General features: G+C 37.5%; 4 protein-coding genes across 4 annotated transcripts; 2 read left to right on the top strand and 2 right to left on the bottom strand.

Annotated features, from left to right (window-relative positions):
* The first annotated feature begins 29,592 nt into the window (after window positions 1-29,592).
* On the top strand, window positions 29,593-31,442 carry LOC142533723 (CBL-interacting serine/threonine-protein kinase 12-like). Its single transcript, XM_075640592.1, has one exon. The coding sequence runs from the start codon at window positions 29,742-29,744 to the stop codon at window positions 31,155-31,157; it is 1,416 nt and encodes a 471-aa protein (XP_075496707.1). The 5' UTR covers window positions 29,593-29,741; the 3' UTR covers window positions 31,158-31,442.
* Window positions 31,443-34,677: 3,235 nt separating this feature from the next.
* Window positions 34,678-36,490, bottom strand: LOC142533730 (CBL-interacting serine/threonine-protein kinase 20). The gene has a single exon (XM_075640605.1). It carries the CDS (start codon window positions 36,158-36,160, stop codon window positions 34,787-34,789), a length of 1,374 nt encoding a protein of 457 aa, XP_075496720.1. The 5' UTR covers window positions 36,161-36,490; the 3' UTR covers window positions 34,678-34,786.
* An 8,777-nt stretch (window positions 36,491-45,267) lies between these two features.
* Window positions 45,268-46,353, top strand: LOC142537989 (protein DOG1-like 3). Its single transcript, XM_075643441.1, has one exon. The coding sequence runs from the start codon at window positions 45,497-45,499 to the stop codon at window positions 46,142-46,144; it is 648 nt and encodes a 215-aa protein (XP_075499556.1). The 5' UTR covers window positions 45,268-45,496; the 3' UTR covers window positions 46,145-46,353.
* Window positions 46,354-62,838: 16,485 nt separating this feature from the next.
* On the bottom strand, window positions 62,839-63,827 carry LOC142537988 (protein DELAY OF GERMINATION 1-like). Its single transcript, XM_075643440.1, has one exon. It carries the CDS (start codon window positions 63,748-63,750, stop codon window positions 63,007-63,009), a length of 744 nt encoding a protein of 247 aa, XP_075499555.1. The 5' UTR covers window positions 63,751-63,827; the 3' UTR covers window positions 62,839-63,006.
* Between the last annotated feature and the right edge of the window lie 8,262 nt (window positions 63,828-72,089).

Below are 72,089 nucleotides of genomic sequence, written 5' to 3'. Positions count from 1 at the left end.
TCACATGTTGTATTGACGAATCTCTTAATTGAGTCATCCATGAAAAAATATTAATTTTTATGCTAAGACTATTACTTTTTATTGTAAATATCGATAGGGTTGATCCGTCTCACAGAGAAAGATTCTGAGACTGTTTCATAAGAAACTTACTCATCATTCTTTCGTAAAATAAATTAAACGTCATATTGATACATTACCCATTTATTTCCAATGACAATATAACTAATCTCACAAAATCAGAAATGATAAAAGCATACCATAACAATTTATCAAAATTTTCATGTCACACATTTCAAATATGGCAAAAACTTGTGTGAGACGATCTTATGAGTCGTATTTTGTGAGACATATATCTTATTTAGGTCGTTAATGAAAAATTATTACTTTTTATACTAAGAGTATTACTTTTTATTGTGAATATCGGTATGATTGACCAGTTTCACAGATAAAGTTTCGTGAGACCGTCTCACAAGATATCTACTCTTTCAATAAACCTTCTTACATATGAGTAAATTTTTATATTTGGAAAAAAGAATAAAAATGAAAAAAATGCAAGTCGGAAAACTACAAATATAATTTATTTGTTAACAGAATTAAAAATAAAATGAAAAAAATAAAATCACATGATGAAAAATTCATTTTTCCCAATTAGCAACGCACCACCACCACCATTATATTGGATCCGTTTGTAGCCTTGTAGGGCTTGGCATTTGAATCAGTTATTGTCGGATTGTAGAATCCGTATTTCAGTAGACGTATAAGCCATGCATAATTCTAGATTTTTTAAATTTAATTGACTTCATTGCATGATTATTTTAAATGCATTTATTTGAAGTTAATTATTTATTATTTCAGTTCAGTAGTTTGATTTTTAGCATTTCAGTATTTTCAGTGAGGCCGGACCGGAGTTGGAGTTTTGAGATAGAATTTAAGATTCGAGAAATATTTCCAGAAGTTGATTTAGCTAGTAACTAAGTTCATTTAAGTTAGAAAGGAAGGTTTGAAGATTTAATTTAATTATTTGAGGTGATTAAGAAATGAACTCATTTAAGTTATTAAATTAAGGGGTTAGCTCACTAAATTATTTAAAGGATTAGTAAGGCTTTCAAGGATTATTAGTTGACTAGATAATCAACATTTCCCTTTTATTTTATCATGCATTTTTCGGCCACCCTTAGTGCTAGAAGATTCATTTTCCAACTCACCAACTTTGACCAATTCTTTGCATGTAATTAGTAGGATAATTCTAGGATTTTTGGGAGCACAATTTAATTAAATAAATGGACATATCCTAGTCTAGAATCAAGCTAAATTTCGGCCACCACCTCCTAGAAGCATCCACCAACTCATTTGATATCAATTCAAAATTCAAATTCAAAAGGGGAGTGGACTTGGTCTTGATATGATCCTTATATTGTGCACCCTTCTCCTCATCTTCATAACCACTCAATCCCTCTCCCTCTCCACCGAAACACCTCACCATTCAGATCCATTTTCAGTGTAGAAAAATCTTGAGTCTTAGCTAGAGGGAAGGCAAGAAAAAATCGAGAACTAGAAAGAGCAAGAGAAGCGCTCCACCTCCTCCGTGCCGCGTCGTCGTTGTTTCGTTCGTTTTCTTTCAAAACAAAACCAGGCATGTCTAGATTTCTTTCAAACCTCAATCAAGTCATATTATCATTTATTTTTCAGTACATGATCATGTTTTAGCAAGCAAAAACCGAGATACATGTCAAAATATTTTGGGAACACACATGCAGAATTTCGGCCCTTTCATGACAAGCTTCACGTTTTTCTGAGTTTTGTGGTTTCAGGTGATTGGTTCGATTCCAGGCTCCCAAGGCGGCTTGTATACATGTAGTAGGATGCATTAGGACCATGTTGGTCCATTCAAACCAGCCCCATGCTTGCTGGAAATTCAGAATGACAGCAAGTCCCTTAGGTGCAGAAAAATGTGGTTCGAAAATTCAGTTTCTTGTCTAGGGGTTGGATCTGATCTTGGCTGCCCCAAGGGCCTATAGCCATGGTTGGATCACTTCCCTAGCATGTCTAAGACGTGACTAAGTGGCCCTTTTGGTGGCTTGGTCCATGGTTCATCGGTTTTTAATCAAAACGTCACAACAGCCCCCTCCCCTCTCGGCCCTTCGGTTTTGACAGCACATGTACTTCGAGTTGGTTGGCTTGGTGTGGATCTTGGTTGGCCTATGGCCCTTAGCCACGGTTCATATCATGCTCCTAGATGTCTAGATCGTGCCATGGTCAATCAAATGGCCACTGGAACGACGCAAGACATCGATCATAGCATAAACACTACACACGCATGCACGTTGCTCTCGGTTGGACCCTTCGGTTAAGATTTGGTGTGATGCGGATTGTGGCTGGCCTAGGGCCCTTAGCCATGGTTCAAATCATTCCTTGGGATGTTGGTAAGAGTCCCTGGTCGGTGGTTCACGCCCCTAATGGCCGATAGTCTCGAAACCAATGCAAGTCTTGTAGTGCGCAGCTGCTGTATTTTTTTTGACAGCAAGTATGCTGCTGTTCAGAAGCGTCGTTTGAGTTCTTGGTTGGCTTTTAGCCCATGGCCTTGGACTGGACAGTGCCTCATTGAGTTAGGAAGGTCATGTTTTCGACCGTTCGTCATTTGGATCATTTTTGAGGTCGTACGAGAATTTACGGTGCAATGTGCCAAATTGACTCTCGAAAGAGCGTTTCGTGTTTTGGCCTCCATTCCACCTAGATATCGACCCTATCATTTTAGGAACATTATTTTATGATTTTTCAGCGTATTTTAATCATGACTATACGTCGGTTCAGTGTCGGTTCAGGTTGGCTCGGAGTCATGATTAAATGCGAAGTCATTAGGCGTCATAGTCACATCTTTTGAACGTAAATTGCATAGTTGGTCATGTTTAAACTATTGCATATTTTTCATGGCACAGTTAGGTTGCAGCGAGCCTGGGGGACGATCCAATCCAATCCAGTTGGTAAAATTACAGGAATTTTCATTATGCCAGTTAATTATTTTACGTGCATTAAATAGAAAATGATTATTTTTGAGATTTATGCGATATGGCTTGTTGTTCATTCACTATGTGGGAGTGTTATTTTATACGGTCGCCAGTGACCGATCAGTTCAGTATGGTACCACCCGGTCGCCAGTGACCGGCCAGCTCAGTTCAGTTTCAGCCTCCCCGGTAGCCAGTTACCGATCAGTTCAGCTTAGTGCAGTGGCCACAGGCGTAAAACATAATCTCAACAGAAAATTTTATCAGATATTTCAGTACAGGCTCCAAGGAGCAAATATTTTTACAGTGATTTCCAGTTCAGTTATGCACGTATTATAATTGCTCAGTACAGATTATTTTCAGTATGCCTCAGGACATGATATTTTATCTCATGCATATTTTAAATTCAGATTTTTACTCATTACCTGCGATTTATGCATGCTGAGTCTTTAGGCTCACTAGACTTGATTGTTGTAGGTACTGATGAGGCCAGGGCCGAGGGCGGGGACCAGTGAGCCAGCTTGGGTCGGCAGTAGTGGCACCCGAGGACCTCAGAGCAGCAGTTGTTATTTTCTTCGCAAACAATTTTTATTAGTTGTTGGATATTTTTAAATCGTTGTTGTTGGCAAAACTTTGATTTTCTTCCGCTGCAATATTTTGAAATATTGGACTTGATTCACCAGTGATTTTATGAATGAGGCCATTTAAGTTCTTTTAAAAAGAAAATTTTTAATTTTCCGCAAATTTTCAAGAAAGGAGTTCGAGGGCCTTCACAGTTGGTATCAGAGCGGTGGTTCTGTATAGGGTTTCACTACTACTGACCGCGAGAAGCTCACGAAGCCACGCCTTTGGTCTGTAAGTTTTTTTTTCAGTTCAGCATTTTGTTCAGCATTTCAGTTATAGCATGAATTATTTTGGTCAGCATGCTTCCAGATTTTCAGTATTTCAGAGTTCATTAAAAATAAATTATGGAATTATGCATGTTAGTTACGTATGGGTTATATTGGAACAGTATGCCCCCTAGACGCATTTTAGAGCGCAACAGAGAGGTGGAGCCTCGCCGAGAGGACAGAGAGGAGCATAGACCGGAGGGAGACCTACCACCTCCTCCACCGCCCCCACCGGACATGAGTGCCCAGATGTTAGCTGGGATGGCACAGTTCTTCGCACAGTTTGCGGGGGGCAATGCCGCAGCCGTAGCCAGGCCGACAGGGCCCGAGGCAGTGTATGAACGATTCATGAAGATGCGCCCCAAGGAATTCTCTGGGGCATCTGACCCCATGGTTGCCGAGGGATGGATCAAATCCCTCGAGGTTATCTTCGATTTTATGGAGCTGGGAGACGCAGACCGAGTCCGATGTGCCACCTACTTGTTCACTGGAGACGCCCGCTTATGGTGGGAAGGAGCTTCGGTAGCCCTGACATTGGCTACACTTTCTTGGACCCGCTTTACGGAGGTTTTCTACTCCAAGTATTTTGCTGAGGAGGTTCGCACCAGGCTGACCACCGAGTTCATGAGTCTGAGACAGGGGGATATGTCGGTTACGGAGTTTATCCGTAAGTTCGAGAGGGGCTGTCACTTTGTGCCCCTGATAGCGAATGATGCCAAAGCCAAGCTGATGCACTTCCTGGTGGGTTTACGGCCGATCTTGCGCCGGGATGTTAGGGTATCTGACCCTGCTACTTATGAGATTGCCGTCTCCAAGGCCTTAGCCGCAGAGCAGGATCTGCGGGATATCGAGAGGGATCGCCAGGGCAAGCGCCCAGTCCAGGCACCGCACCGCCCTCCTCCTCTTCAGCATCAGCAGCAGAATAAGAGGTCTTTTCATGGACCGCCCAGGAACCGAGGCCAGCAGCAGCAGCAGCAGCGGGGACGCCCAGCCCCGAGGACTCAGGAGCACCCAGTCTGTCCCAGGTGCTCACGTCGCCATCCTGGAGCATGTATGGCTGGCTCAGGAAAGTGTTTTAAGTGTGGCAGTCCAGACCACATGTTGCTGCAGTGTCCTCAGAGGAATCTGCCTACCCAAGGCAGAGTTTTTGCTCTCCATGCCGCGGAAACCAACCCGGAGACTATGTTGTTGACAGGTACCTTTAAACTTTAAGCTATTATTTGAATTTCCGTGTTTTGGGAATCGAGATTTAGATTTTGAACTTAGAACTGTTATAGGATTGCATGCTCTACTCAGATTTATTTCAGAGGAAATTAAGCTAGAGGAACCTTGACCTTTGCATGTCTATAAGTTTAGATCTTGTAGTGGGATTCAACTTAGAGTTCCGATCTTTCAGGGAGAATTTTTATATCTGGTTCCGCTACCAAGGCCTTGATAGATTCAGGGGCCACTCACTCGTTTATTTCGGAGGTCTTCGCAAACTTTCTCAAGATCCAGACCATTGGGCTAGATACAGCCTTTTCAGTAGTGTTGCCATCAGGCGAGGAGATGGCAGCTACCAATGTTATCCGAGATATAGACCTTGAGCTGCACGGTAATCTTGTTTATACGGATCTGATCGTGCTACCGATGCCGGAATTTGACATCATCCTAGGGATGGACTGGCTATTGAGGAACAGAGTGTTGATAGACTTCCAGCGGAGATCCGTTCTTGTCCGACCGCCTGGAATGGAGCAGTTCTTATTTGAGCCGGACAGGTACTTTTCCTTACCGCGCATTATTCCTTATGTTCAGGCTAGGAAGCTCATGCATAGAGGGTGTCGGGCATTTCTAGCAACCCTTTTATCTGTCCCCGAGGAACCCAGCCTGTCAGCCTCAGATGTTCCGATTGTTAGAGATTTCTTAGACGTTTTTCCCGAAGACGTCTCTGGTATGCCACCAGAGAGAGAGGTGGAGTTTTCCATTGAGCTTATGCCAGGTACGACTCCGATATCCAAAGCGCCATACCGACTAGCACCGACAGAGATGGCAGAGCTTAAGAAGCAGATCCAGGAACTTCTCGACAAGGAGTTCATTCGCTCGAGCTTTTCTCCATGGGGCGCGCCAGTCTTATTCGTTAAAAAGAAGGATGGCTCGATGAGGCTTTGCATTGACTACCGGGAGTTGAACAGGGTTACAGTGAAGAATAAATACCCACTGCCGAGGATTGAGGATCTGTTTGACCAGTTGCAGGGAGCTTCGATTTTCTCCAAGATAGATCTGCGTTCCGGTTATCACCAGTTGAGGGTGAGAGATGCTGATGTCTCGAAGACAGCTTTCAGGACTCGTTATGGCCACTACGAGTTCCTAGTGATGCCGTTCGGTCTGACGAATGCACCAGCGATCTTCATGGATCTAATGAATCGCGTATTTCAGCCGTACCTCGACCAGTTTGTGATAGTGTTCATAGATGACATTCTCGTCTACTCCAAGAGTCGGGAGGATCACAGCAGGCATCTGACCACAGTGTTGCAGACATTGCAGAAACATAAACTATTCGCAAAGTTCGGTAAGTGCGAATTCTGATTAGAGAAGGTGGCGTTCTTGGGCCACATTGTTTCTAGCAGTGGTATTGAGGTAGACCCCGCAAAAGTTGTAGCAGTCAGAGATTGGGTTGTGCCTCAGAATGCATCAGAGATCCGCAGTTTTCTTGGGCTAGCAGGATATTACAGGAAATTCATCCAGGGATTCTCCTCTATCGCCGTTCCACTCACAGCACTGACAAAGAAAAATGTGAAGTTTGTGTGGAGCGAGGAGTGCCAGAAGAGCTTCGATACTTTGAAGCAAGCTCTTATCTCAGCACCCGTTTTGGCTGTACCGTCAGGATCTGGTGAGTTTGTCCTTTATACCGATGCTTCGAAGCTTGGTTTAGCTGCAGTTTTGATGCAGCATGGGAGAGTGATAGCGTATGCTTCTCGACAGCTGAAAATCCACGAGAAGAATTACCCTACCCATGATCTGGAGTTAGCGGCCGTAGTTTTTGCTTTGAAGATTTGGAGGCACTATCTGTATGGAGAGAAGTGCCAGATCTTTACCGACCATAAGAGCCTCAAGTATTTCTTTACGCAGAAGGAGCTGAACATGCGTCAGAGGCGTTGGTTGGAGCTTGTGAAAGACTACGATTGTGACATTAGCTACCACCCGGGTAAAGCTAATGTAGTTGCGGATGCTTTGAGCAGGAAAGTCGCAGCGATGGCTCATTTGACGATTCAGAAACCTCTTCAGATCGAGATGCAGAGGTTTGATCTTGAGACTTACCCTCGAGGTAGAGTTCCTCGTTTATCTACCTTGACTATTCAGTCCTCTCTTATTGACCGTATTCGCAGCGGTCAGGCAGCAGATGAGCAGTTGGCACAGTGGAAGAAGAGAGATGAAGCTAAGGGCAGTGTTTTGTATTCAGTCAGCGACGGTATTGTGAGATACCGAGATAGGATATGGGTTCCCAGCAGTGATTCTATCCGAGCAGACATCTTATCAGAGGCCCATACGTCCCCGTACTCCATTCACCCTGGGAGTACGAAGATGTACAAAGATCTGCAGCTATTGTATTGGTGGCCAGGAATGAAGAAGGACATCAGGCGTTTTGTATCCGAGTGCCTGACTTGCCAGTTAGTGAAGGCCGAGCACCAGAGACCAGCAGGTTTGCTCAAGCCTCTCCCTATTCCCGAGTGGAAGTGGGAGAATGTTACCATGGACTTTGTGACCGGATTGCCGAGGTCAGCCAGAGGATCGAATGCTATTTGGGTGATTGTAGATCGTCTTACCAAATCAGCGCACTTCTTGCCTATTAAGACGACTTTCACCATGGTTCAGTATGCAGAGCTGTATATCCGAGAGATAGTCCGACTCCATGGTATTCCAGTTTCTATCGTATCCGACAGAGATCCCAGATTCACTTCCTCGTTTTGGAAGAGTTTGCATTCGACTTTGGGTACGAAATTGCTGTTTAGCACAGCTTTCCATCCGCAGACAGATGGACAATCGGAGCGAGTTATTCAGATCTTAGAGGATCTTCTCCGTGCTTGCGTCATTGATTTCTCTGGGAGTTGGGAGTCTAACTTACCATTGGTAGAGTTCACCTATAACAACAGTTTCCAGTCGTCTATAGGTATGGCTCCGTATGAAGCGCTGTATGGTCGCAAGTGTAGATCTCCTGTTCATTGGGATGAAGTAGGAGAGAGAGCAGAGTTGGGTCCAGAGATTGTTCAGCAGGCAGCAGATGTAGTAGTCAAGATCCGTGATAGGATGAGGACTGCTCAGAGCCGACAGAAGAGTTATGCCGATCAGCGGAGGAGAGAGTTAGAGTTTGCAGTGGGCGATCATGTCTTCGTGAAAGTGGCACCTATGAAGGGTGTCATGAGATTTGGCAAGAAAGGGAAGCTCAGTCCGAGATTCATTGGACCGTTTGAGATCCTCGACAGAGTTGGGATGCTAGCGTATCGTGTGGCTCTTCCGCCGAATCTGGCCGGAGTACACAATGTCTTTCACGTCTCCATGCTGAGGAAGTATATGGCAAATCCTTCGCATGTGCTGAATTTCGAGCCGTTACAGCTTACTCCGAACTTATCTTATGAGGAGAGACCCGTGCAGATCTTAGACAGACAGGAGAAGAAACTTCGGAACAAGTTGGTTAAGCGAGTCAAAGTCAAATGGCTCAACCATTCAGAGGAGGAAGCTACGTGGGAGTCTGAGCCGGAGATGAGAAGTCGATACCCCGAGTTATTCGGTGAGTTCTAATTTCGAGGACGAAATTTATTTAAGAGGGGAAGGATTGTAGAACCCGTATTTCAGTAGACGTATAAGCCATGCATAATTCTAGATTTTTTAAATTTAATTGACTTCATTGCATGATTATTTTAAATGCATTTATTTGAAGTTAATTATTTATTATTTCAGTTCAGTAGTTTGATTTTTAGCATTTCAGTATTTTCAGTGAGGCCGGACCGGAGTTGGAGTTTTGAGATAGAATTTAAGATTCGAGAAATATTTCCAGAAGTTAATTTAGCTAGTAACTAAGTTCATTTAAGTTAGAAAGGAAGGTTTGAAGATTTAATTTAATTATTTGAGGTGATTAAGAAATGAACTCATTTAAGTTATTAAATTAAGGGGTTAGCTCACTAAATTATTTAAAGGATTAGTAAGGCTTTCAAAGATTATTAGTTGACTAGATAATCAACATTTCCCTTTTATTTTATCATGCATTTTTCGGCCACCCTTAGTGCTAGAAGATTCATTTTCCAACTCACCAACTTTGACCAATTCTTTGCATGTAATTAGTAGGATAATTCTAGGATTTTTGGGAGCACAATTTAATTAAATAAATGGACATATCCTAGTCTAGAATCAAGCTAAATTTCGGCCACCACCTCCTAGAAGCATCCACCAACTCATTTGATATCAATTCAAAATTCAAATTTAAAAGGGGAGTGGACTTGGTCTTGATATGATCCTTATATTGTGCACCCTTCTCCTCACCTTCATAACCACTCAATCCCTCTCCCTCTCCACCGAAATACCTCACCATTCAGATCCATTTTCAGTGTAGAAAAATCTTGAGTCTTAGCTAGAGGGAAGGCAAGAAAAAATCGAGAACTAGAAAGAGCAAGAGAAGCGCTCCACCTCCTCCGTGCCGCGTCGTCGTTGTTTCGTTCGTTTTCTTTCAAAACGAAACCAGGCATGTCTAGATTTCTTTCAAACCTCAATCAAGTCATATTATCATTTATTTTTCAGTACATGATCATGTTTTAGCAAGCAAAAACCGAGATACATGTCAAAATATTTTGGGAACACACATGCAGAATTTCGGCCCTTTCATGACAAGCTTCACGTTTTTCTGAGTTTTGTGGTTTTAGGTGATTGGTTCGATTCCAGGCTCCCAAGGCGGCTTGTATACATGTAGTAGGATGCATTAGGACCATGTTGGTCCATTCAAACCAGCCCCATGCTTGCTGGAAATTCAGAATGACAGCAAGTCCCTTAGGTGCAGAAAAATGTGGTTCGAAAATTCAGTTTCTTGTATAGGGGTTGGATCTGATCTTGGCTGCCCCAAGGGCCTATAGCCATGGTTGGATCACTTCCCTAGCATGTCTAAGACGTGACTAAGTGGCCCTTTTGGTGGCTTGGTCCATGGTTCATCGGTTTTTAATCAAAACGTCACAACAGCCCCCTCCCCTCTCGGCCCTTCGGTTTTGACAGCACATGTACTTCGAGTTGGTTGGCTTGGTGTGGATCTTGGTTGGCCTATGGCCCTTAGCCACGGTTCATATCATGCTCCTAGATGTCTAGATCGTGCCATGGTCAATCAAATGGCCACTGGAACGACGCAAGACATCGATCATAGCATAAACACTACACACGCATGCACGTTGCTCTCGGTTGGACCCTTCGGTTAAGATTTGGTGTGATGCGGATTGTGGCTGGCCTAGGGCCCTTAGCCATGGTTCAAATCATTCCTTGGGATGTTGGTAAGAGTCCCTGGTCGGTGGTTCACGCCCCTAATGGCCGATAGTCTCGAAACCAATGCAAGTCTTGTAGTGCGCAGCTGCTGTATTTTTTTTGACAGCAAGTATGCTGCTGTTCAGAAGCGTCGTTTGAGTTCTTGGTTGGCTTTTAGCCCATGTACTTGGACTGGACAGTGCCTCATTGAGTTAGGAAGGTCATGTTTTCGACCGTTTGTCATTTGGATCATTTTTGAGGTCGTACGAGAATTTACGGTGCAATGTGCCAAATTGACTCTCGAAAGAGCGTTTCGTGTTTTGGCCTCCATTCCACCTAGATTTCGACCCTATCATTTTAGGAACATTATTTTATGATTTTTCAGCGTATTTTAATCATGACTATACGTCGGTTCAGTGTCGGTTCAGGTTGGCTCGGAGTCATGATTAAATGCGAAGTCATTAGGCGTCATAGTCACATCTTTTGAACGTAAATTGCATAGTTGGTCATGTTTAAACTATTGCATATTTTTCATGGCACAGTTAGGTTGCAGCGAGCCTGGGGGACGATCCAATCCAATCCAGTTGGTAAAATTACAGGAATTTTCATTATGCCAGTTAATTATTTTACGTGCATTAAATAGAAAATGATTATTTTTGAGATTTATGCGATATGGCTTGTTGTTCATTCACTATGTGGGAGTGTTATTTTATACGGTCGCCAGTGACCGATCAGTTCAGTATGGTACCACCCGGTCGCCAGTGACCGGCCAGCTCAGTTCAGTTTCAGCCTCCCCGGTAGCCAGTTACCGATCAGTTCAGCTTAGTGCAGTGGCCACAGGCGTAAAACATAATCTCAACAGAAAATTTTATCAGATATTTCAGTACAGGCTCCAAGGAGCAAATATTTTTACAGTGATTTCCAGTTCAGTTATGCACGTATTATAATTGCTCAGTACAGATTATTTTCAGTATGCCTCAGGACATGATATTTTATCTCATGCATATTTTAAATTCAGATTTTTACTCATTACCTGCGATTTATGCATGCTGAGTCTTTAGGCTCACTAGACTTGATTGTTGTAGGTACTGATGAGGCCAGGGCCGAGGGCGGGGACCAGTGAGCCAGCTTGGGTCGGCAGTAGTGGCACCCGAGGACCTCAGAGCAGCAGTTGTTATTTTCTTCGCAAACAATTTTTATTAGTTGTTGGATATTTTTAAATCGTTGTTGTTGGCAAAACTTTGATTTTCTTCCGCTGCAATATTTTGAAATATTGGACTTGATTCACCAGTGATTTTATGAATGAGGCCATTTAAGTTCTTTTAAAAAGAAAATTTTTAATTTTCCGCAAATTTTCAAGAAAGGAGTTCGAGGGCCTTCACAGGTCCAGTTGTAAGGCGGCATTCTAATTTTTATTTATTTATATATTTATTATTATTTTTATTTTTTTTAAAAAAAATTACAAATAATTTTTTTTTCAACAAATATTTCGAACATCTCTCGAATCAATTTTATAAAATATATATATTATTTGAGATCACAAATAAAAAAATATTATTTTTATGTCAAAATATTACTTTTTAATATAAATATTTCGTCTCACAAAAGAACTATTTTAATTAATTTCGGATCCAATCCAAACACAAAAACAGAAGAATGCAAGTTTATATTGTCTGCATACTCTTTATTTTTGAAAAGTTCAAATTTTAATAATAATGATGATGATAAGATAGTTAATAAATGAAAAAAAAAGATACAACTAGTATAGAAGATATAATCCACCATTTAATTTTAGAAGACTGAAATTATTATTAATTATTTTATATAATTTAATATATGGATCGAGATATTTTAATATCATTGTTCTAAAAAATGTCGTCGGGAAACTTAAATTTATACAAAGTTTACTTTATGAGTTCGCTTGGTTTTTAGGATGTGATAATTGAATGATTAATAATTTGATTGATAGGATAACATATATAATTTGAGAGATACATAATATTATGTGTGGTGTGAATTTAAGAAGAGTGATAAAATCATGACAAACTTATTTATGACCAAAATACCCTATAATATTTTATTTTAATTTATTTCCCATAACTGTTTACTTCTCCCTAAACCTACTGCCTCTTTGCAAAAAAATCACACCGTGAATTGGAAACCCTCTCCATTTTCTTCGTCCGTGAAGATCGAAAGACGAGGTGCGATCTGTTTTATTCTAAACCGAAGATCCAACATAAAGCATGAACATGTTGTTCTGATAAATTTTTTTAACAGGTGAGCTCAAAAATTATATCTACAAACGTCGTTCGAACCAGTGGAAGAAAGCAAGATCTACCTACGAGTAAAAGTTATATTGTGATTAATTTCCGAAATTCTTATTTAAGTAATCTTTTAATTCCGAGTTTCACAGAAACAAAATTGAAAAAGTTTGGCGCTTTGAACGCGTAGTTATTTTTTTATGTTTATATTGATTTAATTTTTTAAGTTTTGTTTCCTATTAATTTCTTGTCTCAGTCATGTTTCATGCATCGATTTTTTTTGTATTTCAATGCTATTATGAAAATAGATAAAAGATGTGTTTCGAATTTGAAATTTTTCTACTATGGTCACGAATCCAATATTTACTTGAAACATAATTTACACCAAAGATGTACCTATACGTAACAGTGAATAAATAATCCAATGTAAGTAGAATTTGTTAATATGTATACGAATGTTTCAAATTTTAGGTACCAATTTATAGGTATCATGGAACTCAAAACACCACCACAGTGCGATTGTGGAAACGGGGTAATGATATTACGGAAAGCTGGGGATTACTCTACTCGTTCTGGTCACTATTACTATATTTGTCCCGCAAGACTCAAACATCGGAATAGTTTCTCTTGGTATCTTAAGTACCATGGAAGGAATGTACACCCACCGAGGAACAGTCGTATAAATTTGAACATAACTCAACTAATTTTGAAGATCATTCATGTCATACTAGTACCCAAACGTTTTGTAAGAAGGAGTCAATGAACTCATCCTCGGGGCCACATGCTCGTCCTTGGAAAGAAGCTCATCCACATGCCAGCAAGCAATATTCTGAAATGGACCGTGGCATCTCACGTACAAGATATGAGTTACCAAATCATGGCATGAAGAGTACACCTTATTCACGTGATCATGTTTGTTGTTGTTTTGGGTTCATATGCGCGTTGATATGCGTTCTTTTCCTCCTCATTATAGTCATTCTCTTCAAATTTTGATATATTGCATTATTTGTATATATTATTTTGGTGTCTTGAAATTGTTTTGTCGAAGTCTAAGACATGTAATTCCATAGCTTTTGACATATGAGACATATATGTTGTGTGCAAGTTCTGACTCCTACTTTTTCTTGAGTTCTTTGTTTGATAATCTGAGCACCTATATTATCTCACTCATATATACAACAGAAGCATGTGAACGGGTAAGTAATTTTCTTGCAAATATGATTATACTGTTGTTCCATTTTACACCTTTGTGCCTTTCCTGAAAAAAGTGTGCAGGCTCAGGATTTATATCTAGAATGCTACAGCTTTTCCTCGTCAATGGTGATTTGGTGAAGAGTCTAAATTTTGGGAGAGGGTCAAACATTCTTATATTAGGTAAGCATTCATATGATTTATTTTGAATCTGCATTTGATTTCGGTCAACTAAGGATATATTCAATATTTTGTAGTATTTGAATATGTGTGTTCTGTTAACAAGCATGCATCAAATCTACCTGCACATATTAATTGCAGAGAACACTGTGTACACTTGATCACTACCAAAAATCATTATGAGCATAGATGTTGACATATGGTGGGATATCAAATCAAAATGATCATTTCTCTCTTTTGAATGACAAGCATTTACTCTTGGGTTGGTAAACTATGTTTAATGTGTTTGTGTTACTTAAAATAGGCCACATTCATCTGTGACATTTCGTATACAAGCTTGGTTGGGTTGATAAACTTTTGCTTTTTCTGCAGAACACCCCCAATATGTCTGTTACATACAAATCATCTTCTGAAGTAAGTGTAACTAGCAACTACAAAGTGGATGTGATTATCATCTCGGATGATGAACAAGTGACATGAGAAGGACCAGATACTGCATTGCGCAAGGAAGTGGAGCATGTTTCAATCAAAGTTTCGGATTTACCAAAAATAACAACAACCAACAACCATCCCTGCAAGAAGTTAGTGGATGACTACTACAAAACTAAAATGCTAGCATACTGCAAACTGCACAATGTTAGTCCATCGACGTAAACCGTCCCAGAACTCAAACTGCACAATGTCAAATGTGTTATTTTCCATCGTCCCCAATTACATTTGACATGAATCAACCGAATTTAAGTTTGAACTAGATGAAAATATAATTAAGTGTCAACTCTTTTGTATTCAGCTTTCCATATTTATAATGTTATATCCTTAAATCCTATACACTCGAATAACAATTGTTTCAAACGAAATTGGCATTACCGTGGCAAGATCCACACACAAGTTATATCATCAAATCCTACATATGTCCATTATCTCAACTTTAAACACTGATATTATAATAATGTGCCGAAAATATAGTACCATTTACATCATCGTAAAATAGTGGCAAGATCCACAAACAAAAGACTCCGAGCCATTACAAAAAAGTCACAATCATAATAATGTGCCAAAATATAGTACCCTATACGATGTGAGGTTATGGATTTAGTAGTCGTTTGATTAAGCTGAACTTTCCTTCACGATCAAGCCACAAGAACAAAGCTAGTTTGTTGGGGTTATCCACCAGTAGCTCCTGCCACACGCACTTTGTCGTCTGAAGTTAATTCCGGAATGGTTCCTAATGTGGCCAACACACTATCCATAGCATTTTCAATTTTCGAATCAGATGCCATTTCTTTGATGAGGTTTGACATTGTTTCCTTCGTGATATCAGCTAAATTATTGTTTGCAACAACAATTTGGTTGTCAACTTCGTCTAATTGCTTGCGTTTCTTTGACCTCACCTTTGAAACTTCGGTTGGGTTTGAGGGGAGAGTTTGAGCTACAGACATTGATTCACCATCTCCTTCCAATGGCCGGTAAAAGTCATCCATGCCAAATTCCATGTCAATGGGTTCATGCTCAGTCATATTTAAGACATCATGAACAACAGCTGAAAAAGTCTCCACTCGATCACCTGTTGCCCTATCATAGCCAAATATTTTGCACCAATCTTTATAGTGTGGCCACCGCTTGTAAGGCAATACTCAAACACTATTGTCGACCTGAAATATCTTCGTCGTAATAGCATATACATTTGAAATATGAAATTTAAATTAAATTTATGACCTTGAGTATCGCGTCCCATGCCTCATTTGTAGCGTAAATCATGTTTTCTGTGTCATTCCAACCAATTCCACTTTTTGCTAACATTGATGTCAGACATCCATAATGTTTCTTCCACATGTGTATTTTGGAAGTTATGTGGGGATGCCCACGTAAATCTGAATCTTTGAATGCATTCCTCATTGCAGATTCCAATAAATGTAAATACCCATTACGGAATCCGTTTTCCGTTTTATATCCTTTGCTTATTATATCTTTCAATGCCACAATTAGAACCTCTTCCTCAGGGGCTGTCCAACTACGTCGCAACTTATCTGTTTTTTTTACCTTTCGAAGTCACAGTTGTGCTATCCATTGCTTCAAATGTTTATATTATGTTAACCTGTTACACATTAACGTGAGAAGTTTGAATGGGAGATACAACATTATATTTGAAAAGGGATAAACACATTTGAGAACATAATTTCAAATACAACAAATAATCCAATACACAATTCACAAAACAATTGTTTTCACAAACATCAGTAGTACGTAACTAGCAAAGAAAATCAAGTTTGCAAACCAGATACAATTACATATAACACTTGTCTTAGTTGTGGTACATCGACATTGTAAAGTTCTCTTTCCACATATCCCATGCATCAGAGGAATTAAAATCATCAATAAAGTAATTCTCATTCTGTGGCATTGGGCTTAATGTCTCCTCTTCAATCTCGTCAACAAGATTATCCGGCATTTGAGCTCGGATGAAGTTGTGTAACAAAATGCAAGCCATTATGATTCTGTTCTGAGTTTTAAGTGGGTAGAAAGAAGGACTTCGAAGAATAGCTCATCTTTTCTTAAGCAAGCCAAAAACTCTTTCAATCACATTCCTAACTTTGTTGTGTCTCCAATTGAAGAGTTCTTTATAATTATATGGAGCCTTTGTGCGATTGCCCCAAGCATCCCTATGGTATGGTACTCTTCTATATGGAGTCAAGAATCCCTGGACGTTTGCATATCCGTTGTCGCACAAATAGTAACAACCTATCATTGAAGTCATATATTTTGTTAATAAATTTCTATTTAAAACAATTATGAAAAAAGAATCCTAAAAAAAGTATGGTGAAATAACATGATAATATGAAACAATATTTTAACCTCTTTCAACTTTAAGTCCGTCATCACGTGATAATGCATCACGAAGAACTCGGGCATCTGCTGCCGATCCTTCCCACCCACAGAGCGCATAAATAAAGTTCACATCTCGGTCGTACTCCCAAAACATTCACGACAATGGTTCCTTTTCTGGTTTTGTACTTTCCCTTCTCTAATATAGTGTGAAGGCCCGAAAATCCTTGCTTGAAAATTGTGAGGAAAATTAAAAAGTTTCTTTTTAAAGAACTTAAATTGCCTCATTCATAAAATCAACTGATGAATCAAGTTCAATGTTTAAAAATATAGCAGCGGAAGAAAATAAAGTTTGCCAAAAATAACAATTTAAGAATATTCAACAATGGATAAAAATGTTTGCATAAAATGGTAACATGCTGCAAATGAGGTCCTCGGGTGCCACTACTGCCGACCCAAGCTGGCTCACTAGTCCCCGCCCTCGGCCCCATGCTCATCAGTACCTACAACAATCAAGTCTAGTGAGCCTAAAGACTCAGCATGCAAATATCGTAGGTAACGAGTAAATACTAAAGTAAAATTTGCATGTGATAAAATATCATGTCATGAGGCATACTGAAAATGACTTGCACTGAGCAATATAATACGTGCATGACTGAATTAAATATCATAGTAAAAATGTTTGCTCCTTGGAGCCTTGTACTGAAATGACTGATAATAATTTTCTGTTGAGATTATGGTCTACGCCTGTGGCCCCTGCACTGAACTGAACTGATCGGTAACTGGCTACCGGGGAGTATCAAAATGAACTGAACTGACCGGTCACTGGCGACCGGGTGGTACCAAACTGAACTGATCAGTCACTGGCGACCGTGTAAAATAATGCTCCCATAATAGTGAATTGACCACAAGCAATATCGCATAAATCTGAAAAATAAGTATTTTCTATTTTCATGCACGTAATATAATTAAATGGCATAATGAAAATATCCTGTATATTTTACCAACTGGATTGGATTGCTCCCAGGCTCGCTGCAACCTAAATATGCCATGAAAAATATGCAATAGCTTATACTTGACCAAACTATGCAATTAAGTTTGAAAATGCGACAATTACGTCTAACGACTTCGTATTTAATCATGACTCCGAACCAACCCGAACCAACACTGAACCGACGTATAGTCATGATTAAAATACGCTTAAAATTATGAACTAATGCTCCTAAAATGATGAGGGTCGAAATCTAGGTGAAATGGAGGCCAAAACAAGAAACGCTCTTTCGAGAGTCAATTTAGGCACATCGCACCGTAAATTCTCGTATGACCTCAAAAATGATCCGAATCACAAACGGTCAAAAACATGACCTTCCCAACTCAATGAGGCACTGTCCAGTCCAAGGCCATAGGCTAAAAGCCAACCGAGAACTCGAACGATCCACCGAACCGACACAGCAAGTTGCTGTACAAAAATACAGCAACTGTGCTGGGTTTGCTTGCGTCGTTTTCGAGGCTAATGGCCATTGGGGCTTGAACCACCGACCAAAACCTCTCACCAACATCCCAAGGAATGATTTGAACCATGGATAAGGGCCCTAGGCCAGGCACAATTCGCCTCATTCCAGCAACCAACCGAAAGTTCCTACCCGATAACAAATTCTGCACATCGGGCTCTTGTTCTTGTTTTGCTGTCACGGATCGTTCCAGTGGTCATTTGATTGACCATGACACGATATAGACATCTAGGGGCATGGTATGAACCGTGGATAAGGGCCATAGGCCAACCAAGATCCATACCATTCCACAAAACTCGAAGCACAAGTGCTGTCAAAAACCGAAGGGCCGAGAAGGGGAGGGGCTGTTCTTGCTTTTGATTTAAAAACCGGCGCACCATGGACCAAGCCACCAAAAGGGCAACTTAGTCACGTCTTAGACATGCTAGGGAAGTGATCCAACCATGGCTATGGGCCTTGTGGCAGCCACGATCAGATCCATTTCCATTATGACAGCAAACTGAATTTTCGAACACAATTCTGCACCTATGGGGAGCTTGCTGTGATTTCGGTTTTCCAGCAAGCATGGGGACTGAATGAATGGACCAACATGGTCCTAATGCATTCTATTACATGTCTAGGAGCCACCTTGGGAGCCTGGAGTCGAACCATAACCTGTAGCAACTGAAACAAGAGAAAACCGTGAAGAGCATCATGAAAGTCGAAAAATTCTGCACATGCATTTCGAAAATGCTTGATGTAAATTTCGGTTTTCTTGTGTAAAAATCATGTAAAAGTGATGTTTAAAATAATAGTAGGACTTGATTGAGGTTTGAAAGAAATCTAGACATGCCTTTGATTCGTTTGAAGGAAAAACGAAAGAATACGACGACTCGGCGCGGAGGAGGTGGAGCGCTTCTTTCCTTTTCTTTTCTTTCTCTCGATTTTCACTCTTGTTCTAGGCTATGGTGCTCACGATTTTTTAATCTGAAAGGCTGCTGAATTCGGTGGGGAGGGAGAGGAGTTAAGTGGTTAGGGGAGTGAGGGAGATGGGTGCACAATAAATGGAGCAAATCAAGACCAAGTCTACCTCATTTTGAAATTTGAATTTTTGTTTGCTATCAAATATTTGTTGAATGATTCTAGAATGAGGTGGCCGATACTACAAGACTAGGAATGATTAGGATAAGCTCTAATATTAATTAATTAAGGTTGATCAAAATACTTAAAGAAAACATGCATGCTAAACTAACAAAGAATGGGTCAAAAGAGTGAGTTGGCAAATGAATAATCTAGCAACTAAGGGGCCGAAAATTTGAAATAAAGAAATGAAGGGAAGTGTTGCTTATTTACTAAATTTATAACCCTTAAAAGCCTTACTTATCATTTAAATAATTTAGTGAATAAATCCCTTAATTAATTGAACTCAAATGAATTTATTTCCTACTCACCTCAAGTAATTAAAATAAATCTTCAACCTCCTTTTTAACTTAAATCAACTTACTTGCTAGCTAAAAAATAAATCCTGGAAATATTTTCTAAATCTTAAATTTATCTCTAAACTCCAACTCCAGTCCGGCCTCACTGAAATAACTGAAAGAATAAAATTAAACAGCTGGCTAAAATAATTAACTTCAAAGAAAAGCATTTAAATATTCATGCAATGAAGTCAATTTAATTTAAAATACTAGAATTATGCATGGCTTATACGTAGTCTAAGTTATGGGTTCTACAATCCTCCCACCCTTAAAGAAATTTCGTCCTCGAAATTAGAACTCACCGAATAACTCGGGCTACCGACTCCTCATCTCTGGCTCAGACTCCCATGTAGCTTCCTCCTCTGAATGATTGAGCCATTTGACTTTGACTCGCTTAACCAACTTGTTCTGAAGTTTCTTCTCCTGCCGGTCTAGGATCTGCACTGGTCTCTCCTCATAAGACAGGTTCGGAGTAAGCTGCAATGGCTCAAAGTTCAGCACATGCGAAGGATCCGCCATATACTTCCTCAGCATGGAGACGTGGAACACATTGTGTACTCCGGCCAGATTCGGCGGAAGAGCAACACGATAAGCTAGCGTCCCAACTCTGTCAAGGATCTCAAAGGGTCCAATGAATCTCAGACTGAGCTTCCCTTTCTTCCCAAATCTCATGACACCCTTCATAGGTGCCACTTTCACAAAAACATGATCGCCCACTGCAAACTCTAACTCTCTCCTCCGCTGATCGACATAACTCTTCTGTCGACTCTGAGCAGTCCTCATCCTATCACGGATCTTGACTACTACATCTGCCGTCTGCTGAACAATCTCTGGACCCAACTCTGCTCTCACTCCTACTTCATCCCAATGAACAGAAGATCTGCACTTGCGGCCATACAGTGCTTCATACGGAGTCATACCAATAGAATACTGGAAGCTGTTGTTATAGGTGAACTCAACCAATGGTAAGTTCGACTCCCAACTCCCGGAGAAATCAATGACGCAAGCACGGAGAAGATCCTCTAAGATCTGAATAACTCGCTCTGACTGCCCATCTGTCTGCCGATGGAAAGCTGTGCTAAACAGCAACTTCGTACCCATAGTCGAATGCAAACTCTTCCAAAACGAGGAAGTAAATCTGGGATCTCTGTCAGATATGATAGAAACTGGGACACCATGAAGTCGGACTATCTCCCGGATATATAACTCTGCATACTGAACCATGGTGAAAGTCGTCTTAACGGAAAAGAAGTGCGCTGATTTGGTAAGACGATCTACAATCACCCAGACGACATTTGATCTTCTGACTGTCTTCGGCAATCCGGTCACAAAGTCCATGATAACATTCTCCCACTTCCACTCGGGAATGGGAAGAGGCTTGAGCAAACCTGCTGGTCTCTGATGCTCCGTCTTCACTAACTGGCAAGTCAGACACTCGGATACAAAACGTCTGATGTCTCTCTTCATCCCTGGCCACCAATACAACAACTGCAGATCTTTGTACATCTTCGTACTCCCCGGGTGAATGGAGTACGGGGACATGTGGGCCTCTGATAGAATATCTGCTCGGATAGTATCACTGCTAGGAACCCACATCCTGTCTCGGTATCTCACTATACCATCGCTGACTGTATACAAGACACTGCCCTTGGCTTCATCCCTCAGCTTCTATTGTGCCAACTGCTCATCTGCGGCCTGACTACTGCGAATACGGTCAATAAGAGAAGACTGAATCGTCAAAGTAGATAGACGGGGAACTCTACCTCGAGGATATGACTCTAGATCAAACTTCTGCATCTCAAGCTGAAGAGGTTTCTGAATCATCAAATGAGCCATCACTGCGATTTTTCTGCTCAATGCATCTGCAACTACATTAGCTTTACCCGGGTGGTAGCTAATGTCACAATCGTAGTCTTTCACAAGCTCCAACCAACGCCTCTGACGCATGTTCAGCTCCTTCTGCGTAAAGAAATACTTGAGGCTCTTGTGGTCGGTAAAGATCTGGCACTTCTCTCCATACAGATAATGCCTCCAAATCTTCAAGGCAAAAATTACGGCCGCCAACTCTAGATCATGAGTATGGTAATTCTTCTCGTGGATTTTCAGCTGTCGAGAAGCATACGCTATCACTCTCCCATGCTGCATCAAAACTGCACCTAAACCGAGCTTCGAAGCATCCGTATAAAGGACAAACTCGCCGGGCCCTGATGGCATGACTAAAACTGGTGCTGAGATGAGAGCTTGCTTCAAAGTATCGAAGCTCTTCTGACACTCCTCGCTTCACACGAATTTAGCATTTTTCTTGGTCAGTGATGTGAGTGGAACGACAATAGAGGAGAATCCCTGAATGAACTTCCGGTAATATCCTGCTAGCCCAAGAAAACTGTGGATCTCGGATGCATTTTGAGGCACAACCCAATCTCTGACTGCTGCAACTTTTGCTGGGTCTACCTCAATACCACTGCTAGAAACGATGTGGCCTAAGAACGCCATCTTCTCTAACCAGAATTCGCACTTGCTGAACTTCGCGAACAACTTATGCTTCTGCAAGGTCTGCAACACTGTGGTCAGATGTCGGCTGTGGTCCTCCTGATTCTTGGAGCAGACGAGAATGTCGTCTATGAATACTATCACAAACTGGTCAAGATACGGCTGAAATACGCGATTCATGAGATCCATGAAGATCGTTGGCGCATTCGTCAGACCGAACGGCATCACAAGGAACTCGTAGTGATCATAACGAGTCCTAAAAGCAGTCTTGGAAACATCAGCATCTCTCACCCTCAACTGGTGATAACCAGAGCACAGATCAATCTTGGAGAAAATCGAAGCTCCCTGCAACTGGTCAAACAGGTCCTCAATCCTCTGAAGTGGGTATTTGTTCTTCACTGTAACCCTGTTCAACTCCCGGTAGTCAATGCAAAGCCTCATAGAGCCATCCTTCTTCTTTACAAATAAGACTGGCGCGCCCCATGGTGAAAAGCTCAGGCGAATGAACTCCTTGTCGAGAAGTTCCTGAATCTGCTTCTTAAGCTCTGCCATCTCTGTCGGTGCTAGTCGGTACGGCTCTTTGGATATCGGAGCCGTACCTGGCATAAGCTCAATGGAAAACTCCACCTCTCTCTCGGGTGTCATACCAGAGACGTCTTCGGGAAAAACGTCTAAGAAATCTCTGACAATCGGAACATCTGAGGCTGACTGGCTGGGTTCCTCGTGGACAGATAAAAAGGTCGCTAGAAATGCCCGACACCCTCTATGCATGAGCTTCCTGGACTGAACATAAGGAATAATGCGCGGTAAAGGAAAGTACCTGTCCGGCTCAAATAAGAACTGCTCCATTCTAGGCGGTCGGACAAGAACAGATCTCCACTGGAAGTCTATCAACACTCTGTTCCTCAATAGCCAGTCCATCCCTAGGATGATGTCAAATTCTGGAATCGGTAGCACAATCAGATCCGCATAAACAAGATTACCGTGCAGCTCAAGGTCTATATCTCGGATAACATTGGTAGCTACCATCTCCTCGCCTGACGGCAACACTGCTGAAAAGGCTATATCTAGCCCAATGGTCTTGATCTTGATAAAGTTTGCAAAGACCTCCGAAATAAACGAGTGAGTGGCCCCTGAATCTATCAAGGTCCTTGGTGGCGGAACCAGATATAAAAATTCTCCCTGAAAGATTGGAACTCTAAGTTGAATCCAATAATTACAAGAACCAAACTTATAGACATGCAAAGGCCAGAGTTCTTCTAACTTAAATCCCCAAAATACTACTGAGTAGAGCATGCAATCCTATCACAGTTCTAAGTTCAATCTTAATCCCTATTCCCAAAACACGGAAATTCAAATAATAACTTAAAGCTTAAAGGTATCTGTCAACAACATAGTCTCCGGGTTTGTTTCCGTGGCATGGAGAGCAAAAACTCTGCCTTGGGTAGGCAGATTCCTCTGAGGGCACTGCAGCAACATGTGGTCTGGACTGCCACACTTAAAACACTTTCCTGAGCCAGACATACATGCTCCAGGATGGCGGCGTGAGCACTTGGGACAGACTGGGTGCTCATAAGTCCTCGGGGCTGGGCGTCCCCGCTGCTGCTGCTGCTGCTGGCCTTGTTTCTAGGCGGTCTGTGAAAAGGCCTCTTGTTCTGCTGCTGATGATGATAAGGAGGAGGGCGGTGTGGTACCTGGACTGGGCGCTTGCCCTGGCGATCCCTCTCGATATCCCGCAGATCCTGCTCTGCGGCTAGGGCTTTGGAGACAGCAATCTCATAAGTGCAGGGTCAGACACCCTAACATCCCGGCGCAAGATCGGCCGTAGACCCACCAGGAAATGCATCAACTTGGCTCTGGCATCATTCGCTATCAGGGGCACAAAATGACAGCCCCTCTCGAACTTACGAATGAACTCCGTAACCGTCATATCTCCCTGTCTCAGGCTCATGAACTCAGTGGTCAACCTGGTGCGCACTTCCTCGGCAAAATATTTGGAGTAGAAAACCTCCGTAAAGCGCATCCAAGTTAGTGTAGCCAAGTTCAGGGCTACTGCTGCTCCTTCCCACCATAAGCGGGCATCTCCACTGAACAGATAAGTGGCACATCGGACTCTGTCTGCATCTCCCAGCTCCATGAACTCGAAGATAACCTCAAGGGATTTGATCCATCCCTCGGCAATCATGGGGTCAGACGTCCCAGAAAACTCCTTCGGGCGCATCTTCATAAACCTCTCATAAACAGCCTCAGGCCCTGTCAGCCTGGCTGCGGCTGCGGCTGCGGCATTGTTCCCCGCAAACTGTGCGAAGAACTGCGTAATCCCAGCTAGCATCTGGGCATTCATATCCGGTGGAGGAGGAGGAGGAGGAGGAGGAGGTGTAGGTCCCTAGCCTCTCTTGTCTCTGATCATCACCTTCCTCGCGACGGTGCTCGCCACCACCTCTCGGGCGTCCGAATTGACGTCTAGGGGGCATATTGTTCCAAACATAACCCATACGTAACTAACATGCATAATTCCATAATTTATTTTAAATGAACACTGAAATACTGAAAATCTGATCGAAACTATTTTATGGCAGCATGCTGTCAAAATAATTCATGCTTTAAATAAAATGCTGAAATGTAAAACTTACAGACCGAAGACGTGGCTTCGTGAGCTTCTCGTGGTCAGTAGTAGTGTAACCCTTTACAAGAACATAGGCTCTGATACCAACTGTGAAAGCCCGAAAATCCTTGCTTGAAAATTTTGAGGAAAATTAAAAAGTTTCTTTTTAAAGAACTTAAATTGCCTCATTCATAAAATCAACTGATGAATCAAGTTCAATGTTTAAAAATATAGCAGCGGAAGAAAATAAAGTTTGCCAAAAATAACAATTTAAGAATATTCAACAACGGATAAAAATGTTTGCATAAAATAGTAACATGCTGCAAATGAGGTCCTCTGGTGCCACTACTGCCGACCCAAGCTGGCTCACTAGTCCCCGCCCTCGGCCCCATGCTCATCAGTACCTACAACAATCAAGTCTAGTGAGCCTAAAGACTCAGCATGCAAATATCGTAGGTAACGAGTAAATACTAAAGTAAAATTTGCATGGGATAAAATATCATGTCATGAGGCATACTGAAAATGACTTGCACTGAGCAATATAATACGTGCATGACTGAATTAAATATCATAGTAAAAATGGTTGCTCCTTGGAGCCCTGTACTGAAATGACTGATAATAATTTTCTGTTGAGATTATGGTCTACGCCTGTGGCCCCTGCACTGAACTGAACTGATCGGTAACTGGCTACCGGGGAGTATCAAACAAAACTGAACCGACCGATCACTGGCGACCGTGTAAAATAATGCTCCCATAATAGTGAATTGACCACAAGCAATATCGCATAAATCTCAAAAATAAGTATTTTCTATTTTCATGCACGTAATATAATTAAATGACATAATGAAAATATCCTGTATATTTTACCAACTGGATTGGATTGCTCCCAGGCTCGCTGCAACCTAAATATACCATGAAAAATATGCAATAGCTTATACTTGACCAAACTATGCAATTAAGTATTAAAATGCGACAATTACGTCTAACGACTTCGTATTTAATCATGACTCCAAACCAACCCGAACCAACATTGAACCGACGTATAGTCATGATTAAAATACGCTTAAAATTATGAACTAATGCTCCTAAAATGATGAGGGTCGAAATCTAGGTGAAATGGAGGCCAAAACAAGAAACGCTCTTTCGGGAGTCAATTTGGCACATCGCACCGTAAATTCTCGTATGACCTCAAAAATGATCCGAATCACAAACGGTCAAAAACATGACCTTCCCAACTCAATGAGGCACTGTCCAGTCCAAGGCCATAGGCTAAAAGCCAACCGAGAACTCGAACGATCCACCGAACCGACACAGCAAGTTGCTGTACAAAAATACAGCAACTGTGCTGGGTTTGCTTGCGTCGTTTTCGAGGCTAATGGCCATTGGGGCTTGAAACACCGACCAAAACCTCTCACCAACATCCCAAGGAATGATTTGAACCATGGCTAAGGGCCCTAGGCCAGCCACAATTCGCCTCATTCCAGCAACCAACCGAAAGTTCCTACCCGAGAACAAATTCTGCACGTCGGGCTCTTGTTCTTGTTTTGCTGTCACGGATCATTCCAGTGATCATTTGATTGACCATGAAACGATCTAGACATCTAGGGGCATGGTATGAACCGTGGCTAAGGGCCATAGGCCAACCAAGATCCATACCATTCCACAAAACTCGAAGCACAAGTGCTGTCAAAAACCGAAGGGCCGAGAAGGGGAGGGGCTGTTCTTGCTTTTGATTTAAAAACCGGCGCACCATGGACCAAGCCACCAAAAGGGCAACTTAGTCACGTCTTAGACATGCTAGGTAAGTGATCCAACCATGGCTATGGGCCTTGTGGCAGCCATGATCAGATCCATTTCCATTATGACAGTAAACTGAATTTTCGAACACAATTCTGCACCTATGGGGAGCTTGCTGTGATTTCGGTTTTCCAGCAAGCATGGGGACTGAATGAATGGACCAACATGGTCCTAATGCATCCTATTACATTTCTAGGAGCCGCCTTGGGAGCCTGGAGTCGAACCATAACCTGTAGCAACTGAAACAAGAGAAAACCGTGAAGAGCATCATGAAAGTCGAAAAATTCTGCACATGCATTTCGAAAATGCTTGATGTAAATTTCGGTTTTCTTGTGTAAAAATCATGTAAAAGTGATGTTTAAATTAATAGTAGGACTTGATTGAGGTTTGAAAGAAATCTAGACATGCCTTTGATTCGTTTGAAGGAAAAACGAAAGAATACGACGACTCGGCGCGGAGGAGGTGGAGCGCTTCTTTCCTTTTCTTTTCTTGCTCTCGATTTTCACTCTTGTTCTAGGCTATGGTGCTCACGATTTTTTAATCTGAAAGGCTGCTGAATTCGGTGGGGAGGGAGAGGAATTAAGTGGTTAGGGGAGTGAGGGAGATGAGTGCACAATATATGGAGCAAATCAAGACCAAGTCTACCTCATTTTGAAATTTGAATTTTTGTTTGCTATCAAATATTTGTTGGGTGATTCTAGAATGAGGTGGCCGATACTACAAGACTAGGAATGGTTAGGATAAGCTCTAATATTAATTAATTAAGGTTGATCAAAATAATTAAAAAAAACATGCATGCTAAACTAACAAAGAATGGGTCAAAAGAGTGAGTTGGCAAATGAATAATCTAGCAACTAAGGGGCCGAAAATTTGAAATAAAGAAATGAAGGGAAGTGTTGCTTATTTACTAAATTTATAACCCTTAAAAGCCTTACTTATCCTTTAAATAATTTAGTGAATAAATCCCTTAATTAATTGAACTCAAATGAATTTATTTCCTACTCACCTCAAGTAATTAAAATAAATCCTCAACCTCCTTTTTAACTTAAATCAACTTACTTGCTAGCTAAAAAAATAAATCCTGGAAATATTTTCTAAATCTTAAATTTATCTCTAAACTCCAACTCCAGTCCGACCTCACTGAAATAACTGAAAGAATAAAATTAAACTGCTGGCTAAAATAATTAACTTCAAAGAAAAGCATTTAAATATTCATGCAATGAAGTCAATTTAATTTAAAATACTAGAATTATGCATGGCTTATACGTAGTCTAAGTTACAGGTTCTACATATAGGCACATGAACATTTATATATGTACCATCCAAAGCACCAACACAACCCTAAAAATTAAGTTACATAAATATGATTAACAGGTATCAGGATGACTACTATAAGGTATTGTACGAACAACATTATAAATGGAATTTGTAATAAGTAGTATTCAACAAATGTTCATATTACCTTGAACCATTTCCACGTCTCGTCGGTGCAGGTTTCATCGACTGGGGAAGGCTTCACAAGCAGTATAGTATGTAAATTCAATAATGACCCCAACACTTCATGGAAATGGGTGCTGATTGTTTGACCACTTCGTAGATAATCATGACCAATGACTCGATTTTTTTTTATGATGCGCCAAAATAGACAAAAACATTGCCACTTTTTCTTCAGTCCTAACATATCTAGAATGGTCCTAGCCCGCCGACGTGGGTTAGCAAGTAACATAATTGTGCAAAAAAATTTCTATCATCCTCAAATTCACCACACATTGAATATCTCCGGTTTCAATAATTCTTCTCAAATGGTTTATTTGTGCAGTGATTCTTTCCGTCATGCTGTACGAAGCTGACGTTCTACGTGCTTGACGACGTCGTTCGACGATACTATCTCGTGCGATGTCGTATTAAAAGACATACCATAAAAATTGTACGGACTATCATTTGGTGTAGCAACAGGAAAATTCTAATGTTATGACGTCTACGGTCCATTTTGCACACTTACTTACCAAATGTAATAAAAGTTAGAACAAGAAAATACATAAAATACCTAATCTCACAAGCATAGTTAATTTGTAACTCTTGTATATCAGTTTAATATTGTAGCATTACAAAAAAAATTCTACAAGTTACAAAAAGAGTTTGTTGTTGTAGAATAGCCCAAGACAAATTGACAATGAATGTCTCCTACAATGTCACATGAGCAAAATTTGTCCGGATTTACGCCCAAAAAAAATGTACAGTAAAAGAACAGACCAAACGACAACAAAACAATATTCCGTTTGTAAAAACATTTGTACCAAAAATCGAAAAAAAAACACAAATTTATCATCAGTGGATAATTTTCCTCACATTTATCTACTCTGAAAGATTTTATGCATGAGATGCAACATCAATAATCACACATAGCTTAAAAGCTGTAATTTCTAAAATTTTACCTTCGAATAAGCTTCAGATTTATTCGGATCTTTCTTAGAAATGAGGATCTACGATTGACCACTTTCAATTTCGAAGCTATTGTGCAGCGGTCGATTCTTCTAAAGAAATAAGGACAATGGCGGTACAAGACTCACTTGCAATTTTTTAATTCACAATCAGGGGTATTTTGGTCATTACTCTTTCTGAGTGTAGCCAGATAAATATTATCCATCTTCAATGCATGGATTTATTCTCCAACGCAAACCGTAAAAGTTGTCTAACAGATAGTCAATGTCAAATTTAAAAATGAGAGCAAACAAAAGACTACTAAATAATCAAACCTTAATAATACTTACCAAGTTGGGCCTATGTGTTTACATCACATTATATTATAATTTAATTTCATTATTATTATTTTAATTAGATTTAAATAAACGTGAATGCTGGCAGAAGAGCTTTCCGTGAAATGAAACAAACATTTCTTTCAAAACTATAGGCCTTGCGAGTCAACAAAGGGCCAACAAAAACAGAACACATAGACAAACCCCAGCTCACAACCTCATACACAATGGCAAAATCCACCACAATCGCCCGCCACCAACATTAAATAGGCCTTTCGATACTCTCAATCCCAATTGGCTTTCCATGGCCGCCGCCATAACCTCCACCTCCACCGCCACGAAGGTTGGGAAGCAGAAGGAAATGAGCGGCTTTCTGTTGGGCCGATACGAAATCGCTAAACTCCTGGGGCACGGAACGTTCGCCAAAGTGTATCACGCCAAGAACTTGAAAACCGGGGAAGGTGTTGCGATTAAGGTGATCGATAAAGAGAAGATCTTGAAAGTTGGGTTGATCGGTCACATCAAGCGCGAGATCTCCATTTTGAGAAGGGTTCGCCACCCCAACATTGTGCAGCTGTTCGAAGTCATGGCAACCAAGACTAAGATCTTCTTTGTCATGGAATATGTCAAGGGTGGTGAGTTATTCAACAAGGTTGCCAAGGGCAGGCTTAAAGAGGAAGTTGCCAGAAAATATTTCCAGCAACTGATTTCTGCCGTAGCCTTCTGCCACGCCCGCGGCGTCTATCATCGTGATTTGAAGCCCGAAAATATTTTGCTTGATGAGGATGGGGATCTTAAAGTGTCTGATTTTGGGCTGAGTGCTATTTCCGAGCAGATAAAACAAGATGGCCTTTTTCATACTTTTTGTGGCACGCCGGCCTATGTGGCACCGGAGGTGTTGGCTAGAAAGGGCTATAATGCTGCTAAAGTTGATATTTGGAGTTGCGGTGTGATACTGTTTGTTTTGATGGCGGGTTACTTGCCATTCCACGATAAGAATGTTATGTCTATGTATAAGAAGATTTACAAAGGTGAATTCAGGTGTCCGAGGTGGTTTTCTCCCGAGTTGATTCGATTTTTGACGCGTTTGCTGGACACGAATCCTGAAACCCGGATCACGATTCCGGAGATCATGGATAATAAGTGGTTCAAGAAGGGGTTTAAGAATGTGAAATTTTTCATTGATGATGATAAATTATGTACTGTTAACGATGATACTAATAACAACGATGTTGAGTGTTTATCGGATCAGTCTTTGTCCGAATCTGATTCCGAGTTGGAGACCCGAAGGAAGATCAAGAGTCTTCCGAGGCCTGCTAGCTTGAATGCTTTCGATATCATTTCATTTTCGCGAGGTTTTAACCTGTCAGGTTTGTTTGAAGAAGGATCAGATGGAGGAGCAAGATTTGTTTCAGGGGCACCGGTGTCGAAAATCATATCAAAATTGGAGGAGATTGCGAAAATAGTGAGTTTCACCGTCCGCAAAAAGGATTGTAGAGTGAGTCTTGAAGGATCCCGGGATGGTGCAAAGGGACCCTTAACGATTGCCGCAGAGATATTCGAATTGACACCATTGTTGAGAGTGGTAGAGGTAAAGAAAAAAGGAGGGGATGGAACGGAATATGAGGATTTCTGTAACCGTGACTTGAAGCCGGGATTGCAAAGCCTTGTGCATGGAAATGTTTCTGATTCTTCTTACTTGCCCTCAGATACCGAATAGATGAGGGAGAAGGGAGAAGATTCTACTTTTCTTTTTCCTCCTTTCTTTTACATTCTGTTGCTTTTGGTTTTTTTTTTTTACCCTTAGTTACACTTCTGTACGTGCTAGCTGAATAAAGATCGAATCTTTCCTTATGTTTTGTTAGATTTTTCCTTTTCTTTTTGTGCTACGGCTGGTCGTGTTAAACCCTCTAGAAGATTAATTTACCACTGTATCAGTTTCTTGATGAATATTTTAAGATCCCTCGGATCAAGTAAATAAATAAAGCTACCTTGTTATTGATTATGAGTTGTGACCATGCTCCCTTTTACTCTTTGATGGAATAGTCCAATTCTTGCTATGCATCTCTCTTGCATACCACAAGATTGAAAATGTTTCTAATGCTGCATAAACTGCATTGGTTTAGCGAAAAGTTTTCTTTTTGAACGACACTTTTACGTTTGCTAGTTATTTGTTGAACGGCTCTCTGCCGGCTCGTTCTTGAAAACAATGCAATATTGATATGTGATTGTAAAGATGATCAGTTTGAAAGGTTTCACAGATTTCTGGTTGTGTGGAACAAAATTTGGTTGCTCTGTCATTCGGTTACTCCTTTATTCGGAGGCACCATTGGCGCCTTGTGTGCTCCACTACTTTAGATCCTCGTGGAACAATTGAACTTCTTTCATGAGTTGCATTGAACTAAACAATAGGTCTTTGATTAGAGTTAATAGAAATGTAACCTCACTGGTCACTCAAGGACTAAGGTTTGGTAAAACCTCTGATATTAAATGAAATACGACTGATAGCCTTTAATCTGATGGAAAAGATCTTATTATTCACTATTTTTTGTCCATACTAGTTGGAATCAATATCTGTTATGCCGTTCTTCGCTGCAAAGGCATTCGTTTTTTGCGGTGCGCAGCAATAAATCTATGTGTATAATGCATTGCTTCTCCGTTTAGCAGCAAATATAACCTCTAGACATGGTCTTGATCTGATAATTTCTTGGTTTCAGGTCTTCTTCTTTTACTTTTTCCATATTTCCCAAGCTTCTTGTTCGTTTACGGAAAGTTTTTAGACATACACAAAGAAAGAAACAACCTCGTCTTGATTGGCCGCTCAGCTTTTTCGCTACATTTTGTGCTTTTGCATGTATTAAGTTACACATTTGTTTTCTTGATGTTCTTCTATGTGCAAATAATCTTGTAATGGTATTAGGTTGGGTGAAGTAATATCAAAACATAAAAACTCCCGTATATTATACTCCTTGTTACAATGGTTGAATATTCTTTTTGTTGAATTTAGGATAAACGTGGTAGGTAATTATTCTCGTCACATTTTTGGGTCCATTTTCACATGGGGATCATCGTGGACATTGTGAAACAATGAATTATTATTCAATGACATATTTGAAATATTTTTTCCTCATTCATTTAGCTAAACGTTAGTACTTAGATCATCAACATATATATCAACTTTTATAAAAATATGAAAGTTCTACGTCATATAATGATATTGAAATAAAGAAAAAAACATTCTTGATATAACATAAACTAAGATGGCTGGGGACCTCAATTCCTACAAGAACATGGGATCATTGTTAGTGATTTTTACACTGATGGATGTCATGTTGGGGGTTGTGATTGCAACTTATATGGACAGACTATTTTTGATTTGTTTTCCCTTCTTTCGCTCCTTTTGAAAAAAGTCGGCGCTCCGGAAATCTTTGAGACCTTTACGTTCTGTTATTTCAAAACGTGTTTGATTTGATTTTATATAACAAAACGTGTTTGATTGATTTTATTTAAAATAAGTACATATTTAATATATTTAAATCGTAGGATGAGATAATAAATACTAGTTACTATGCACACGTCTCGCGTGTGTACAAATTTTTTTTTATCATTATCGATGGACTAAAGTGTAATTTGACAATCTATGAAGTGACTAAATTGATATTTGAATTGTTGAAATAAAAAAATAAAAATAAAAGTGTGTGTTGAAATTTTTAAAAATAAAACAAAAAACAAAAGTGTAATATTAGTATCATATAAGGGTAAAATTAGAAGAAAAAATTGATGTCCTTCTAGGTAGTTACTGTGATGTGTTCAACCTTAATATAATAGAACAGATATGTTAATCTAATTATTATTAATTTCACTTTTAAACATTGTAACGATTAAAGAACCAAACCGACATGTTTTTTTTTTTTTAAAAAAAATTGGATTGTTTTCGGTTTATGATTAATTTCATCCATCAGTCAGATTTTCTAAATCACTTTGCCAAAGAATGCTTAATTTGTTACAATACGCGACCGAAGCAATTCCAATTTTTAATGATCTCGAACAAAATCTTCAAAATTTGGGAAAAAACATGTGTGAGACGGTCTCACAAGGTCATATTTTGTGAGACAGTTATCTTATTTGAGTCATCTATGAAAAAATATTACTTTTTATACTAATACTATTACTTTTTATTGTGAATATCGGTAGAGTTGACCTGTCTTAAAGATAAATATTCGTGAGACAGTCTCACAAGAAACTTACTCGTATATTTATAGTTTTCAGTACAAAATATCACATTGCTTTGGCCAATATAAGTACATATAATTGAAATTATGGTACAAATGTACATATTTCGTGTATCAAGTGGATCAAATTGGGTAAGAAAGCTATAAGTTTTTTGCCACAAAATTAAAACAATTTTGGGGACTGAAAAAGAAGAGTATTTTGTAACACTCAAATTACAAATTTGGGGTATACAAGATTCGTTTGATTCACCCATTCAATACTAATCGACTCAAATTGGGTATGGAAGAAAATGGATTAAGAACATAACTACGCAAATAGCGATCAAGCTATGTCTAATGGAGTGTGTACAATCTCTATTGACTTTTTTTTAAAAAATATTAGTTTTTTTATATTATTTAAGAGTAGGTCTATTGTAAGACGGTCTCACGAATATTTATTTGTGAGACGGGTCAACCATACCGATATTCAGAATAAAAAGTAATATTCTTAACATAAAAGTAATATTTTTTCATGGATGATTCAAATAAGAGATCTGTCTCACAAAATATGACCTGTGAGACCGTCTCACACAAGTTTTTACCATTATTTAATGTCAAATTTTGTTTTTGTTTCTATCCCGTTTCATTCAATTTCAGAAACAGATCTCATATTGATTCTGATTGTTCAAAATTGATTATGATATTTTGGTAAATAAATGAAATTTTTCGAAATATTTAACTCAATTATTTTTGTCTAGTCCAAAAATACTATTTACCTTTAATTTACATCCACAATACATCATCAAACTCTGTATTTCGCGATACTAATATGGTGTATTAGGATTTCATTCCAATATTTTTTTCAAACAACTGTACATAAAGACTTTGTACTCATCGTTTAATTGTGAGTGAAATCCAGTTCCGATGAAGAATCGAAAGATGATGTACCGATCTCACAAATATTTTAAGAAGAAACGGGGTCATAAAAAGTCAAAGCTGCAAAAATCAAGATGATCAAACATTCGTTTTTTTTTTAAAACGACTGAAGTTTGTAAAAGAATTATGCATAAATCTAAGTCGACATGAAAAAATGGATAATAAAATCAAAAAAATCGAATATGTTTATAATAAACAGTAATTAATTAAAATCGCCTTCTTGCTGCTGTAAATTGTCCCCACTACCTTGCCAACTCCACACTATGTCCTTCAATGAAGGCTTCAAATCTTGGTCATAAAACTTGCGGTACTCCATGGTGTCGCCCGCAGTTTTCTTGACCTCCACCACATGAAATGACGGCGTAACCTCGAATATCTCCGCGTCAATGCCCAGCTGCCCTTTTCTCCCCTCTTTGCTCCCTTGCATTTTCACCACTCCTTCTAGCTTTTTGATCTTGAAACTCTCCATTAATGCCACTTCCTCCAGCTTCGAAACCACCATTGATGGTGGCTTTTGGGTCGTAAACCACGCTTCCGCCTTGCTGTTGTTCGTGTCCTCTTCGAACAGTCCTGAGAGATCAAATCCTTGGGAAATATTGGATATGATGTCAAAAGCGTTGAAGCTGGGTAGTCGTTTCATCGAACAGGTTGGCTGCGCCTCATCTTTCTTCCCGGAGCAGGATTCTGAATCCGAATCCACGACTTCAAGAATGCTGCGCGGCGAATCCTCCTTGTTTACATCAAAACTAGCGCATTCCACCCGCTTGAACCCTTTTCTGAACCAGTAATTTTCCATCAGGCTTGAGACGCTGATTCTTGAGTATGGGTTCGGGTCAAGTATTCTGGAAAGAAGTTTCTTGACCTCCGGGGGAAACCAGTTCGGGCATTTGAATTCCCCTCTACTGATCTTTCTATACATTTCCACGAGATTGGGATCTTGGAATGGGAGATAGCCCGCCAATAAAACAAACAGAATTACTCCACATGACCAAATATCAGCTTTTTCTCCATCGTATCCTCGCTTGCTGATGACCTCCGGAGCAACATAAGCCGGTGTTCCGCATGTCGTGTGCAGAAGTCCGTCCTGTCTTTTCGATTCAACCAAGGCGCTTAACCCAAAATCCGACACCTTCAAATTCCCTGATTCATCAAGGAGTAGATTTTCTGGCTTCAGATCACGATGATACACGCCACGGCTGTGACAGAAATCGACAGCAGCGATCAGTTGCTGGAAGTACTTCCTCGCAGCGTCTTCTTTGAGCCGCCCTTTCGCCACCTTGTTGAAAAGCTCGCCACCCTTAACATACTCGATCGCAAAATAAATCTTAGATTTGCTCGCCATAACCTCGTACAGCTGTACCACATTTGGGTGTTTGATGCGCCGCATCACGGAGATCTCGCGCTTAATTTGATCTATCAAACCTACCTTGACGATCTTCTCTTTGTCAATGATTTTGATCGCTACGCTCTCGCCCGTTTTCAGGTTTCTTGCATGATAAACTTTTGCAAATGTACCCTTCCCAAGCAATTTCCCCATTTCGTATCTGTGCATCAAAATATTGGTTCTTTTCTCCATTTTTAAGGCACCCTCTGATAAAACCACCAAATTTCAGAAAATCAAAGGATCCCAGTAAGATTAAAAAAAAGCGTTACAGTTTTATATAACCCATTAAAACTCAAATCTTGGTTTTAAAAAAAGATAGTGAGAAGTTAGAAGATACTGAAAAGAAAAATTAAGCCTTTAAAGGTTGTTAAAACCTTGCCTTATGGGCAAGGTGAAAGAAATCTCCTTGCAGTAAATTAATGAAACGATGGCCTAAGGATGGGACGAATACTATTTAGAATATGGAGGTTCCATCATCCATGCATGCATTATTTGCCTAGATTAAAGGGAGGCCGAGTAAAACTTTGTAAGTTATAACAAGTTAAAAAACAATGTCCACACGGTTTTTTTATCTGAGCTAAATGTAGGCTTGATAAATTAGTTAAGAATCAGACTTGTGTGGTTGGAATTTGAGGGATCATGCAAAAGAAATGCACTAAAAAAATTACTGTTCCTTTCTTTCCTATATTTAGCTCCAGAAGTTGGTGGATAACAGGACAACTGGGCGAATATTTTTCTTTGAAAATCGTATCAGCCACTGATATATATGATATTGTGCAAATTTTGTTTTCAATATTAAAAGCGGACGAACTTAATTTTATGTTTTAAGACTTGAGTTTCTGATATTATGTAAGAATGCTATTCAACACTGAACGGGTTTCAAATCTGTATTTGATTTCTATCATCGGATGTGGTGGAGTAATAATAGCTACTCCGCCCTTGTAGAGTGGGAAACCATATTTCTCATTTGACCATGTATCTTTTGAGACGGTGTCACGAATCTTTATCTGTGAGACAGCTCAACTCTACCGATTTTTACAATAAAAATAATATTCTTAGCATAAAAAGTAATACTTTTTCATGGATGACTCAAATAAGAGTTTCGTCTCACAAAAAACGACCTGTGAGACCGTTTCACACAAGTTTTTGGTTTCTCATTTAGTCCAGATCTTAATATGCAGTGTGAATCTGTTTTCGGTTGTAATGCATACATATTTTTTTTGCGGAATAAGAGGCAGATATTTGTATGGATTTTTCTTTGAGGCCTATCTTTCAAAACTTTCGAGAGCATGCAGACATCACGTTTTCAAACTTATGGCGTGAAACAAACCATTTCTGCTATGGGGGGACTGTACAGAACTTTCTTGGAGGTTTATCTTTAAAAACTTTCCAAGCTCCCTTTTTCTGAAGCCAATATTGAACTTGTAATTGTCGGTGGTGATGTAACAGGAGGGTTAATGAGATCCTACCTATGTGGGCACTATCCTCACATCATTTCAACGGGTAAGATCTTGCCACACATACAATTTTTAATATGTGAGGCCAAATTTTCTTACTCGAATCACAAGCAAAAATTTATAAAGATAGTCAAGTTTTTAAAAAAACTAATATTCCACCCGTGTGATACATAATGTTATTTTATGTAATTAACTATTAAAATTAATAAATATTGATGTTGGAATAATTATTTAAAATTATTGAAATAATATAAGGAATATATTTAAAATTTAAATATTATTATAATAAATTATTAAATAAAAAATGTTTATGTCATTTGAGACAACTATTAAATGAAAATAAAAATGTTATATTTTTCAAATTGACTTATTTATTTTGATTGAGTGAAACTCTTACAAATAAAAAGAATGAAAAAAATATTTTAAAAATCATAAATTATTTTGTCTATCAAAATTTTAAAAAATAAATAAATATTTTTCAAAAAATGAAATTTTTTGCCATTCATTAGATGAATAAATTTTGATTAAAATTTTTAATAATTTTTGAAAACATGATAAAAAATATTTATATTAAAGTTCTAATTAAGATAATTTTAATAATAATAGTAGCAATTTATGGACAATCAATATATCAAAAATTTACGCCTACACTCTTTTAAAAAGTTGTAGGATCCGGCGAAGTATTTATTAGATGGTTGAATAAACACTTTATAAAATTTTGTTTCTTCTGGTTAATTTAGTTGGGTTAGCAATTAAATTATATATATTTTCCAGTATCGATGTCAGTTGACTAACAAATAGGTGCGAAAAAAATCCAAATTGACAGATTAGAACAAATCATCAACAATGTTGGCTAAGTGAATAAAAAAGTAAACTGAAGTGTAAACAATTCACACGTATGTTTCTGGATGTTTAGAGACTCAAGCTCATACATCACATTTTCTTCCGTTCGGAAGACTCACACTAGAAGACTTTGGATTATACAAGTGATTTGCAAGATCCAGTTCTGTTTGGACTTAAACACTGTCTAACTGAAACTCCTAGCATATCTCTGTTGATAATAAAAAATATACAAACTGCTATTCGAATGTAATAAATTACAATACTATCTTAGCACTTAATGATATAAATGATCAGATATAATCTTTTTTGAAAGTGTGCTAGACTGATTGAGTTTTATTCCGAGGAAAGTTTGAATATTTATCTTTCTCAGTAGTTGGAATCCTATGCTATTCAGCTGAATTTCTTCTTTATACATAGTTCCTGAAATAAAAGATCTTTTCCAATGAAAAGTGTTTGTTGGCTTGTTTTTTAGTCCATGTCAACATATTTCTGACAATCGTACAATGTTGCGATCAATTTTGTATCGTACACTGCTGCGATCATTTTTGTTTTCTTGTGTAAACTGAATGTGAGTAAACAGAAATCTTTGAAACTGAGTGAGGAAATCTGATAATTTGGTAAGAGCTATTTCAATTTTAAACCGTATCAGTTTTGTTCGTCTACACCAGTTACCTTAGGTCAGTTTTATCTTAAGTATTTGTTAACACCAAACATAAAATTTCTCCATCTAATAATTTCTTCTTTTTTGGTGTTTGACAAAATAAAGATAATCGTCCAGTGTAGGCTACTGAAACTGATGAGAAAATACATAAGCTGATAATGTTGATATGAGCAATTTTCCGAAACTGATAAAAGAAATATGATAAAATACTATCTCTTGTCTTCATTCTTGGATTCTGTTTCATTTGCGTTTTCTTCCGCTTTTTGTCAACACTAGGAACAACTATATATCTTTTGAGAATATGCACGATCGAGGCCATCTGAGCTAACATAGTGTTGATCCTAGAAGAAAGCTGAGTGTGAACCGAGTCAATCTTGGAAGCGAGATTGTCGTAAACTAAGTCCATTTTATGAGAAAGAGCATAATGAGAAATGAATGTTGGAACATCGAAGCATAGTTCTTTTTGATGGAGTCTATTTGGATGAATATGGAGTGAACATCTTTGGATAAATTTTTAATATCCTTGACTACTTTTTCTTTGAGATTCTCAATAACAGTGTCAGTCAGTTAACCTGTCTTGACTTGAGATAGAAGAGCGTTGATTCAAGTCAAATTGGAAAGGATGTTGTCCATTGGATACCCATATCTTATATCTAATTCTGGTGATTCAGCAGTGACATGCTTTTGGATCAGAGAATATGATCCATTGGTTGCTTGGCTCAGCACTGTCAACTGGTTCATACACCAGAGCAGCTTCAGTTCATTCAATTGAGATTCCATCTGGTCTACTATGACAATTGAGTCTTCAATGATTGAAGAAGTCAGGGGCAAGATGGTTTTTTAGAGATTCAGTGATGAAGAATGTATCTGGAATTTTAAAGCCTGTAATTTGAGTCGATTCTTCTAGTGCTGATTATTCACTTGTCATCATAGTAACATTAGATCTTTCAATGTTTGTAATGCTGTTAACCACTGTTATCACAATTTGATCAGCATCAATCAGTGGTGCCTCCTCAACCAGTTCAGTTAGCAACTGTACATCTGAGGTTAAACTTATTGGCAATTCAATTGAGGCAGCAACATTCTCAGTTGAGCTGGATGAGGGAGCTGATATATCTTGGTTTTTGATTGTTGATATTGAGTCAGATCGGTCGATTTTTCGGGTAATTTTTTACTCTTTGTATCAACTGGAACGAACAACTGTTGGTCCACCTCCCAGAATTTGACTTGCATTTGAAGTGAGCCCAAATCTACATCCAACTGTGTGAATGTAGCTATTCATATTTTTACAATTGGAAACGTTGGATAATAATTATTCTTTAGATCTTCACAGATCAGAGTTAGTATCATAATATGCATGAGATCGAAGAAGTATTCCCTCATTTCCAATGCATGAGTTACTGACACAGTTTTCAACTTTTATTTCCATTTTCTCAAGAGCAATAAATTTCTTCAACGTCTTTTTATTCTTTGTTTTCCTTGCAATGAAAACTGTTCGAAACTGATACCAATCATCAAAGAATTAGTCTTGGTCTCAGCAAATTCATTTACTTCGTCCATCAAGAGGTCGATATGAGTTTGGATAGCAGACATGAGTATGAACCGCTCAGCTTCTTCCATATTTTCTATTCGTTTTCCTTCTGGCCCTTTAGAAGTGTATGAGAAGGCTAGGACATATCTAGTATATTCAATAGGATCTCTGATTATTACGCCTTTGGGCCTAGTTGCTGGTAGAATGGTAGGTTGAACAACTGACTAAAGAGGGGCAACTATTCCAATTAGGGTTAGCTTTTCTTTAGGCTCAGCAGAATCTCCCTTGTCAGTTGTCTCAGTAGTAGCTGTCTTGACATCATTTTTGGGCAATGACAGATCGGTTTTCTGAGCGATGATCTCCTGCCTCTTCTCTTTCTCAGCAAGCAATGGTGCCAGTTTGCCTGGCGTTGAGATCGGTTTGGCTTTGGTGGTTCTGGCTTTCTTGACTGGTGTAGAAGATGTAGCTTCAATATCATTGAGATGTATGGTCAACTTCCTCTTAGGCTTAGGCTTGAAAGCCTTATACTGACCAATTTTGGCTTTGATGACATTAGTCTTGGAAGGTGTCTTGAACTTTTTTTTGACTACTATCAGTTGACATGAAGACAGTTTGACACCAAGATATTTGGGTCGCAGAGTGAAGATTGATGATGCATCCAATAGTCTAGTCTTATGCAGATTTTGCGATTCACTTAAAAGAACCCCAGTTTCTTCAAATAGACGACTCAGAGGATAATAATGCAATAATTTAATAAAATTATAATAGTTTGATAATTATTATAATTTATCGCAGTAACTCGAGTTAATAAAATAACAAAATTCAAATATTGTCAATATATATTTTTTGATAAAATTCAAAGTTTAGGAAATTAGGAAAGTTAGTCGTTTGAATATTAGTTTATCCCTATTTAAAGCTAAAAGTAATATTTTGCTACAAATTAAAGTATAAACGATTGATTTTAAGAATTTTAATCGAATATTGGAATTTTAGAAATTTAAAGTTCCAAAATAGTTGAAATTAAACTTTTAGTGAATTTAAATGGTTGTGAAATTTTTATAAAATAATAAAACAATTTAAATTATTATTCATGTTATTTGTCTGAGTTGGCATTTTCAAGATTTTTTTGAGGAATAAATTACTGGTAAATTTGTTGAGGTACGTAGAGATCAGTTATTTTCACGATATTTGATAGAGGCATATGATAATCTTGTGTATGATTTACTTGTTATTTGTTGATTTATTTGATATTGTATGATGACTTTTATATTATCAGTGAGTAATTGATGTTCAAAATAAAATAAATATTTTTTTTGTCCATACACATTTTTATATTATTTAGACACATCTACCACTGAACATATCATATTGAGCATTCATGTTATTACGATCCATTTCTATTTATGTTGAGATCCGTTATATATATGATATGATATGATATTATGTTATGGAGATGTCTGGCTACTTTGATTCGATCTGGTTTAGGTAGTTGCTGGTTTCGAGGCTGAGCCATATCCCAGGCACGGTCTGCTGAGTTGTGGACCAGCTCGAGCATATAATGTATGATTGTTTATATCGATAATTTGACTTCTGATATCCTGATATCTTGCGCCCATTTATGCATTGCATTTACGCATGACATTATTGAATTTCAATGTCATATATCATGGTTTCTTGATGTCTCGTAATTGGTTGCGACTCGCGAGAGAGGGCTGTCATGTCTTTCGTATGTGGACATGACAAGTGGTACATGTGGTTCAACCTCAGGAGCTCGAAAGGAAGCATCAGGAAGTATCAGAGCTCCTTGAGAGTGGACTCAGTTGTATTTAGGTACTGTATAGCGTCGTCGTCTCTCAAATACTATATTGTGCATGGTCAACACTTGTTTATGTTGTTATGTTTATTGAGGGCATATGTTGTTTATTTTGAGCATTTGATTTTCTGGCAAGTCCTAATTACGGGAAGGTCGTGCCAAAATTTTTTTAAGTCCAAACACAAATTTTTAGCTCACTTTTCTATTGTTTACATATTAATCATGATTTTATGTTAATAAATCATGATTAGGATAACAGAACTCTCACATTTTCGACTGAGAATAAATTTAGCAAGCACACTAGGTTAAGTAATAATAAGTGAATATAAATCCAAATATCATTTCTACATATGTCAACATTTAAATAATAGAATATAAATTATTTTTCATAAAATTAACCAAATTCAGGTGAGGTCATATTAATTAAAACTAAATTAACTAATGCAAGAAATAAGAACTAACTACGAGGGAGATTAATTTGAGGGAAAATTCAAATTCTTATAAAATACTAAGTCGCACAACTGTACCGAGCCGAGTTATAATCTTGATGTCAAATTTAATTAATTTATTACTTAATTCACGATAATATTTCCTATATTATTTATTAAATGATATATCAAGTTAATAAATCTAATTAAATCTGTCCAACTACTATTAATTGAATTAATTAGGTTTAACAACATTACATTGCTATAGATTTCAGCTTTTCAACCTAAAGTCAGTAAATATAAATTGAACATATTCCTAGTCAATTTTATTATATGTCTATTGATGCATTGACACAAATATTAATCTACGCCTTCCGATTTTAGACTAGCCAACAAGTCATGCAATTTAATTGTCCAGATTAAATACACATATGATAAAGGACATCAATCAGTCAATCAAAATAAATAATAAACTCAAATCAAACTCAAAACATAAAAAATAGCTTGTTGCGCCTCTCTACGAAAGTATATTCCTCAAACTCAAAATAAAAATCAAAACTCAAGTTTAATTTCATAGAAAAAATACTAATAAGAGTTAAAATAAAGCGGTTTAGGCTCGTGTTCTTGTAAAACTCAAAATCTTCTTCTCCAAATCTTCAACCCTGACGTTCGTTCTTCTAAGAGACAGTGCATGATGTCTTTCTCGCACGTTGGGGTCACCCCAAGACCAAACAAGTTAAGTGAAATTAGCAGATTTTAGACAATATCGGACTGGAAAAAAAGGCAACTTTGATCATAAATGAGTTAGCGGACAAAATTTGTGATTGTTACAGACAAGATTTTAGGCGAATTTCTTCATTTCGATTTTAGGCGAATTTCTTCGTTTGGGTCTTCAAAATATACACGAAATCTTTGTTAATATATGTTTCCGCTACATAAAAAATGGTAGCTACCATCCAAATTTCATATACGCGGGGAAAACACGTGAACTTCGAATGACACAGAATACTAGATTCTACGCATCATTCACTGATGCATAAATAATATTTAGGTTATAAACTGAAGAGTTTATCGTCTTGTATCCTGTCTCATCACACCTAGTTGATCAGCTCTTTTCCTTTAATTGTCTTTTTGTGTAAAAAAACAAGGGAAAAAAATAGAAACGCCACGAAGAGATGACACTGAGCTTTACAAAAACAGTTACCCCAACTGTCAGATATGTCCAGTCAAATAGGTTGATTTTTTTGTTTCCAGGTTATTAGTTGAAACCTGGAGCGTAGGAGTCATGACAAAGCATCATCATCAACGAGATTGACTTGAATTTCATGTCAAGCTGATCTCTCCATGAATGCATATTTTGTTGACAACTTCATAGAAAAGTTGGTTGGATTGATTCATAACATTTTATGCGCAATTTCAACCAACTCCAACAAATGAATAGATCGTAATTATACTAGTATCGATCTAACAAATGGAATGCTATATTCAACCGATCCATTATCGATAACTACATGACCACCAAAATATAAGAGTACATCGATGTTAGGCATTTTGCAAATGAAATTTGAGAGAAAAAATAAGATGAAATTGATATCTCATTCGCCGAAGTGATCATCAATTATATATACCACGAAGACTGTTCAAATTTGAATTATTTAATTTAACGTGCAAATTCTGAAGTTCAATCTTGTCACAACTCAGAACTACAGCTTTCACGTGAACAATCAGAAGTGAAAATTCACGTGAAAGTTAGACGAAATGGACGGATAATAATAATCGAAAAATGAGAAAGAAAAAAAAAATTAAAATATTCAGTGTCCGTGCTTACGAAGCACGAACACTGGCTCCATGCTGGAGCGACGAAGCGCGGACGCTCCAACGTGGAGATAACGTCCGTGCTTACGAAGCACGGACCATCTCCATGTAGGTGATGTTCCGTGCTTACGTAGGTGATGTTCCGTGCTTCGTAAGCACGGATTGAAGTATTTCTGCAAATTTTTTTTTAAAAATTATTTTTGAATTTTTTTTAAAAAAAATTAAATATAAAAAAAACCCGTTGATTTTTTTGTTTCCAGAAAAAGATGTCCGTCTAACGTTGTTGGATTAGCGTTATAGCCAAATCCCTTTTTCGATCAGTAGCAAGATTTTACACTGTCCAGTAAGTTTCAAGATATAATTTCCCACCAACAACATTTTTGTCACACATCGCATGAATTCATATATACAAGAAAACAAAATACAGAGGATGCTGCTTCCCAGCCTGAAAACGATATCAGGGTGAATATATATCATCTGTTTCATCACGCATACCTTTCAGAGAATCTGCGCTCCATATTGAAAAAATAATCAGAGACGCACCTTGGTATCTCTAGTTGACACGTATTTTTTGTGAAGTAGGAACATAACAAGAATGATTTGGAGACTTGGGAAATTTTAGGATAAATAGAACAGATATTTAAATTGAAGACTTTGTCATCTTGTATCATTCAGAACATGCACCTGGCCGACTCATCAGAAAAAAACTAATTTATAAATTCAAAACTGTTGTTTAAGTAGTCTTATCCCTCTTTACAAAGTAAGCCTCGATCCCCTTGATTAACGTGAGCTCAAGTTAATCTTATTAATATTTCTCATATACATTGCATTCTGAAAATATATATTGCTAAAAAACGGAGAGCATTACCACACAATGGAAAATAACGGCCTGGGTTCTCAATTCAGTTGCTTTCGCCAATGGATGGATCTCCAAGAAGAAGACCTCTTGGAGCTCCAACAAGCACTTGATCTAAACGCAGATGGAGGTGATCATCATACAGGTAGAACTAAAGCATCTTGCAGAAAAGAACGTAATGCACTTTCAAGAATACGCAACCATGCGCCATAGCCTGGCCCGGGACGACGTATCTTCTTACTTTTCGCCCTCCTGGTGCTCATCGTTGGAGGGATCCATGTTGTGGGTGGGAGGCTGCAGGCCATCTATCTTCATCAGGCTTGTTTATGCCCTCTCCGGGAGAGAATTGGAGTTGAATCTTCGCGAATATCTTCAAGGCAGGAGAATTAATGGTGGGCTTGATTTATCAGCGAGTCAGATTCGGTCCATAAACAGTTTACATCTCAAGACAATTAGGCTAGAGGATAAGCTGTCCAGCAAATTGGCAAGTTTGCAAGAAGATATGGCGGATCAGCCGATTGCTTCAATGGCCCAGGAATCCTACGCCCATGGGGTAACGAACAGGGAGGTGAATGGAGCGTTGAATAAGCACGACGAGTCGATGTTGAATTTGCTGGAAGAAGCCGATAATCTAAGGTTGAGTACGATGAAGGAGGTGATCAGCATACTGACACCGTCTCAGGCTGTGGTATTTCTTGCCGCGGGGAAGAAGCTTCATCTTTGTCTTCATGAATGGGGTAGGATGAGGGATCATGAGCATGGAAGGCACTGAATTTAGGATATGATGTCAAGAAATTTCAAGTAGTTTTATGTGTGATATATGTTTCTTATGGCCATGGATATGGATTCCAGGTTCTGTGCTCAGTGTTTCAATTTGCTTAATCATACTATCGTGTTAATTATGTGTTGTTCTAAAATATGTAACAGTGTTTGATCCGTTGATTATGCCAAGGAATGTTATATTTACTGTTTCTTTTTCAGTTCTTGTCATAACAATTTTAATTTGTTTTTGGCTATCCTTCATTTTGAACCACCCGGATTCCATCGGTGAACCGATTGTTGGATTCCATTGATGCAACAAGATGAGATTCAAACAATGTACAGGCCGATTAAAGTTTCGACAAAAACTTGTGTAAAACGGTCACACGGGTCGTATTTTGTGTGACGGATATCTTATTTGGATCATCAATGAAAAAATATTATTTTTTATGTTAAGAGTATTACTTTTTATTGCGAATATCAGTAGGGTTGATCCGTCTCACATATAAAAATTCGTGAGACCGTTTCACAAGAGATCTACTCTTAAAGTTTTATAATAATTGGAGCTTGAAAGTATCCTGTTTAACATCAACGTGTTAATTGTGTTTATCAGATATAAATATCGTCTTAGATGTCATAACATTTTACAACAACACACATAAGAATAATAAAATATACAAATAATTAATTTAATTAAAATAACTCAGAAATAATTATACACAAATATATTCTCGTCTCGTGTGGAGCAATCTTTCACATGTATATATAGAGGTGTTATAACATTCATAGGAATCTAACAAAATATGAAAAAAATATTTTATTAGGAAATCAATTATTATTATTTTTTGATTAAAGAAAATCAATTATTTTTAACACATAAGAGCAACTCTTTTAATTAGTCAATAGTCGTATAAAAACAAAATTTCGAAAAAAAAATATTAATAAATTTATATCTTACTATCTTAGCAAAACAAAACAAAACACAAGTTTCTTTTAAGAGTTAAAAATAATTATGATTTTCATCTTTTCATTTATCTCACAAATTAAACTATTGGAGTTAGTGTGAGGCACTAATTGTTATTTATTGAAAGATCTAGACACACACAACATAACGTATAAAGATGACATGAGTAGAATTTTTTATTTTTACTTCGCCACTAGTTATTTCGGCGATTATTAATTATAAAGTAGTATGTGCCAATTAACTTCGGTAATAACATCGGCGAAGTAAAACATAATTTTTTTACTTCAAAATTTAAAAAACATTTGCGACGATTTTAAAAACACTGTCGCTAATTAATTGCGACGGTTTTACTTAAACCGTCGCTAGTTAGCGCACTTAGCGACCATTTAATAAAACTGTCGCTAATTATAGCGACGGTTTTTGATAAACTGTCGTCATTAGTGACAGTTTATTGAAACCATCGCTAATTATTGCGACGGTTTGTCCAAAAACCGTCGCTATTTCCAAAACCGTCGTAAATTGTCTATAAATTCCCCTCATTCGGTCCATTTTCTTTCACACCATTTCACATCTGTGATAAATTTCTCTTTATGCGATTTTAATTTCGATTTGCGGTAAGTTTTTTTTAGCTTCAATTTTTGATAAATTTTTGAATGTTGGAATCATGAATTTTGTTAGCATGTATCTACAAATAATTATAAAACTAATTTTTTTTATTAAATTATAAAAAAAATTTATATATATATATATATATATATATAAATAATTAGTGACGGTTTAATTAGCGACATATTTTGATATATTATGTTGCTAATTAGAGACAATTTATGTCAAAAACCGTCGCTAGTTAGCGAAGGTTTAGATCTCGAAACCGCATTAGCGACGTTTTTTTTTAAAAAATAGTCAATATGATTGCGAAATCGATAAAGTAAAAGACGTTGTTTTACTTCGGCATCGGTTTAATTCCGGACCGATTTTTCCTCATTGAACCGGCCAAATACTTCGCTAATTTCTTGGCTATGATTTCGGTTATAAATTTATAATGCGAAGTAAAATGGTACCCTATTACTTCACGTGCGTCTACTTCGTCAATTATCTACCTATGACTTCATTGAATAAGTAAAATAAATCAATAAAATTCTATTAGTGGACTTATATGCGAAAAAATAAAGACATACACAAATTCAAATATCTAGTAATTGATGTTGAAAATTGAGACTCCAACTTACGAGATATCACACACACAAATAACATGAATATTATAAACATTTTGTGCAATTGTACATCTTCATTGATTTAAAGAACTTGTATGTCGTTATTTATACCAAACTATCATAAAGAAACTTGATATTCAAATCTTATAATAATTGTCTGACATACGATAAATCACCATCTTAATCAGAATTAAATTATTTTTATAAACTTTAATAAAATAATCTAAAAACTTATCACCATATTAAAATGTCTTTGAGGCAGAGAGCTAGCCATAGGTTACGACGATCGATGCAATTATCAGGATATAAATTAAACTTGTAAGTAATTAATGATCGGGAAATAAAAGAATTGTTGAGGAAAATATCCCAGAAAAAACAAAAAGAAGAATTGAACGTATCGTAAACATCCAATTTAGCTCACCACTTCGATTGCCTCAGAAACCGTACCTATTTAATTTCATCGGTAAATAAAATCTCTTGGTTATTTTGCTTTTTGTCCTTACAGAAACGGTTTTTATTTTGTAAAAATGCGAAAACATCAATACCATCTCATTATTTTTTTCTTCTTTAAAACTTGTATTTGTTGGTTTCACGTGCGGTAATTTGAGATATTTACGTGGAAAACCCATAAAAATTATTATGATAAAAAAACACGGACAAGATTAAAATATTTTCAGTATAATATTTTATGGTGTACAACTCACTCATTGTGTTTCCAAAGAGAACACACACTCTTAATACATGAGAACAAACACCTCACAAATATTATAAAACTAATAGAAGAAATAAGAAAACTCAAGAGGAAGCTTGAGAATTAGATGATCTCAACTAATGGAGGAGAGCTCTATTTATATAGCTCCTCTGACTTGTGAACGCCAAAAGACAAATATCATGTTCGAATTCTCTACTGCATTTCAAAGAAGTCTGCCCCAACTTTAATGCATTCAATGAATTTATTGTTTGTCTGCCCCAACTTTAATGCATTCAATGAATTTATTGTTTGTCTGCCACTTTCTTTGACAAATCACTTGCCGACATTTCTCCCACTTGGAGACATTTCCACACATCTTTTCAGTCTTGCCGTTATCTACTGCTTACATTTTCGCTAGGCCACTTGAGGATCTACACCACTCAAACTTATCATTGTCCACTGGCTTGGTCAGAAAATCAGTTATGTTATCTTTTGTATGGATCTTCAGTATATCCACGCTTTCTTCTTCGACTAATTCCCGCATGAAGTGAAATTGGACTCCAATGTGTTCGTCTTGGAATGAAAGGCTGGATTCCTTGCGATGTGCAAGGCACTATGACTGTCACAAAACAAAGGAACATTCTCTTGTTTGTGTCCGATCTCCTCCAATAACCTTTTAATCCATATTGTCTCCTTGCAAGCTTGAGTAGCTGCCATGTATTCTGCCTCCGTTGTAGATAATGACACAACTGTTTGTAGTTTTAAAACCCAGCTTACTGCTCCCCTCGCAAGTGTAAACACATAACAAGTAGTAGATTTTCTCTTTTTAGGATCGGCTGCATAATTTGAATCAACATAGCCCCTGAGTGTAAAATCCGATCCTTCATAACATAAAGCAGCATTTGAGGTACCCTTAATGTATCTAAGGATCCTCTTGACAATGCTCCATTGCTCTTGTCCAGGATCCGCCATATACCGACTAACTGCTCCCACTGCTTGAGCAATGTTCGGTCTTGTACAGATCATGGTGAACATCAAACTTCCCACCGCCGATGCATATAGTACTCGAGACATCTCAATCCTCTCTGCTTCACTACTAGTACACATCTAGGAGGATAACTTGAAGTTAACAGGAAGAGGGGTCGATATTGGCTTGCTATCTTGCACGTTGAAGCGTTGCAAGACTTTCTTCAAATAATTTTTTCGGGAATTGCCAAATCTTTTTGTTACCTTCTGTCTCAATTAACTTGGATCCCTAGAATCTTGGTTGCCGGTCCAAGTCCTTCATATCAAATTCTCTAGTCAACTGTGCCTTCAAACCTTGGACCTGATCTTTGTTGGGGCTTGTTACCAACATGTCATCCACATACAACAATCATCACCAGACGTCTTGAAATACATACAAGGGTCTGCACTCAGTCTGTTGTATCCAAGGCTCATGATATAGGAATCAAATCTCTTGTACCAACACCTCGGCGCATGTTTGAGACCGTACAAAGATTTGTTCAACCTGCAAACCAAGTTCTCTTTGCCTTTTTCCGTAAAACTTTCTGATTAGAGCATATAGATTTCTTCTTCAAGATTCCATGAAGAAATGTTTTTTTCACATCTAGCTGTTCTAGATGTAGGTCAAATACCGCATATAATGTCAGAACTGCTCTGAATGTTGTAAGCCGAACCACATGTTAAAATATCTCATTGAAGTCAATGTCTTCTTTCTGAGCATATCATTTTACCACCAATTTAGCACGATACCGCTCCACTTGATTATTGTCATCACGCTTGATCTTATATACACATCTGTTTCCAATGGCTTTCCTCCATCGTGGTAGTGTAACAAGATCTCAAGTTTTATTCTTGTCTAATGTCTCCAACTCTTCTTCCATTGCTATCATCCACAAGGATACATCCGAGATTTGAATAGCCTCGTAGAAACTCGATGGATCACCATTATCAGATAATAGACAGTATGCAATTTTGCTTTCAGTGACATAATCTGAAAGCCGATCTGGTGGTCTTCTGTCTCGAGCTGACTATCTCACATTGGAAACCTCAGACTCAACATGTTCTTGTTATTCGTGCTTTGGTACTACTTCACAAGAATTTTGACTTTCATCCGTCCCATTTTCCACTTGAAATATAATAGTTTCTGAATTCAGTGTACCTTTGTCTCCCTTTACTTTATCTTCCTCGAATATAACATCTCTGCTGATGACAAACTTGTGGATAGTATGATCTCACAAACGAAACCCCTTTACTCCAGCAACATAACCCAAGAAGATACATTTTCTGGATTTTGAATCTAACTTCGATCTTTCTTGCTCATTGTACAAAACGTACACAGGACTTCCAAATGTATGAAAATGAGAATAATCTACCGGCTTTCTGGTCCACATCTCCATCGAAGTCTTCAAATCAATCGCTACTGAAGGATAACGATTGATAATATAACAAGCACGACTTATGCCCAAAATGACATTTCTAGACTTGCAGTCTTCAACATGACTCTTGTTCTGTTCAACAAGGTTCTATTCATCTGCTCCACCACTCTATTCTGTTGAGGTGTGTAAGCCGTCGTGAATTGTATTTTGATGCCCCATGTTGACAAAATGTATCAATTCATCATTAGTATATTCTCCTCCATTGTCAGTCCTCAAACACTTGATTTTCTTTTCAAAATCAAGTTCAACCCGTGATTTGAAATCTTTGAAGATCTGGAAAACATCTGATTTCTTTTTGATTGGATATACCCAAATCTCCTAGATAAATCATCTAGGCAAATTATCTCGCTCCTTCTATGGATACAACTGGTGCTTGCCAAACATCCGAATGAATCAACCCCAATATGATTTTGCTTTTGGCAGTAGAAGTTCCAAATTTTAATCTGTGTTGTTTACTGGTAACACAATACTCACAAAAAGGTAATGACACTTTTGTAAGTCCCGACAACAGCTTCCATTATGAGAGAATTTTCAACCATCGTTCTGATATATGCCAGAGCTTTCTATGCCGTAAAACTGTTAATTCTTCTCCTGAACCAATTGATGCAACAGCCAGTTCCGCCTCTTTGTGTGTTTCTCCCAAAAATACATACAGATTTGCAGCAACTTTTTCCGTCTTCATAACCACAAGCGCACCCTTCACAATTTTCATGATCTCATTCTCGATAGGGGCTTTGCACCCGGTATCATCCAATTGCCCCAAAGACAAAAGATTTTTCGTCAGTCCTCACATGTTGTACCTCCTGTATGGTGTGAATGGTGCCATCAAATATTATAATAATGATAGTACCGACCCTAGTGATTTCAAAGGCATAATCATTTCCCATGAATACCGATCATCCTGAGACTGGTTCACAACGATCAAACTATTCTCTCTGAGACGTCATGCGCCACGTCGCTCCTGAATCCATAATGCATGTGTCACAAAATTTGTGCCTGCCTTCTGAAACTGTTGCTGCTTCGCTGAAAAACATTTCACCACCGCCTGAATTACTGACCACATTTCCTTGAGAACTTTTTCCGATACTCGTACACTCTTTCTTGAAGTGCCATTTACCGCCACATTTAAAGCAGTAAATATTTTTCTTCTTACTTCTTGACTTTGATCTACCTCGTCTTTGACTCTCACTGAAGTCACGGTGTGGGGACCCGGACGCTAATAATTTTCTTAGTCATCTTTGGGATTTAATTATCAATTAAGATAAACAGGGTCTAAAATTTTTTTCTTTAAAATGCGGAAGGTAATGGAATCAATCTATTATACAAACCAGTATAATAATACAAATATTGTACAACCTGCTTCTAGTTCAAACTAATCGAAGGTTCAACTACTAAATCTCAAGTATTAAACCAAGTCTACAATAAGTCCGACATCACCACTCTAACTCATCTTCTCTCATCATCTTCTTGACCCCGATCCTGTCCCACCTCTTGTCATGCACACACACAAAACAAGACAACAGCCGGATACTCCGGTGAGAATAAATCCCAGTATAAAACATGTATACATGCATATACACAATATAAATCATCAAGCATATTATCATGCATAAAATTCATAACAATAGGTTTCATAGTCTAGGAAACCAAATCAAAATAAACATGCCGTAAAAATGGGTTCCATAATCTCTGAAACCAAAATAAAATAAGCATGCAACTCAATTCAATTCATATCTTGACTCGACTCGACTCTAACTTTAGGGATCCCGGTGTGAATAAGACGTCACTATCTGTCACCTACCCTCCCAATCGGGGTAACTGTACGTCTTATTCCTAGACTTCGGTCCTGTCTGTATCGAATGTCTACAATCGGAGTGAATTTGATCCGAAGCGTCGATACCACCGAACATCTAGTTTGGCAAGTCTGCCAATGACTCTCCTATGTCAAATGCTTGAATATAAATCTATAAACAAGGCATCGTCATATCAAGAGATTTGAATATAATTCCATAAACAAATCAATTATATCAAAAGGTAAACAACAACCCTAGTATGTGATTTTGTTGGGGAACTCAAATTGAATCTCATTTGAGTTGTGTCTTCCCCAAAACAAAACATGAATTATACCTTTGTCTTACCGGTCTGACGAAGACGAAGTCTTGTATTCCAATCTGTCCATAACCAGTCTGGCAATGACAATCGTATAAATACAATATCAGTATATAATTCGATTCAAAACCTGTTCTGATCAATACTCAAATCAGTATATAATCTGATCCATATCTGAACAAGGTACAATCTAATTCATATCAACGATATCATCGAAATCATTACGGAATCTGATCAATATCAATCTACTGATGTTTCGACGGCAATAACAATATAGTTTCGATATCCCCGTCAATCTCAACATCACAGATATAATATCAGAATTCATAATCAGTATCAGTACAATTCATAATCTCAATATCTGTACACTTAAGATCAGTAATAGCACAACTCGGATATCAATTCCAATCAATATCTTTCGAAATCATAACAATTGTATAAACAGTCTATTCTTAAATCTGACTTCAATTATACAATGTCTACTATAGCAGAAACATCATATCTGATTCATATTCAATTCTGACAATATCATAAATTCAAATCATGTCTAAACGTAACGAAACTTACGTCCAGTTGTAGCCTGCGTCGATAGGAACACAGTACTGAAGTCGGATTCAAAAACAGACGGACGGATTTCTCAAAACTTAAATTTCTCAAGTACAAAGAAGCTTGAGGATTTTCTCTGAACTTTGGATCAATTTCCACTGTAATGGCCGAGGGAATAAAGTAATATATATACCACATGCATGCTAGGACAAGTGGCCCATTTCTTTCTCGCGCACGTCGTACCGCGGGTGCGCTCACTTTTGCACCGCGGGTTCGCTCCATGTATTGATATGCATCAACTTTCCCCGAAGCTTGGACCGCGGGTGCGGTCTGTCTTTTAACGCGGGTGCGCTGACCTTACTGGTACAACACCGCGAGTGCGGTCTGTCTAGCACCACGGGTGCGGTGTCACTTCCGTAATTAATCTCCAACTCTCTGTCCATCAACCGCGGGTGCGGTCTTGTTCGCAGCGCGGGTGCGCTCATGCTACTGTAATTCTTACACAATTCATGAGCTCAACCGCGGGTGCGGTCTATATTTCATGCACCACTTCATAATCTCATTTAGTGCTTCTCATTACATGTCATGCATACTCATATCTTCCGAATATCACATCAATGAAGATTAATAAATCTCGAGCCTTACATTTCTTCCCCTCTAAGAAATGATTTCGTCCTCGAAATCACAAGTAATCAATTCAGATATATCAGAAGAAATGTATACAGAGTTTAAATCAAAATTCATCTCAATGAATCCATTCTGAAATCTTAATCTCATGACAAGTTCTGTCTTTCAGATAGTCTCTTCGAGGCCCTGTCACTTACTGTATTTTCAATAATAGAATAGTCTTCATTCTGAAATATCTTTCTTGTACGAATCTGTGATTCTAAATTGGAATAATAATTCAAGAGCATAATATCATAATACCCTTCAAAATAACTGTTACAGAATCAATCTCACCATCCTGTCTATACAACATCCGTATATATCAATCAACGGCTCATACCAAATCAATATCATCAGTTGATATCAGATCTGTTTATCCCAGTTAAGGATATATTAAATCTTCGGCCCCAAATACCAATCGTCACTATCCGACGTTGGCGTATTAAGTCTGTCTGGTCTGAGCTATCTTCATTCTCTTCTGAATTAGCTACATTTTCTTTGTCATATCTCTGACCGTATCAACTCCTATCTCAGGTATCTTCGAGATATTATTTTTATACCAACGAAATCTGCAGTACTCACTGTACAATATATCGTCTGTAACTATCTCATTACTCTTCTGATGGCTATTATCATACTATAATTCATAGGATGACAATATGTCATATTAACTGGTGCTAGCATCCAGCACTGCCACTCCCTGGATATCTCCCAATATCCGAATAGTACGCTCTGGCTATCTGTCAGTCTATGGATAATATATGAATGAGTTCATGGTACGTTCTGCCACAGTTACAAACTCAATCAAAATCACAATCTGATATAGTATAGTTCTACATTCTGATCAATCTGACCATTTCTTTGACATCGATCTTTGTTATCTGGTCATGTTTGTACATCATCTTATACAAACTAATAGATATAGATTGAACAATCTGTCAATCACAATCATATTATATCACAATATGGAAAGTATTATAATGATCTCATTACGAAATTCATCGAATTATACTCCCCATGTCTAGTCAGAATATACAAATTCTGTAATAATTCTTCTGATCTCTATCTTTCTATCTTCATTTATTGGCGGTTCAGACATTTCAGTACAATTCAGCCAACATTTCAGCATAAATTCTGCCATAACTGATTTAATCGGTCTATATCAAAACTATCTGTTCGAATTATCATATACTTTCTGTTACCTGAATGACTACTGAATCCATTTCTGTGCGCTTCTGACCCTATCTGTCATTTTCAATTCGAACTATTTGGTATAAACAATCAGTTAATAATATAAATTAAAAAAAAATACTTACCTGGTATTCGGTTCTGATTGTCGACATCAAATTCTGTTATACAATTTTGAAACATTTGACATCACAAGATAATCATTCTCATACCGTAAAATCACATATCTGTCACTCTGATCGATGCTCTGTTCTGATTATTGAAATTAAGCTCTGAACATTCTGATTATATTTCTGATCTACTGAAATTCTCGAATTCAACTCTGATTCGGTTTGAATAATCTATATCAAACACTGATTCAGAATAACAGTACTATCAAATCAGATTCATAATATCAATAATCTATACTGATCTAGTGAGTTTAGTAAACTCATAAAACGGCAATTCCTAGCAATATTGTCAATTCTGACTAATCAATCACGTCTTCTTGTCGTTTTGATCAACTGCTATATATCATCTGCAAATACAATATGTCCTCAAACAATATAAGCTGTCTCAAATATTGTGTTAGAACAATAACATTACTCAGGCAGACACAAAACAACAATCGTATACGAAAATCTGTCAATTCAGACCAAAATAAATTTCAGACATTTCTGCTCTGTCTGATATCGATATTATTTTTATCTACTGATCATGATCGTAACTGTGTCAAAATCAATAGGTATACTAACTTCAGATATCGCATATTCTGAATACAATATGTTTCAAGCAGGATTCATATCTGAATAATTTCTGTATACAATAATCATAGTTCTCAGAGTATTCAATACAATCTTCAGATATTCGATTCAGTCAATCAGATGCTGTAAGTATATCAAAACATCATAGATACAACGAGCATGAAGCCATCATAATATCTCTGAACATACTGAAACATGCCAAAGAGAAACATTAAATTAGATGTAACTCCTGGTCGGTACTCTTCTACTGATCTTTCAATTCTTTCAGTGTCATTCTGTACATTCAATATCATCCTGTACTGAATTCTAAAACGACACCCAATACCTGGTATCGATTCAATTCTGAAATCTATCTTTCTGATATCAAGCAATCTGAAATCTTATCTAGCAATTATCAGCCAACTCGTACATCACTGGCAATCTGCCAATGCTAGGCTCGATTTCAGTATGTCTACTGAATATATAAGGATGCCATCTGCTCCTTTCTGTAATAATCGAATCATAATCAATACAGATATCAAAGGAATTCTAAATCTAGAATCCTTATCGAGGAAATCTTTACTCATCAGCCATATCTGGTTTGAATTCTATACTCTCCTGACAAGAATCTATAATAGTTCTGTACTTGTCCAGCATATTAATATCAATAATGCGGTCAACTCAGAAATACAAGTACATCATAATCTAACTCGACCTCATTCTCATCTTACTGTAGTACACAATATATCACAGAAATCTCTGATATCAATTTTTCTTTCCCAGAAGGTACAAAAATTAATACTACAGCAATACAGACCCAACAGGTACCGTATATATCAATGCAACTCAGTCAAAGACAATCGTAAGAAATGCATTAATATATATATCAATGCATATGCAATATAATCATAAAAGAACAGTACCTGCCACTATATCATCAAGTGCCTCTTGGGTCTGTTCCTCGGTCACTACCACCAGATGGTCCAGCTCCCTGAAATCTGCGGGAATTTCTCTGGGGACAAACTCTAGCAAAGTGTCCTGGTTGTCGGCAGATACGACAACTACCAGTCACTCCCTGGCATTGCTATGTGGAATGTCTCCCTCCGCAAATCCTGCAATACACTCCAGTATAACTTGGGCTGGAACCACTGGAGCTAGTTGAACCGCTCAGTCCGCTTCCTAACTTCTTAAATGGTTTCTTTCGAGCTTTCAGCAAATCTTGCTTTCCACTCGTACTGCCTTTATCAAATCGGAGAGGGGATTGCTGTACCTGGGGTTGCATCGCACACACCCTTTTTAGTTGCCTAATCAGACTCGCCTCCTCTCTCTTCGCTCTACTCAAGGCATCAGCAAAATGATAAGGTCGCTGCATATTCATCAATGCAACTATCTCCGAGTTCAATCCTCTGATGAACTGATCCGCTACAGCTTCATCATTCCCAATTACATTAGGAGCAAAACGCAATAGAGTAGAGAATTTAGCAACATATCCTTCAATATTCAGTTGACCTTGTCTCAAATTCTCAAATTCTGCTTTCTTGTCCTCCCGGTATGAAACCGAGAAAAATCTTCGATAAAATTTAGTTCTGAATATTTCCCACGAAATCACTGTACCTTTCTGTTCTAGCATTCTTTTACTTGTAATCCATCAACTTCTGGCAGTCTCTCGTAACTGGTGGAATATCAGTTTAATTCTCTGCTCATCTGAATAATCAAGTAAATCAAACAATATTTCTATGTCATCAAACCAGTTCTCACAATCTTCAGACGTCTCGACACCACTCAGAATCGACGGCTGAAATAACTGAAATTCTTCCAACTGTATTTCCATCTGAGTTTCTGATACATCTATCTGTTCAGTCGAAGTACTACCCCTTTCTGGAATTCTCCGTGGAGGTATATCTGCTTATCAAACCATTAGTACTCAAATACTACAAATCTATTCCAATCTTTCTCTGATCATCTTACTGCTGATCATGAATCAGATCCGATTCATACTCAGTGATACATAATACCAACTCAAATCAGATAATCAGGTAAACATGTATTTTAAAGCAGTAAAGCATAATGTCATGCTAGCACACACAATGTAAGTCAACATTAAAATAAATCTCATGCTAGCAATCACATGCAAGGAAAGAAAACTCAATCTACCCCGCTCATTCTCTTCTATCTCAGTCTAAAGGATCTATGGCTCCGATACCACCTGTTGTGGGAACCCGGACGCTAATCATTTTCTTAATCATCTTTGGGATTTAATTATCAATTAAGATAAACAGGGTCTAAAATTTTTTTCTTTAAAATGCGGAAGGTAATGGAATCAATCTATTATACAAACCAGTATAATAATACAAATCTTGTACAACCTGCTTCTAGTTCAAACTAATCGAAGGTTCAACTACTAAATCTCAAGTATTAAACCAAGTCTACAATAAGTCCGGCATCACCACTCTAACTCATCTTCTCTCATCATCTTCTTGACCCCGATCCTGTCCCACCTGTTGTCATGCACACATACAAAACAAGACAACAGCCGGATACTCCGGGGAGAATAAATCCCAGTATAAAATATGTATACATGCATATACACAATATAAATCATCAAGCATATTATCATGCATAAAATTCATAACAATAGGTTTCATAGTCTAGGAAACCAAATCAAAATAAGCATGCCGTAACAATGGGTTCCATAATCTCTGAAACCAAAATAAAATAAGCATGCAACTCAATTCAATTCATATCTTGACTCGACTCGACTCGACTCTAGGGATCCCGGTGTGAATAAGACGTCACTGTCTGTCACCTACCCTCCCAATCGGGGTAACTGTACGTCTTATTCCTAGACTTCGGTCCTGTCTGTATCGAATGTCTACAATCGGAGTGAATTTGATCCGAAGCGTCGATACCACCGAACATCTAGTTTGGCAAGTCTGCCAATGACTCTCCTATGTCAAATGCTTGAATATAAATCTATAAACAAGGCATCGTCATATCAAGAGATTTGAATATAATTCCATAAACAAATCAATTATATCAAAAGGTAAACAACAACCCTAGTATGTGATTTTGTTGGGGAACTCAAATTGAATCTCATTTGAGTTGTGTCTTCCCCAAAACAAAACATGAATTATACCTTTGTCTTACCGGTCTGACGAAGACGAAGTCTTGTATTCCAATCTGTCCATAACCAGTCTGGCAATGACAATCGTATAAATACAATATCAGTATATAATTCGATTCAAAACCTGTTCTGATCAATACTCAAATCAGTATATAATCTGATCCATATCTGAACAAGGTACAATCTAATTCATATCATCGATATCATCGAAATCATTACGGAATCTGATCAATATCAATCTACTGATGTTTCGACGGCATAACAATACAGTTTCGATATCCCCGTCAATCTCAACATCACAGATATAATATCAGAATTCATAATCAGTATCAGTACAATTCATAATCTCAATATCTGTACACTTAAGATCAGTAATAGCACAACTCGGATATCAATTCCAATCAATATCTTTCGAAATCATAACAATTGTATAAACAGTCTATTCTTAAATCTGACTTCAATTATACATAGCAGAAACATCATATCTGATTCATATTCAATTCTGACAATATCATAAATTCAAATCATGTCTAAACGTAAAGAAACTTACGTCCAGTTGTAGCCTGCGTCGATAGGAACACAGTACTGAAGTCGGATTCAAAAACAGACGGACGGATTTCTCAAAACTTAAATTTCTCAAGTACAAAGAAGCTTGAGGATTTTCTCTGAACTTTGGATCAATTTCCACTGTAATGGCCGAAGGAATGAAGTAATATATATACCACATGCATGCTAGGACAAGTGGCCCATTTCTTTCTCGCGCACGTCGTACCGCGGGTGCGCTCACTTTTGCACCGCGGGTGGGCTCCATGTATTGATATGCATCAACTTTCCCCGAAGCTTGGACCGCGGGTGCGCTGACCCTACTGGTACAACATCGCGGGTGCGGTCTGTCTAGCACCGCGGGTGCGGTGTCACTTCCGTAATTAATCTCCAACTCTCTGTCCATCAACCGCGGGTGCGGTCTTGTTCGCAGCGCGGGTGCGCTCATGCTACTGCAATTCTTCCACAATTCATGAGCTCAACCGCGGGTGCGGTCCTTTCTTTACCGCGGGTGCGGTCTATATTTCATGCACCACTTCATAATCTCATTTAGTGCTTCTCATTACATACTATGCATACTCATATCTTCCGAATATCACATCAATGAAGATTAATAAATCTCGAGCCTTACACACGGTCCATAAATATTCCTCTTATCATCGGCAAAGCCTATGCCTTCTTCAAAGTTACCAACCTATCTTCCTTACTCTTGCGCCGAATTTCTTCACCGAGAACCGCAGTTAAGACATTGTCGAATTTTAGAAAGCCAATAAGAATATTGTTAGTTATGTTGATGATAAGTTGATCATATGAATCTGGTAGACTTTGAAGTATAAGCTCCATACATTCATTTCCTCTGTTTTATGCCCCATGGAAGTGAGTTGGGCAAATATAGTATTTATTATGTTGATATGGCCGGTCATCGATGAGGATTCCGCTATCTGAAGAGTATAAAGCCTTCTCTTTAGGAAAATCATGTTGTATAGCGAATTGACCCCGTACATCTTTGTCAGAGTATCCCAGATAACTTTTGTTGTCTTTATCTCTAAGATACTTGACAATATTTCGTCTGCTATAGCCAAGTGTAAATTGGCAACAGCATTGTCATTCATCTCATCCCACTTTCCATCGTCTGTAATTTCCACCGGTCTATCTCCAATAGCCATCAAGCAATTCTCATTTTTTAAAACTGCTTGTATCTTTATTTTTCACAGTATAAAATTGCTTACATTGAACTTTGTTATCTCGTACCTGCCCGCCATTATGTCTACAACAATTTTACTAGACTGGACAAATAATCCCGCCTTAATAAAAAATCCCAAAAAAACTTTTCTGATATGGAAGATCAGTTTAGGCTGTAACCACAGAGCATACTCAGAATTTTAAGAAATTTAAAACCAAGGCTCTGATACCACTTGTTGGTCCCACGTGCGGTAATTTGAGATAATAAATATGAAAATAAAGAATGAATTGGACACCGAGATTTACGTGAAAAACCTCTAAAAATTATTAGGGTAAAAACCACGGACAAGATGAAAAGATTTCCACTATAATATTTTATGGTGTACAATTCACTCACTGTGTTTTCAAAGAAAACACACACTCTCTTAATATATGAGAATAAACACCTCACAAATATTATAAAACTAATAGGAGGAATAAGAAAACTCAAGAGAAAGCTTGATCAGAATGCGATTATCTCAACTAATGGAGGATAACTCTATTTATAGAGCTCCCTGGCTTATGAACACGAGAAGACAAATATCATGTTCGAATTCTCTACTGCATATTCAAATAAGTCTGCCCCAACTTTAATGTATTCAATGAATTTATTGTTTGTCTGCTCACTTTCTTTGACAAATAACTTGTCGAGAGTATTTACATTTATTAATAAACTCATCATTTTCTATTTAAATTTTTATTACTCCTGGAAATAAATTATTATTATATTTTATTACAATACAATACAATATATTTTATTTTTAAAAAAACTTTCCTCATACTCTCAGAAGACATAAATATTAGAAAAATATTATGTTATGATTTTTTTAATTAAAATCAAACGTATATTCTACTGTCTTGAAACAATTTATGTTCTGTATATAAATCTGAAAAATATAAAAAATTAAATCACACACAAAAATATATATTGTTTTGAAACAATTATTAGGGTAAACCATGCTCATGGTTATCACTATCTGAGAGGCAAAGTCAATTACTGGTTATAACGTAGGCGCACAAATGCATGTTTCATTATTTTATTATAACATTTAATGTGATTGGAATAATATTTTTTTAATATTTTAAACATTATAATAAATCGATTATCTACATTCAAAAATATGAAGCCTATTAAAATATATATCTTGGCAACGGAAGTAACAAAAATAGAATCAAATTGATTTTCCAAATGTTTTTCTCGATGTTTCTCAATGTCTCGGCTATTTACGGAACGTGAGAAGCATATCATTAAAGAAATCAACGTCATTAACATAATAATGGTGCGCACACATTCACCCGGTCCCTATGTTGCTGATTTCCTGAAACAAAAAACACGTACGAAACTAAAATCATTCCCGAGTTTATACAAACTGAGAAATCAAACCTGATTTCACGATCCACAAACTTTTCACGGAAACAGACTTCTCATTAATTTTCTCGAGTTATTTAATTCCTACCATGATCAAGATCTCTCTTCTTACCCCAATCCTGCATGCATAGACGAAGCTTCTTCCCAGCAGCAAGAAAATCCACTCCCTGTCTCGGCGTGAGTATCCTGACTACCTCCCTCATTGTGTTGAGTCTCAAATGATCAGCTTCCTCCAATATAACCGCCATAGCGCTGCCATGCTTATCCAGCGCCTCGTCCACCTTGCTATTGCACTGGCAGCCTGATTTCACAGCTATTGCCGCCAGCGGCTGGTCCAGAACATCTTCCTGCAAACTCGCCAGACGGCTCGACAGCTTTCTTTCTTCAACGATCGTGTTTCCTTGCAGCTTGTCCACCATGGATATTTGCCTGGCCGACAGCTCACCCAGGTTCCCGATTCTTGCGCCTCTGAGGAACTCGGCCAATTGGGATTCGATTTCCAGGCCGCATAACGCATAAATCAGCCGGATATAAGATGAGGGTCTGCAGCCGCCTATCCATAGGAGTGATCTCTCCAGAGAAGTACACCAGGTCGGAGCGAAATAGGGGGAGACGTCGGCTCGCGCCATGAGGCTTCGTTTGTGGTTGTAATCTTGGAAATTATCCATGATTTTCTCGATCAATTGGCTTAATTCAGCATTAGTAGCGCACCCGTTTGTGTTCTGGGCAATGACTTGGTTGAGTTCCGAAAGTTCTTGTTCTTGGAGAGTCATCCATTCTTGGTAGAAGCAAGCTTCTCTGTTTTGATCACTTGTTGCCATTGATGAGGTGGAGTTTAGTTCTGCAATTTGAGCTGATATATTTAAATCTGGATGCGGTTGTATCCCATTTATAAAGGAAAAATAAATCTGTTCGGTGTTTCAATTTTGAATTGATCTATATGATTTTTAAAATTTGATTTAGTATACTTTTTTTTTTTTTTTTTTTGACCTCAAACTTATTTTACCGGAGTATTAAAATAATCTGTAAATGTTGTTTTGACATTAAAAAAAGTAAAGATGGTCTCACGGATCGTATTTTGTAAGACGAATCTCTTATTTGGGTCATCTATGAAAAATATTACTTTTTATGCTAAAAGTATTACTTTTTATTGTTAATATCAGTAGGGTTGACCCGTTTCACACATAAAGATTCGTGAGACCGTCTCACAACAGACCTGTTCTTAAAAAAATTGTAAACAGAAAAACAGGAAAAAAAATTATTAGAAAATAAAAATTAATATATCAAACCTAAAATTTAATGAACTAAAACCCAAAATTCTACAAATTAATATAAAAATAAATAAATTTCCCCTGTTTATAAACCAAGTAGTTAAAGTCTTGTTCGCTAAGAAATCTAAAATCAGAAAGCTCACAAAATGGAACAAATTTATGTTCTCACTACAAAGAAGACAGAATCTTCAATCAAACCTTTTCTGTGGAGATTTGAAACCCCCCGTGCTGATCACTGAGACTGGACTGGAGTGGATAAAGGCAAAATGCCTTTTTCTTTCTTAAACCAATTTCTGGATTTTTATATTTAAAAAATAACCTGAACTTATAATTATTTTAATTTGTGTTGGATGCGGAATTGATAATTAAATACTACAATTAAATATGTTTTGATAATGTCATCCCAACCGAGTCCCCGGTGCTTCTAAATAAAAATTCAAAAATAACAAATTTCGGGATATATAAATTTTAAACAATATATTATTCATAAATAATTATGTTCTTAGATTTCCAGTCAGATTCGGGTTCAATTCAATTTGACACAAACCCAAAAACTTCCCACCCTAATCTGATTTTTCGGGTCGGGTTGACAGGTCGCTTTTATTTTTGATACGGCTACAAAACTAAGCTGCTAGACTAGGTACAACATATACATATTAGCAGTTCAATATCAAACAAAATGAGAAAATAATGTATTTTATCGAGTCAATAAAATTATACTGTTACAACCAGAAAAAAATATGTAAATCCTATTACACCTAACAAAAAAAACTTTTCTTCTAAGGCTTGATATGCTATTCTCTTTCCTTCTTCATATCTTTTTTCGTCTTCATATTTGGATTTTTTGAATTTTTCACTTTTGTTCTTCCAATTTCTTGTTATCTTCTCTCTTTTTGCATCATCACACTGTATGTACTCGATAATTTCTTGCAGCTAGCTCACAATAGTTGTTTGTGTGAAACCCCGACTTTTTCTGGAGATAAGAATTTTGATGATAAGTCTAATTTTGGGATAAATAAACCAAGATCTAAGATTTTATACGATATTGATACTAGATAAAGATATAAGATTTGATAGGATATTGATACCAGATAAAGATATAAGATTTGATAATATCATAGATAAAGATATAAGATTTGAGATGATATTGATATTTGGGTAAGGAAAATGAGATAGATAAGAGATAATAATCTATCATAAATTCAAGTTTGATTCGAAGTTCAAACGCGAGGATAATACACGATCAGGATAGCAGCCACCTCCCTATAAATAGGAGAAGCTTTCATTCAGAATTTACACCTCATTTACACATCAAATTTTAGAGTTTTTGCTCTCCAATTTTCAAAATTCCTCTCCAAAAATTCTGCACGAGATCGTTCATAAATAGGATATGACTTCCAAACCCCATCTTCACCGTTCATAATTTTTTCGACGTACTTTTGAACATACTGGGAAAATTTGAGCCTGATCCAACGGTTCAATAAGGCGCAATGAATTTTTCAAGACGACTGATTTTTTCGGACGATGGTGCTGCTGCGTTTTCGAAGTGCCAATTGCACGATTCTTTTATGATTTTCGAATTTTTCATGTTTTCTTCCAGATCTAAGGTAAGTGGGCTTGTTTTAAAATATGTTGCGTACGAATTATTTCGTTTTCGAAAGTTTCGGTTGAGCACCTTCACTCTGTTTCTACGTTCTTTTTTTGTGCGATTTTGGTACGTTTACGTGTTGGCACTGTGAGGATTCACTGAAAATGGGTGGGAATCCCAACATATGGCCCTTCACGGTGGGATAGAACCGTTTTATGGCCTCGCCCCCTTAGAGAATTAAAAATTAGGGACTGATATCAGTAAACCATAGAAGGTGGAAAAATCGTAGTGCTGTTATGATATGAATATGATGTATGTTATGAAAAGAAATGATATGTTTATGTGTCATTTTCGAAAATTCTGTAAGTATTTTTATGTTGTGCTCGAACGGCCTCCACTTGCTGGGTATTTCCCAAAATACTCACCCCTTACTCTACCCTCCCCAGACAAATCAGAGGAAGAAATAAAGAAAGAAGAATTAGACACCAGTTTGGGGCTGATAGTTGACGCATGAAGATTTTTAAGTAAGAAGATGGTATTGTGAGTTTTTAGTTCAAGTTATAAACATTTCCGCAAGTTTGCATCGTTTTCAGAGTTACTATTGTAAAGACAATTTTATTTTTTTATGGCATTTATGATATAAACTGGTTTTGGTTTATACTGTACTACGAGACTTGTTGTTTAGCAATTATGTGATTGTTGAATAACGCCGGTGTCGACTAACCCCAGTCTCGGGGCGTGACATTTAAGTGGTATCAGAGCCGCCAGGTTCATAATCCAGTTGGGGAAAATTTTACCAAAAGGAAAAAAAAAATCTGCCAAATTTTTACAAAGAGCCGATCTAGTCTCCTTCAGAACGACCCAACAAGTAATATCTATAACGAAGTTGAGAGGCATGGTCCGAAAACGCAAAATTCCTTCATTTAGGAATCTGAAATCGCGTATTTCCATTTTAGAAAAGTTTCGTATATCCTATAAATTTCTGAAAAAAAATTCCAAATTCGATTATGTCAACTGTTCTGGAACCCTCTCGACGTATTCTTTCAATCCATATGTTTATCTCTAGACTTTCTATTTTTGGAAAATTTCTCAAAAAATCTCGTTCAACGCATTTCTTGTAGTGCTTATCGAATTTTTATTAAAGAAACAATTAGTATTGGCCTATATTGTTGGGATTATATCTATCTGAGATGAGTTGACTTAAGCTTCTGATTTAAGATGAAATATTTAATTTGGGGACAATAAATTATTTATGGGAAGAAAAAAAAACTAGTATGTGAAAATTTGAGATAAGAGTTGTAATAAGTTTTGAATATTCCACTATAGAAGTTGAATTTGGGCAATAGTTAAATGTATGAACATTAATCTGGGTTCTTAAGAATGCTAAGCGTCAACTTTAAATATGTATGATTTTGGGTTATCTTGTTTAAATGAGCGTGAGAAACAATATCTTCAGGTTTAGAAATTTATATTATTTTGGGATAACTAGTAGATTATGACCTTATGTGAATAAAATAAATTACGAATATTGTTTGATATTGAGGAAAATACAGCATAATAAGTTTTGAATTTTGTTACGGTACTAAGAATGATTCAAGGAGAAAGAGTAGTTTGTGTTGGAGCTCTCTAAGATCATTGTCTTGTTGAAAGTAAGATTTAACACAAGAATTAATTGAGGATTAATTTCATTTGTACAAGGTTGAATAAGATTTTATTTTCAGACGACTGAATTATAATTTTTGTGATTTAAATCAATAGGTTATAGATTGATGTTGAGTTAAGTTCCGACATTTTATATGAGTTTTAAGTTTTGAGATGGTAATCGTGATAATTTCAAGATAGAATAAAATCATCATCTATTCACATATATTCAGTGCCGACTTGATTCAAAGCACTTTGGTAGATTTCGACGTCATCATATGAATGGATTGATTATCTAAGAGCAGTGCAATAGCATATTTCCGGAGTAAGAATTTCAAACTCCGAACCGCGAACCAAGAAGAAATAAGGTATCATCGCAATACTAAGAGACATAAATACATTCTTTCTGTTTCTCAGACTTGAAAAGCCATAAAATCAGGCAAAAAAAAGGTTTACCTAGCAATGGTGAACGAAGTGCAGGAAGAAATTGAGCTCAAGCTAGAAGATACCCTAATAATGCGAGAATTCCCGAACGTTTTTCTGGAAGAATTCTCGGGATATTCTTGGACCACGAGGTTGAGTTCAAATCAATGTGGTTCTCAGTGCTGCACCAATTTCAATAGCACCATACCGAATGACGCCAACTGAAATCCAGGAACTAAAAGAATAACTCCAAGAATTGCTAGACAAGAAGCAATTTCAACCGAGTACGTCTCCATAAGGAACTCCAGTATTGTTTGTGAATAAGGAAGACAGAAGTATGAGATTGTGTATAGATTATAGAGAACTCAATAAGATCATAATCGAGAATAAATATCTTCTTCCAATGATAGATGATCTTTTCGATCAACTTAAAGAAGCTACAACTTCTCCAAACTTGGCCTGAGAACAGGCTACTACCAATTGAAGGTCAGGGCTGAAGATTTTCCCAAAAAAGCCTTCCGAAAAAGGGGTTCAAGCCATTACTTGACAAACTTTTTGGCGGTGTTCACTGAGGAGATCCTCATTTACTTACCAAGTGAAGAAGACCACAAAGAACATCTCCATCTCACTTTTCATAGGTCAATAGAGAGAGAATTGTATTCCAGTTCAATAAATGTGAGTTTCGGTTACAGAACGTCACTTTCTTAGGTCACATAATATGTGAGGCATGAGTATTTGCGAATCCTAAGAAAGTAGACGCTATCAAAGACCGGCCAAGACCAATGTCAATGACAGAAATTCAGAGCTTCTTAGGATTGGCGAGCTATTATCGGGATTTGTCCAAGATCTTCCCTCAATAGCAATACAGCTTAAAAAACTCACAAAGGAACTATAAATTCAATTGGAGCAAAGAATGTGAGAAAAGTTTTGAAACCTTAAAGATGAAACTTGCGACCACAATGGTGGTAGTGCTGCCTGATGAAGGCAATGAATTTTTCAATTATAGAGATCCGTCAAAGAAAGGTCTAAGATATGTGCTCATGCAAGAAGGAAGAGTAATTTCCTTTGCATCAAGGCAATTGGAACTGTATAAGCAAAACTATCCAACTCGCGACCTTGACTTGCCGCAGTAGTTTTTGCATTAATGAATCATTACCTTTACGATGCCAAATGTGTGATCTTCACTGACCATCAGAGCCTCGAGTATTTGTTCACGCGGAAAGAATTGAACATGAGACAGAGATGATTGATTGAATTATTTTGACGTAACGATATGCTACATTTCAGGCAAGGCGAATGAGGTAGCGGACGGTTTAAGTCGGAAAAACATGGGTAAGATGATTCTAGCCTCAGTATCAGGGCAATCGTGCTTTGAGAAATCGTTAAGCAAAACCAGTTTCATGGTCTTGATGAGAAATTAAGATTTAGTATGAGAAAAAGAAAAGAAAAATTGAGATTATAGGTTATATGAAATGATCAATTGAAATTTTAATTAATATCTTTTGAGATTACTTTAGGTTGACCATATTGGTTTATAATTTGACTTTTGGGATTTACATTACTACAAGCGTTGTGATATGAAACAATAAAAATAATTGGGAACTAGTGTTTGCATTACACAGTGGATATAAAATTTAAGACATGATTTTTGAGATTTATATTGGATTGAATAAGAGACTAGTCTTGATATTAAATGTTCAATGGAAAAGTTGATATTGATTTTTTTGGATTTCAGTCAGAGTGACATTAATGGGCTTATATTTGGACTCAAAAGGTTTTTATTAGGGTTTTCCTCTCTCATAAGAAACTAGTTCATCAAATTATGATTATGAGATATGCGACTATTGGGTTACAGTAAGTTATTGTAAATTCAACAATTCTAATAATATTGCTTCAATGATAGTGTTATCAATGGATGCAGTAATAGAAATAATAATAAGAAAATATGGTGGTGTAAGTATAATTCAAAGTATGAGTAATTTAACACTTTAGTTATTAAGATCTCTGACAAAAATCATTGAGATATGATTTAAGAATTTTAGACGATTTTCTAATCATACTGAAAGGGAGTCACGTGTGATAAAGAATACGAGAAGAATATTCTTATATATTCAAAGATCAAGTCAACCCAAGTTTCGAGGACGAAACTTTCCATAAGGTGGGAGGAATGTGAAACCCCGACTTATTCTGGAGATAAGAATTTTGATGATAAGTCTAATTTTGGGATAAATAAACCAAGATCTAAGATTTTATACGATATTGATACTAGATAAAGATATAAGATTTGATAGGATATTGATACCAGATAAAGATATAAGATTTGATAATATCATAGATAAAGATATAAGATTTGAGATGATATTGATATTTGGGTAAGGAAAATGAGATAGATAAGAGATAATAATCTATCATAAATTCAAGTTTGATTCGAAGTTCAAACGCGAGGATAATACACGATCAGGATAGCAGCCACCTCCCTATAAATAGGAGAAGCTTTCATTCAGAATTTACACCTCATTTACACATCAAATTTTCGAGTTTTGCTCTCCAATTTTCAAAATTCCTCTCCAAAAATTCTGCACGAGTCATCAAAATCGTATTCATGTTTAGAAATTCGTTTCTCTCGGTCGGGTAGTCGGAATCCGATCTTCATTGTTCAGAATATGCTTCAATATGTTTCGAATAACATATCCAAATTTTGACCAAATCCAACGGTTATTTGTTTGTTTATAGTCTTCGCAAGAAAACTGCTCATATTATACGCGAAAAAAGCATACCTACGATTTTTCGTTCATAAAAAGGATAAAACGACTTCCAAACCCCATCTCCACTGTTCATAATTTTTTCGACGTACTTTTGAACATACTGGGAAAATTTGAGCCTGATCCAACGGTTCAATAAGGCGCAATGAGTTTTTCAAGACGGCTGATTTTTTCGGGAGATGGTGCTGCTGCGTTTTCGAAGTGCCAGTTGCACGATTCTTTTATGATTTTCGAATTTTTCATGTTTTCTTCCAGATCTAAGGTAAGTGGGCTTGTTTTAAATATGTTGCGTACGAATTATTTCGTTTTCGAAAGTTTCGGTTGAGCACCTTCACTCTATTTCTACGTTCTTTTTTTGTGCGATTTTGGTACGTTTACGTGTTGGCACTGTGAGGTTTCACTGAAAATGGGTGGGAATCCCAACATATGGCCCTTCACGGTGGGATATAACCGTTTTATGGCATCGCCCCCTTAGAGGAATTAAAAATTAGGGACTGATATCAGTAAACCATAGAAGGTGGAAGAATCGTAGTGCTGTTATGATATGAATACGATGATATGTTATGAAAAGCAATGATATGTTTATGTTTATGTTTCATTTTTGAAAATTCTGTAAGTATTTTTATATTGTGCTCGAACGAACCCCACTTGCTGAGTATTTCCCAAAATACTCACCCCTTACTCTACCCTCCCCAGACAAATCAGATGAAGAAATAAAGAAAGAAGAATCGGACACCAGTTTGGGGCTGATAGTTGACGCATGAAGAATTTTAAGTAAGAAGATGGTATTGTGAGTTTTTAGTTCAAGTTATAAACGCTTCTGCAGATTTGTATCGTTTTCAGAGTTACTATTGTAAAGACAATTCCATTTTTTTATGGCATTTATGATATAAATTGGTTTTGGCTTATACTGTACTACGAGACTTGTTGTTTAGCAATTATGTGATTGTTGAATAACGCCGATGTCGACTAACCCAGTCTCGGGGCGTGACAGTTTGCAGATGATCAAGTCATGCATCCATATGATTCTGATTTCGTGTGATTTGAACTGAAATCTCGAAGTTTATATGGGCAACTTGATTCTTCGGCTTTCTGTCTTTATGAATTACAGAGAAATGGATCAATGTGCGATAATAATCCCATTTATCAAACACAAAAATTCTCTCTCTTACTATTTCATCAACATGCTGCATGGAGACGTTGATAGCGGCTTGAGCGTTTGAAAGTTTTGTCTGCTCAACAAATACGCATTTGCCTTTCCCTTGGGGTCAATGGCAGGCAGTCCATATTGCGTAGCAACTTCTTCTCTTTCGAAAAATCTTAACTCCACTCAGACTGGAGATAGGGATGGTTGAAATTCTTAATTAACTTTATATTCTTCACCTATCATATATATTAAGTTAAATTAGTAGTTAAATAATTAGTTAGTTAGACGACGGTTATGATCAAGAGTTAACAGAAGAGATATTAACACA

Source organism: Primulina tabacum, chromosome 2 (genome assembly GCF_025594145.1).
Source record: "Primulina tabacum isolate GXHZ01 chromosome 2, ASM2559414v2, whole genome shotgun sequence".
Taxonomy (NCBI): domain Eukaryota; kingdom Viridiplantae; phylum Streptophyta; class Magnoliopsida; order Lamiales; family Gesneriaceae; genus Primulina; species Primulina tabacum.
Note: the sequence above shows the minus strand (reverse complement) of the source record. Positions and strands in the feature narration are given on the sequence as shown.

What these genes read in the sequence shown, in the direction of transcription:
- LOC142533723 (XM_075640592.1), top strand. Translation starts at nt 29,742, where the DNA reads ATGGCCGCCGCCATAACCTCCACCTCCACCGCCACGAAGGTTGGGAAG.
- LOC142533730 (XM_075640605.1), bottom strand. Translation starts at nt 36,160, where the DNA reads ATGGAGAAAAGAACCAATATTTTGATGCACAGATACGAAATGGGGAAA.
- LOC142537989 (XM_075643441.1), top strand. Translation starts at nt 45,497, where the DNA reads ATGGAGGTGATCATCATACAGGTAGAACTAAAGCATCTTGCAGAAAAG.
- LOC142537988 (XM_075643440.1), bottom strand. Translation starts at nt 63,750, where the DNA reads ATGGCAACAAGTGATCAAAACAGAGAAGCTTGCTTCTACCAAGAATGG.